At 33.0% G+C, this 72,089-nt stretch overlaps 2 protein-coding genes and 1 non-coding gene across 6 annotated transcripts; 1 reads left to right on the top strand and 2 right to left on the bottom strand.

Annotated features, from left to right (window-relative positions):
- Positions 1-32,092: 32,092 nt before the first annotated feature.
- Positions 32,093-50,499, bottom strand: LOC18612870 (putative magnesium transporter NIPA6). Of its 2 annotated transcripts, none has more exons than XM_018124248.2 (9): positions 50,066-50,499; positions 49,906-49,962; positions 49,666-49,770; positions 49,391-49,551; positions 49,164-49,291; positions 48,872-49,009; positions 46,167-46,259; positions 45,021-45,138; positions 32,093-32,453 (listed from the first exon to the last, which is right to left on the bottom strand). In XM_018124248.2, the coding sequence occupies exons 1-9, from the start codon at positions 50,212-50,214 to the stop codon at positions 32,323-32,325; spliced, it is 1,080 nt and encodes a 359-aa protein (XP_017979737.1). In that variant the 5' UTR covers positions 50,215-50,499; the 3' UTR covers positions 32,093-32,322. The 2 variants fall into 2 exon arrangements, with proteins under 2 accessions (XP_017979737.1, XP_017979738.1); XM_018124249.2 differs by having other exon boundaries at positions 49,666-49,756.
- Positions 50,500-54,925: 4,426 nt separating this feature from the next.
- LOC148764630 (small nucleolar RNA R71) lies at positions 54,926-55,031 on the bottom strand. Its single transcript, XR_016024296.1, has one exon. It is a non-coding gene; the product is annotated as a small nucleolar RNA R71 (small nucleolar RNA).
- A 2,313-nt stretch (positions 55,032-57,344) lies between these two features.
- LOC18612869 (DDT domain-containing protein) lies at positions 57,345-67,660 on the top strand. Of its 3 annotated transcripts, XM_007049839.3 has the most exons (12): positions 57,345-57,492; positions 58,374-58,501; positions 58,834-59,054; positions 63,533-63,978; positions 64,060-64,141; positions 64,453-64,799; positions 64,972-65,414; positions 65,635-65,803; positions 65,889-66,050; positions 66,130-66,218; positions 67,181-67,303; positions 67,476-67,660. In XM_007049839.3, exons 2-12 carry the CDS (start codon positions 58,389-58,391, stop codon positions 67,489-67,491), a joined length of 2,211 nt encoding a protein of 736 aa, XP_007049901.3. In that variant the 5' UTR covers positions 57,345-57,492; positions 58,374-58,388; the 3' UTR covers positions 67,492-67,660. The 3 variants fall into 3 exon arrangements, with proteins under 3 accessions (XP_007049901.3, XP_017979731.2, XP_017979716.2); XM_018124242.2 differs by having other exon boundaries at positions 58,882-59,054; positions 67,181-67,660; XM_018124227.2 differs by having other exon boundaries at positions 67,181-67,660.
- The last annotated feature ends 4,429 nt before the right edge of the window (positions 67,661-72,089 follow it).

The raw sequence follows: 72,089 nt of genomic DNA, 5'->3' as shown, positions 1-72,089 counted from the left end.
AATAAATTGATATAAATCTATTTTCTTAAGGCAAGGATGGACAATAAATAATAATGTGGAAACTAAATATAGACACAAGCAATTTATAGTGGTTCAGCTTTTTCATGCCTACATCCACTCCCTTGACAACCAAGGAATTTCAATCCATTAGCAAGGATTCTTTACTTTTTAACGCAAAGCAATAACCCATACATAATCCACAACAAGATTCTTTCTTTTCCATGGGATCAAGCGATAACCCTTACAATCCATAAAGAGATTCTTGCTTTTTACGGCATCAAGTGATAAGTCACACAATCTACAAAGGATTCTTGCTTTTTGATAGGAAGTGATAACCTCTACAAGATAGCTTTTTAAGGTCAAGCTAGAACCTTTATAATGACATACAAATTTTAGCAATTAAATACCTCTACAAAGGTTGGGTGCTGAGATTTTAAGCTTGTTTATAGTGAGAGAAGAAATTTTAGCTTGATTGAAACAAGGATTCAACTTTGAAACCTTGATGGAAGACTAAAAATATGCTAGAGAGTGAGGATGAGCTTATGGGAGTCTCCTTAGGGTTTGAAACTTTATCTCAAGTCTTCTCTTGCTTCAAAATGACTCATGTCATGACCCAATTTTTGGGCCATGACCGGCGCATGGGCCCAATGGGCATAGCCCACCAAGCCAAGCAAGCCTATTATATAATCTTGCTCAATTTTCCATCAACTATTCTCAAATCACCTTTCATAAGTCCAACTTATAATCACTTTAATAATGGGTTATAGCAATCAAGAATTTCATTGATATAAACCCAAAATGATGTTAACATTTCAACTCATGGTGGCATTAACAGTTAAAATATACATATTTTTTCTAAGACACGTATCTTAATATTTTACATCACATGAACGTATTCATAAAACAAAATGACTCCTGACTTTCAGCGGAGTGACCACAGTGAAGGTGCCGCTACTAAATGCCAAAATACCTACCAAGGAGACGAAACTACGTGGACACCTTGACCTAGGTTCCAACTGCCTCCTGATCTGAAAACATGAAATTGAAAACAGTGAGTACAAACTCAGTGAGTGAACATAAGAAGGGAACAAGCAATCGATAGGAAGAATTTGGAAATCATGATGCACTTGTTTCAAAAACAATACAACTGATTTAATTTCTTACTAAAAACCCCTCCTTTCAAACTTTGATTAATAACCTCGTAGTGTTACAAAAACTCATGATCAATCCATGAAGTTAAATGGGTGAAAAATATGTCAAAATCAAGCAAGGTAGCAAGCATGGCAGCAAGTTTCTCGCTGGAGCGAGAAATAGTGTCAGTTTGCATGTATTTTAGTTTTTCTATCATATCTACCACTACAGAAGTCCAATTGACCTGATTTTTATACCATTAGAAAGATAAGAGAAAGGGATACAACTTTTATGTTTACCACTTTTCCCAGTTCAAACGGAAAGGTGGTAAAAATCTTCATCTAAGTGAAAGTACTGCACCAAAACTTGAGAGTTTCTCGCTGCAGCGAGTTATTGGCTGCCAAAACAAAATGCTTCTCACTGCAGCAAGAATGCTTTCTAGCTACAACAAGAAGCAGGGCACCTAAGTGTAAAAAGGACCTCCTTTTCACTAAAAATCCATTTGGTGTTGTAATAAAAATCAATTTGCAAGAAAATGGGAAATTCTCAAGATTCATCATGCCAAATTTCACATGCATTATAATCACATTTTACAATCACACACATTCTATCACATATCTATAGATATAACCATATATAACACCTACACCACCCCGCCTTCCTCAGCTCTTGTGCACTCCCTACATGCACAAGGCAATACCACCATATGTGCACTCCCTACTCGCACATTTCAATGTCATCATGTGTGCACTCTCTACTCACACACCTCATTATCATCATACAACATTATTTATCATTGCACAACATACATTCAAATATGTATACCAACACAATATAGGAGCACATGAATTCATCCTCTTTACACATTTCACACATTTTACAACATCAAAGCATTTATCAAGGGCTTGTTCCCAAGCACCCATTTTTAATGAAAAGTTGGATAAAATCATGCAAATAATTCATCTCAACATAATTCTATTTTCCAAAACAATTTTGAAATGTAAGTTCACTCACCGGTATTGTTGAACCTCTAATCGACTCTAAACTCCACTAATGGTTCAAATGGGGCTGTGGGGCCTCATTGGAACCTATCAAGCACAAAAACATCACAACCAATCCAATTTACATTAATATCACTCCAAAGGCTAGTTTCTAATTCAAGTTCTACTAGTCATTCCTAATTGGCTTCCAACTATATCAAATGGCTATTCCTTGCACTACTCTAATTACACTAAAAATGAATAAACAACCTCAACAATAAAACAACTCATAATCCCAATTACTAGCCATTATCAACAACTTAAAACCAAGCCTAGTTCATCACTCACCTTAGGGTTTCTTTGTAGCTTAATTCTATTCTAATAGCTTCCGAACAAATATGGAAAGTCTCTCTCTCTCTCTCTCTCTCTCTCTCTCTCTCTCTCTCTCTCTCTCTCTCTCTCTCTCTCTCTCTCTCTCTCTCTCTCTTTAAAATGCCCAACTAGTGAGAGAGTGTAATAAGGAAAGGTTTTTAAGGGTTTTATGCTGAAAAAGTAAAAGAGCACAAAGAACTTTGTGAAAGGGTGCACAAAAACATGAAAATCGGGGTTAATTCGAGGAAATATATGGAAGTTTCAAAGCAAGCTTCCATGGGGGGTGCAAAAATGTGGGAAAGGAAGAAGAAGTGCTAGAAATTTGAAAAACCTCCTAGAAACTTAGATATTTATGCTTTATGTTTATCTATTTCTCATGAAATTACAAAAATGCCCTTAACAATGTCATTTTGTCTTTCCATTGCCTTTATACAAACTTTTTACTTCTTTGACACTGAGACAAGGTCCATAAGGGTCTAGAAATGCTCCAGTTCATGAAAAATTAAAAATTTCAACTCGAGATGCAAAATGACTGTTTTACCCCTATCGTGAAAATTATCGTTATTTCTATCTTCTTCATTATCTTACCCTCATTCATTCATTCCTTAGGCCTACTTGGACCTTAATAACATTAGAAAACTACTTTCAAGGGCTCACTAGGAGAAATGATGAAATTACCCTTAGTCCTTGTTATCGCATCTACTTCTAGTTACGGGTCTCTAGAGCTCAAGATCTCACATCTCAAATGCATCTATTTATAACTAGAGCATGATTTGGAGCCGTTAGACACAAGTTTGAACCAAATTGGACTTTACTGAAGCTTGAAGGTTGACTACTACACTCTTAGGGTCAACTATGTTCTTCAAATTTCTCAATTAGGGCTACTATAGTCAAGTATATATGTTCTCTAGTCGATCCACTTCCAAATAGCGTGTATTCTTCAAATTTGGCCTTCTATAGTCGACTATGCCTTTCTTATAGTCAACTATGGCTATTTAAAGTTGATTGTTTCTTACCTTTGACTTGTCAAGATCAAGTATATCTCTTCTACAGTCGACTATGGTTATTCTTAATTTGATTTTCTTGATCTTCCTAGAACAAGATCGACTGTGCTTCCTCTTTAGTCGACTAGGGCTTTATGATCGTCAAGTTTTACACTCTTTTAGCCTTCAGATCGACTTAAGCTTCTTTAGGATGGACTCTTGACTTGTGTTTTGAAGTTCCTTTAGCTGGTTTCCTTCTTTCTAGCTACTTTCTCATTGTCTTGTACCTATATTCAAGTAAACAATTCAAGGCATATTTGCTCTTGATTTCTTAGTTGAAAATGCATTGTTTGAAAGCATGTAAGATGTTTTGTAAGGATGCATGGCTTTTCAAACAATTTTATAACCTTAGGGACTAAAAATGTAATTGAGACAATTTCAAATGCTTAACATTAAATTCAAGAAAACATGTGATTTTTTTTAAATCAAAACATAATGTAATTCAAGTCTAACAGTCTCTCCATTTTTAATATGACAAAACATAAGCATATTGCATTTGAAATTTCTTGAAACCTCCCGCTAACTTAATTAGTCTCTATGTTGTTGAAAACATTTAAGTATAAATGAAAAGGATATAAAAATCGAGTATGAACTTTAGAAGGATTCCCCTCCTCAATCTATGCATGAAATGCAAAAATGTTTTTAAAGAAATATACCCAATAAACATACTATGAGAGCATTAAATCAAGATGTGTTCCCAATCAATAGATATTCAAGCAAGGCCTAGGGAAATATACTCATTTAGCACATTTAAAGATCATAACATATTTCTTCTCCAGATATTCAAGTAAAGTATAAAGAAATATATTGAACCATTCCAATCAAGGCACAATATAAATGTCATCATTAAAAATGCCACATATATATGTATACTTTTAAGCAAGGTGTGGACATTTTATCTTTTATGCTCAAGTTAGATCTGCATATATGTAGACAATCTTAGTTAAATATAAAGTGTTTATAAGTCTACATATAACGTGAACAAGGTTTAGTGATATATGTGCAACCTCATAAACTATTATGTTTGTATATTCATTCAACTCAATAATCAAGTAATTATGCAATTAACTAAAAGAAAAAAAATTGATTACACAGCTAGTAATGTCAATATATTCACAAATTTATATACAAACAAGTGTAGTAGGAATCATTAAAGTCATCATTCAAGTACAAATGTGAGGCATTATTAAGCATAAATTTGATATAGTGCTTAAGAAATATTATCAATAGAGATGCACACCACTTGTTGAGATTTTACCAATTTCACTTTTTGAAGACTTCAAGTACTAAAGAATCATAGGACAATGTCAATGGTCATTTCCCCCTTAAACATTCACTAAATCAATTCCAACAAGGAGAAAGGATTACATAGTTAATTATATTAAAGCATAATCTTACTTTCCTTTAGATAGATCATGAGACAGATAACAAGATAACTCATGGGCATATGATAGATAAGCATTACAATGAATATTCAATATCAATCTCACACCCATTTATTTCAAGGAACTAGTAAAGCATAAGTACTTAAATAAATATTCAAGATATGCTTTAAATACTCATAATTTCAAGAAGCGTAAGCACATTAGGTCCAATGCATGTCCAAGCACTATCAATCAACCTTTTAAAGGATTTCTCCTAATTACATAAGAATGACAATTTAAGAGAGAATTTCCTCAACAATGGCATATCATCATGAACATATCATAACTTAGTCCTTTTTCATAAACTCTTTTCCACAATATTTTCAAGCAAGTAGTTCAATAAAAGTTCTCCTAATTGAGTACAAGACTATCAAATCAATAAGAAGTTTTCTCATCAAAGTAATATCATTATCAATGACGCTTTGCCAAAGCATATAGCACATATTATAATCAAATAAAAAAGTTACATGATCAAGTAGGCACAAGCATGATCGCAAGAAAGGTTTTGGCTATATTCACTAATCATGATTTCAATTCATTCAACAAAATGTATGCATGATTAAAAAAATGGGAAAATGTAAAATGAATGATTAGTAAGGTTCAAGTTACATACTGCTCCTTAATGTTCCATAAATCATGAGTGATACTACTTCTCATTGGATATTAAAAACGAAGCACTCAACTCGTGAATATATCTAAAGTAAGCATCCAAGCATCAATGAATACCAATTGTCAAAATTCAAGAATTGAACATTCAATTTTTAGCCAATAAGCTCAAGTTGGATGTACACAAAGTCTTTTGGTCATGTAGTCATTTAGGCTCATAGATGACATAGTTAACATTTAAATGCATGTTCAAAAATATTTTATCTATATCACCGTAATATTTTATGATCTAACTTGACAATTTAAATTTCTCATTCAAGAGCATTATCCAAGTTAAGTTATAGACTTCAAATCTCATGATCAAGCAAGATGAGATATCATGTAAGCATGTCACTGGATCGAAATGATAGACGAACTAAAAATATTTTTCATGAAGTTCAATGTGTTCATCATAGCCAATTCCATATGCATAATCAAGAGATTAATTTTGAAATAATAAATTAAGCACAATTTTAGAGCATATTCCAAACATTAATTCTAGATCAAACACTTTAACATTTAAAAAAAAAAAATTTAAGGAATGACTTATTCAATATGACCATATAAACATTTCATTCTCAAGACATAAGGTCATTTAAGAAAGTACATAAGATCAACAAATTCAAATATATAGTCATGTATTCTTTTTCATCAAGAACAAGTCATAGTAGCATCTTTAACATATGACAAACTTGTTCAAGGTATAGATCAATGTAAGCCTATATTGAAAAATTCAATTCAAGTAGTCAAACAATTTTATGCTCAAGTTTAACCATTTTGAACTTATACATTTAATTCCAAAACAAGGTTGGTTAAAAGGTTAATGCATTTTAGACACAAGGAAATTAAAAAAAATTAACTTTTAGGCTTAATTTCCTTGTTTAGACTACAAGAATGAGTGTGAAAGCAAATTATCAAATATCCTTATGTCATTATCAAACCATCCTTATCAAATCATTTGTGTTCAAGTTTAAATGCATCTCATGCTCCCATACCTTGTAATCAACAATTTTGCAAAATCAATATTCAATCATAAATATTTTCAAGAAAATGCAACATGAATAACACTCCATGTTCAAACAAGCAATTCACAACCAATCAACCTTCATCAATCAAGTATTCTTCAAAAATTAAAAGAGAAAGGAAGTAAATATCTCCTATTTTTCATTTGATGCTCAACATTGAATTGTTCTTCCTTGGGTTTTACACCTACAAAACTTATTTTCACTTAACATATGGTATCCAAATTACTTTGGATTTGTGAGGGCTAGTCTCAACAAACATATGCACAAGATAGTAAGTTGAACAAGAAATGCACTAGGAATTTATTAGTTCAAAACAATCCTACTACAAAATTTCATCTTTCCTTTCCTTTAACAATACTTTTTAATTTCATATTTTCTTCTTCTAATTGATCATAATTTCTTTGAAGTATTTCAGCATTGATTTTCAATTGATTATTTTCTCCCATCAATGATTCATTTTCAAGTTTAAGATTTAAAATTTCCTTTTTTTGACTTAAACTTAGATTTTGCTATGTGAAAGTTAGGTTTTCAAACATATTTGCCAATTCAATATCCATAAGAATATGTGGTTCATGATAAGAAGAACCTACCTCATAGTTTGGTTTTGAAGTCTGAAATTTGATATTCTCTTCATCATCACTTGATGACTTTTCATCTAAAAGATCATCCTCTTCTAGTTCTCTTTCAAGTGGTTGCCCATATAGCTTGTCTAGCTTGTGCCATATCTCCTTAGCATTTCCACAATTTTAAACTTGATTGTATTATTTTTCTCTAAAAGCGTTAAAGATGGTATTCATGACTTTGGCATTGAGTTCAATCAAATCAAGATTATGTGAATTCTAATTTGTCATATCTTTCTCTATCTTGTGTGGACCATCTTCAGTTTGCTTTCATGTTTGATAATCATTTGCAATGAAGTAGTGTCTCATTCTATATCTCTAAACATGAAAGTCTTCACCATTGAAATATGGAGGCTCAAGATGTGATGATCCTTTTTGGGTCTTACAATCATCAAATGCCATGAGATAAAGGTTTGCAACTTCATCATCCTTCTCATCTTGCGAGTCATCACTATCCCTCCAAGTTGTCATCATCCTTTTCTTCTTGAATCTTCTTGATATGTCCCTTATGTTGTTGCTGTTGTTGTTGTTGTTGTTCTTGTTCTTGTTGTGTGACCAAGCATTTTGCAATCAAAACATATCAAGTGATCTTTTTTATGTTCTTCCTTAGGCACATCCCTCGTAGGTTTCCTACTTTTATGATTTTTCTTCGTGAATTTATTAAATTTCCTATCTAGCATAACTATGTCCTATTCATTTTCACTCTTATTCTTAATGTTTCTCTCTTCTTCCTCAATTGTAGATTTAAAAGCTTTTCCTTTTGTTTAACCTCTTCTTTCTTAGGTTTTTCTATCTCATTCTCATGTCTAAATGTCATCTCATAAATGAGAAGGGAACCTATGAGCTCCTCTAACTGAAAGTCATTTAAGTTTCTAGCTCTTCCATAACCGTGACTTTAGGTCTCCATGATTTTGGTAAGTTATAAGGGATTCTCTTTACAAGTTGTGCATTTGGGAAATCCTTTCCTAAGGCTTTTAAACCTCCTACAATATTAGTGAATCTTTCAAACATGTCATTAATTGCCTCACCTTCTCTCATCCTAAAAAGCTCATGGCAATGTGTTAGCAATCCAATATTGGATTTCTTGACTTAATTGGTGCCCTCATAAGTTGTCTTTAAGGTATCCCAAATTTCCTTAGCATTTTCACACATAGACACTTTCTTAAACTCACTAACCCCTAAGGCACAAAGAAGTATATTGTAAGCCTTACAAGTTATTTGAATTAATTTTTTATCTTTATCACTTCATTATTGCCTAGACTTAATGACCACTTTGCCATCTACCTCCTTACTTGGAACAAGTGGACCATCTAGTATTACTTTCCAAACATCTAAGTCCATTGATTATATAAACATTTCCATATGTTTCTTTTAATAAGGATAATTAGTACCTACAAAAAGGAGTGGCCTTTGGATTGATTTCCTTTCACCAAGCACTGTTACCATCACCTCCATTTTTGTCAATTTGAACTTTTACAATGGTCTCTCAAAGGTGGTTAGACTTACAAAATTGAGACTAGGCTCTGATATCAATTGTTAATGTAAAAGTCTTAATATGGAATATATCAAGAAGGGGTGAATTGATATATTAAAAATTTCTATGAAAATCTAAGTGTAAAAATTAAAACCTCTTCACCTAAAGATATTTCCTAAATATCTTGAAATAAATGCTTGCTATGGAGGATAAAGAAAAATATTTTTTTAAGAGAAAAACAATAAATTGATATAAATCTATTTTCTTAAGGCAAGTATGAACAATAAATAATAATGCAGAAACAAAAAAGAGACAAAAGTAATTTATAGTGGTTCAGCTTTTTGATGCCTACATCCACTCCCTTGGCAACCAAGGAATTTCAATCCACTATCAAGGATTCTTGCTTTTAACAAGAAGTGATAACCTTTACACAATCCACAACAGGGATTGTTGCCTTTTCACAAGATCAAACGATAACCCTTACAATCCACAAAGGGATTCTTGCTTTTTCCAGGATTAATTGGTAACCCACACAATCCAAAAAGGATTCTTGCTTTTTCATAAAAAGCAATAACCTTTACCAGATAGCTTTTCAAGGTTAAGTTAGAACCTTTACAATGGAAAAGAAATTTCAACAAAGAAATGCCTCTACAAAGGTTAGGTGCTGAGATTTTAAGTTTGTTTATAGTGAGAAAATAAATTTCAGCTTGATTGAAACAAGGATTCAACTTTGAAAGCTTGATGGAAGACTAAAAATATGCTAGAAAATGAGGATGAGCTTGTGGGTTGTCTCACTAAAATTTGAAACTTTATCTTAGGTCTTCTCTTACTTTAAAACGCCTAAAATGCATTTATTTATAGCTAGAGCTTGATTTGGAGTCGTTAGACACAAGTTTGAATCAAATTTGGTCGTTGTTGAAGCTTAAAGGTCGACTACAATGCTCATAGGGATGACAATGTTCTTCAAATTTCTCAATTAAGGCTTCCATTGTCAAGTATATATGTTTTTTAGTCGATCCATTTCCAGAGAACGTGTGTTCTTGAAATCTAGCGTTCTATAGTCAACTATGCCTCTCTTATAGTTGACTACGGCTTTTTAAAAGTTGACTTTTTTTAGCATTTGACTTGTCAAGGTCGACTATTTCTCTTCTAAAGTTGAATATGACTATTTTGAATTTGATTTTCTTGATCTTTCTAAAGTTGAGTCGACTGTGCTTCCTCTCTAGTTGACTAAGGCTTTAAGATCTTCAAGTTTTGCACTCTTTTAGCCTTCAAATCGACTTGAGCTTCTTTAGGATGGACTCTTGACTTGTGACTTGAAGTTCCTTTAGCTTTTTTATGCTTATCTCCAGCTACTTTCCCATTGCCTTGTACCCATATTCAAGTAAACAATTCAAGGCATATTTGCTCTTGATTTCTTAGCTGAAAATGCGTTGTTTGAAAGCTTGTAAAATGTTTTCTAAGGATGCATGGCTTTCAAACATCTTTGTAACCCTAGGGGACTAAAAATGTAATTGAGACAATTTCAAATGCTTGACATTAAACTCAAGAAGACAAGTGATTTTTTTCAAATCAAGACATGATGTAATTCAAGTCTAACAAGTATCATTTAAATGAAGTCGAACCTTACTTTAAATTTGCTCAAAATTTGGCTTTGGTTTAATTGTGAAGTTGACATGTTAGAAATGTTAGCTCAATGAATAACCAACAATAATGTCTAAGAGAAGGGTGAATTAGACTTTAAAAATTTTTGGAGAATGAAGTGTGAAATATTATAGTCGACTATGGAAAAACTCTAGTCGACTATGGTTGTATTTCTCCTTATTTAAACCTTTTCAAGAACTATTTAAACAAATGTATAGTCGACTATGAAAACTTGATAATTGATCCTAGATGAGAAACTTATTTTAAAAGCTTGTAAGAAAAGTTCCAAGGAAAACCATGGTGAATATGCCAATTTTAATCAAGTCCACTTAATCAAACATGAGCAAATAATCACTTTGAAATGCTTAAAACGTTTTTCAAGTTGAAATCAAATAAAAGCAACTTAAGAAGAATATTTCAAGAAATAAATAGGTAATGATGGTAGATAAGGATTTAACAAAGAAGTAAACCAACATGTGGAGAATATGAAATCAAACCACTAGCACTTTATGAAATGGGTTTTCTTGAAACGAAATGTGGCAAAACAAAAATATGATAAAATGGAGACACTAGGTAAAATTGAAGCTTCTTCAAAATGGATTTTCTACTTGTGTCAAAATCAAAGTAGATGATTTTTCTAGAAAAAGATTTCAACAATAAATCACAAAGAATAAAAGTAAATCAAGGCACAAAGATTTTATAATGGTTTGGCTTTCTCAAATGCCTACATCCACTCCCTTGGAAACCAAGGAATTTTCAATCCACTAAAAAGGATTCTTGCTTTTTAATGGGATGAAGTGGTAACCCTCACAACGGCTTCTTCACAAGATCAAAAGATTACCCATGGTTTTTAACGGGCTCAACTTTTTCGAGATTAACCATCACCCTTACACTAGTTATAACCCATAGTTTTTAACGAGCTTAACCACAAAACCATACAATGGCTTTTTTCGAGATCAACCATAACCTTTGCACTAACTTTTCAAGGCCAAGTTAGAACCTTTACAAGATTAGCAATAGTGTCTCTAAAAGGTAGATTTTGCTAAGTAGGTACAAAGAAGAAGAATGCCTAACATTAGGTATAAAGATAGGATATAAAGATTAGAGTGAGAGCACAAAGAAGGTTTAAGCTTAAGTCGGGTTAGTTTTGCTTGGCTTTCTCTCTTTTCTTTTCAAGACCATGATCTTCAAGAGTTTGGCCCTTTTTCTTTCTTCTTCCGCAACGTGAAATGCTTTCAAATGGTCCTTTTATAGTTGGAGAAGCCTTGGAGCCATTTGAGTTTATTAAAGCAAGAAACTAGTTGTTTTCTTTTTAAATTTTGTGTCAATGGTCATCTATAGTCGAGTATAGAAGTTCTCAGTCGATCCACTTCCAAAAAGCTTATATTTTTTAAGTGTAGCTTAGTGTAGTTCACTATGGCTTCAGCAACGTCGACCATGGCTTCTTAATTCTTCAAATTTTGCAAGTGTTCTACCTCAAGGTCGACTATAGAGCTTATAAGGTCGACTGTAGTTGTCTTTTTTTACGTTTCCTTATCCGTTCTTACCCGTTCTTCCATAGGATCAACTTGTCTTACTCTGGGGTCGATCGAAGCTTTGTTTCTTCAAGATTTTAGCATGTAACTGTCACAACCCAATTTTCGGGCCATGATCGGTTCATGGGCCCAATGGGCATAGCCCACTAAGCCCAAGCAAGCCTCTTTATGTAATCTCGATCGTCATTGTAGTACCTCATATTTTGATACGGTAGCTAATAAAGTTTACGAATGCCAATTGAGGTTAATTACCGAGTTAAAAAGGGTAATTCAGAAGTGAACCTATAAAATCTCGATCTCCATAGACACATAACTAGAAGTAGACGCGATAATGCGGATCAAGGGTAATTTTATAATTTCTCTTGGTAAGCTCCTACGAGTGGGTTTTTTTTATGCTATTAAGGTCTAAATAGGCCTAAGGAATGAATAAATGATGTTTATGATGGTAAATAAATGAATAAGATAAACATAATGATAATTTCCATGATATGGGCAAAATGGTCATTTTGCATCTCGTGTCTAAATTTTTATGTTTTCATGAACCCGAGTATTTCTAGACTATTATGGACCTTGCCCTAGTGTCAAAAGAGTAAAAGTTTGCACAAAGGATGAAAGGAAGACAAAGTCACCATGTTAAGGGCATTTTGGTAATTTAAGTGAGAAATGGATAAACTTTAGATATAAATATCTAAAGCTCCAACAATTTGCAACAGCTTCCAACCATTTCTTCTTCCTTTCCCCTCTCACATTTCTTCATCTCTATGGAACTTCCCTTAAAGCTTCCATAACTTTCTCTCTCTAGCTTCAATTCCATGCTTTTGAGCACTTTTCCATAGAACCTTTTGTGCTCTTTCACTCTCTCACCTTAAAACCCTCAAAAGTCTTTCCTCAATACTTTCTCTCATTAGCTAGAAGTTTAGAGAGAGTGTGAGTGAGGGATTTTCCATGATAACTTGAGTATTCTTGAGAAGGAATTCAAATACAAATCCACCAAGGTGAGTAATGAATTAGGATTGATTTTAGGTTATTGATAATGGCTAGTAATTGGAGTTGTGAGTTGTTTTATTGTTGAGGTTTGTTTATTTATTTCTAGTGATACTAGAGTAGAGAGAATAGATAGCTAATCAAAAGGCGATTGGAAACTAGTTAGGAATAATTAGTAGAACTTGATTTAGGAAATAGCTTTTGGAATTATATTAATGCTAATTTGGGTTGGTGGTGATATTTTGTGTGTATAGGTTCCAACAAGGCCTCACATGTCCATTTGGAGTGTTAGTTGAGGTTAGAGTCAAGCAAAAGAATCAACAAGACCGGTGAGTGAACTTGCATTTCAAAATTTGCTTTGGGAGATGTAAATGTATTTGGATGAAACATTTGAATGATTTTATCCAACCTTTGTTTAAAAATATGTGCCGGGGAACAAGCCCTTGATAAAATGTTTTGATGTTGTGAAAATGTGAAATGTGTAAAAGGATGAATCCATGTAGTCCTATATTATGTTGGTATGTATGTATATGAATATACATTGTGCATTGATGAATAATGTTGTGTGAGGATGTTGAAGTGTGCGAGTAGGGAGTGCATAGATGTTAAAGTGTGCGAGTAGGGAGTGCACACATGATGATGAATGCATATGTATATATATGTGTGTGTTATAGAAAGTTATGAAAATATTTGTGATTGTGTTGCAAGTTGGCATTCTTAATTGCTCTCAAATTGCTTTTCATTTCAACAAGAAAATGGCTTTTAATGTAACAAGACCCATTTCAATTAAAATGCTCTATTTCTCACTGCAGCAAGATTCATTTTCGCTGCAGTGAGAAACTCTCGGGTTTTGGGGGTCACACTGGCATGGTTCTCACTGCAGCGAGAAACTCTCAGGTTTTGGTGCAGTACTTTCACTTCAATAAAGATTTTGACCGCCTTCCCCTCCGAACTTGGAAAAGTGGTAAACATCAAAGTTGTATCTCTACCTCTTAGCTTTCTAATGGTTTAAAAATCATTTCAATTTGACTCCTGTAGTGGGAGATATGATAGAAAAACTGAAACATATGCAAACTAAGATCGTTTCTCGCTGCAGTGAGAAACTTGCTGCCATGCTTGCTACCTTGCTTGATTTTGACCTATTTTTCATCCATTTAACTTCATGGATTGATCTTGGGTTTTTGCAACACTATGAGGTTATTGATCAAAGTTTGAAATGAGGGGTTTTTAGTAAGAAATTAAATCAATTGCATCATTTTTAAACAAGTGCATCATGATTTCCAAATTCCTTCTATCGATTGCTTGTTCCCTTCTTATGTTCACTCACTGAGTTTTATACTCATGTTTTTAAACTTCATGTTTTTATATTTTGAGGCAATTGGGACCTAGATTGAGTTGTCCACATATGCTCGCCTTCTTGGTAGGTACTATGGCATCTCAAGAGTTGTACCTTCACCCACGGTCACTCCATTGACGGTCAAGGGTCTGTTACTTGTGAACGCATATATGTAATGTAATCCACTAGGATCCATATTATAAGTCAATTATATATATTTGATTACCGATGCCACTATGAGTTGGCAAATGGGTGACATTATTTTGACATAATAAAATTGTGAGTTTTGGGTCACTATAAAATATTACTGAAATATTTTTAATTCAGAATTTTAATATGTGGTTTTAGAAATGATGGTTGGGAATGATGATCAGGTTTGCATAAAAAGACTTGCTTGGGCTTAGTGGGCTATGCCCATTGGGCCCATAGGCCAGTCATGGCCTTGTATTTGGGCTATGACAGTCATTTCAACAATCATTCCTAAAGTCACATTTCGTAATTCTCAACTATAAAAATATTCAGTGATATACTATGGCAATCAAATACTTACACTTAGATCATCCAAAATAATATCACCCATTGTCAACTCATAGTGGCATCATCAATCAAAATACACATATATTGTTCATACTATGAATCTTAGTGATTTACTGTCATGACCCAAATTTCGGGCCATGACCGGCGCATGGGCCCAATGGACGTAGTCCACTAAGCCCAAGCAAGCCTAATAGTCTGACGTGTTCATCATTCCATCATAAACTGCTAAGTCATTTTCAAAACTTAAAATCAAAATAGTAATAGACATTGCCAACTCGTATTGGCATTTCTCATTTATTATATACATACATTGTCTACAACATGTATTTCAATAATGTACATTAGGTTCGCCTATACATCTCAAAAAGAAGACTTGACTTCCAGCGGAGGGACTCGGATGAATGTACAACTACTAAATGCCAAGACACCTACCAAAAGATGGACACAGGTCTACAAGGATACCTCGTCCTAGTTACCGGCTACCTCGTGATCTAAAAACATGAATTTGAAATGGTGAGTATAAACCCAGTGAGTGAACAAGGAAGGGAACAAGCAACAACAAAGGAAAATTTAAAATCATGATGCACTAGTTTCAAAACAATGCAATTTGGTTCATTCTAATAAAACCCCTTATCGAGCCCTTAAGTGATTAATCATTTGAAAATAATGAACCCATACACAGCGAATCATTTGAAGAATGAAAGCTTCAATATTGCACAAGCAAGTCAAATACGACAATGAATTTTCGTTCCAGCGATGTTGGAATTTAGTTATTAACCGAACGAGGGTTTCTCAACTGGTCGAGGGTTTCTCAATAAACCTCCTCATTTTAAACTTAACTCTTTTAATACTTAATGTTGGAAGTCCATGCTCCCATATGGTAGCAAAGAAGTGAAAAATAGGGTAGCAATTGGACAAGATAAGAGACCAAAACATAAAGTTTTTCACTGCAGCGAGATTAAAGTTTTTCACTGCAGCGAGATTCAATCTCGCTGCAGCGAAATTTCTACCAAGAAATAGAATGTTTCTCGTTGCAGCGAAATTACAACCCAGAAAACAAAAAGTTTCTCACTACAGCGAGAATGTATTTCACTGCAGCAAGAAGCTACAGTGTCATTCTCGCTACAGTGAGTTTTCAGCCAGTGTACCCTTCCAAATTCGAGAGTTTCTCACTGCAGCAAAATACAAGGCATCAATGCAAAATTTACCTTTCTCCCAAAGGAAAAACCACCCTGCCAAAAGGTCCAAACCAACATGAAAACACATAACAATTTTTCAAGGTTTAATATGTCAAGTTTCACATGCATTACAACCATAACCCATTATCCATCAATTTTCTATAACACACATATTTACACACACACACACACACACACACACACACATATATATATATATATATATATATATATATATATATATATATATATATATATATATATATATATATATATATATATATATATATATACATATATACCCATCATCATCATCACACCATCCCATCATCATCATCACCAGCTCATGTGCACTCCCTACTCGCACATGGCTGGGTCATCATCGGGTTATGCGCACTCCCTACTCGAACATAACCGGGTCATCCTTGGCTTATGCGCACTCCCTACTCGCACATAGCCGAGTCAATATAATTACACAACATTATACTCAAGCATATATGTATATCAACATAATGCAGCCACATAGAAATCTATAATAATCACATTTCATAACATAAACCTTTTCTCAAAAGCTTGTTCCCAAGGCATTCATTTTCATGAAAAATTGTATAAAATCATTCAAACACTTTTTCAAATCCATCATATTCCCAAAATCAGTTTTGAAGGTAGTCCACTCACCAATTAATTGTAGAATTTTTAGTTGACTCAAATTCCCCTAATGATCCAATTGGAATGATGGTGCTTCTTTAAACACCTAGGATCACATTAACATCAACAATAGATCAATTTACACACTATGAACTCTAAAAGCTATCTCTTAGCTAGTTTTCAATTGCCACTTTAAATGGCTATCTATGTTCACTATCTTAATCACTAAAAAGTAATGAACATACTAAACAATAAAACAGCTCATAAATCACAATTACTAGCCATTTTCTGCAGCTAAAAATCAAACTTGGTGCATCACTCACCCTAGGGTTCCTTTGTAGTTGGATTCTCTTCCAATAGCTTCCAAATCAATGGAGTGATTCTCTTTTCTCTCTCTAAAATGCCCAACTAGTGAGAGAAAGTATGAAAACAAGATATTTCAAGGTTTTTGAAGTGAGAAGATGAAATAGCACAAGGGTTTATGGAAGGGTGCACCAAAAGCATGAAAATTGGAGCTAGAGAGAGAAAGTTATGGAAGTTTGAAAATCAAGCTTCCATGGAGTTTGAAGAAACGTGAGAGAGGAGAAGGGAAGAAGAAGACCAGCTGCTAGAAAATTCAAGAAGCTGTTGGAAATTCAAGGTATTTATAGGCAACCTTATCCTTTCCTTTAAAATTACGAAAATACCCCTCCACCAATTAACTTACTCTCCTCCAATCTTTTATGCAATCTTTTTCCTCTTTTAACACTAAGACAATATCCATAATGGTCTAAACATGCTCGGGTTCATAAAAACTTAAAATTTTAACCCGAGGTGAAAAATGACCATTTTGCCCCTATTATGAAAATTGTTGAAACTTCTAGTTTTTTCGTGTTTTCATCAGCACACATCATTTATGCAGTTTTATACCCATTTAAGCCTTAAAATATCATAAAACTTTCTTTTGAAAGCTTATTAGAGAAAATAACGAAACTACCCCTAGCTCATATTATTACATCTATACTTAGTTACAAGCCTATAGAGGTTGAGGTCTCACATTTACATCACGCGTATGCATACACAGGCAAAAAACTCTTAACTACCAGCGAAGTGACTTTGGGTGAAGGTATAACTACTGAATGCCATGGTACCCACCAAAAAGATGAATATATGTGGACACCTCAATCTAGGTCTCAACTGCCTCCGACTCTGAAAACATGAAGTTTAAAAGAGTGAGTATAAACCCAGTGAGTGAACATAGGAAGGGAACAACAAAGGATATGAAACTTGTAGAAAACATGATGCACTTATGTTAAAAACAATGCAATTTAGCTTAATTTCTTGTAAAGCCCCTTAATTCAACCTTTGGTTATTTAATCCCTCAGAGTGAAGGATCTATGATCAACAACGAAGTTGAAAAGAGTGAAAACTACAAAAAATATCCAAGCAAGACAGGCAAGGTAGAAAGTTTCTCATTACATTGAAAATCAATTTGGAAGCAATTAACAATTTCAACATTTAACATTCATCGCAATCACATAATATTTTCTCTAACATTTCTGTGGTATGTGTAAACATGTAATCATCCACCGATCATCAGCTCATGTGCACTCCCACAACGCACATAGCTGGAATCATCATCCACCGATCATCAGCTCATGTGCACTCCCACACACGCACATAGCTGGAATCATCATCCACCGGTCATCAGCTCATGTGCACTCACACACCACATATAGCTGGAATCACCTGTCATCACCGGCATGTGCACTCCCACACCGCACATGCACGGTTACAATTATCACACAATATTATCATTTAAAAAATAACATATATATCATCAAAATATAGGAACACATGGGTTCATCACATTACACATTTTACAACATAAAACATTTCATCAAGGGCTTGTTCCCAAGCATGATTTAGAGAAAAAAAGTCAAATATAATCATTTAAGTGCTTCATCTCAACATATATGTATTTCCAAAAATAATTTAATACAAGTTCACTCACTTGTCCTTGTTGATTCTTTTGATCGACTCTAACTTCAACTAATGCTCCAAATGGACATGTGGGGCCTCGTTGGAACCAATCACACACAATATAACCATCAAAAATATAACAGCCCACAAATCCAATTATTAGCCATCTTCAACAACTTAAAATCAACCCTAACTCATTTCTCACCTTGGTGGACTTGTAGTTGCATTTTCTTAGTGAGGATTAAAAGGGGAAAACTCCTTCAACAATTTTCAAGCTAATTTGAAGAGTTTTTCTCTCTAAAAATGTTGAGCTAGTGAGAGAAAGTACAGAGGAAAAATTTTTTTGAGGGTTTTGGAGGTGAAAAAGTGAAAGAGAATGAAAAACCCTATGAAAAAGTGTGCAAAAACATGAATTTTGGAGTTAGTGTGAGAAGGTTATGGAGGTTTTAAGATTTCTTTCCATGAAGGATGAAAAGTTCTGAAAAAAAAAGAGAGAAGAAACGAGAGGAAGATGAAGAAGGTGCTGGAACTTTAGATATTTATCTCTAAAGTCAATCAAAGTTTCACGTAATTTACAAAAATACCCTTTTTATTCTTCTAGTGCAGTGCTTTCACTTTGACAAAGATTTTGACCACTTTTCGATCAGAAATGGCAAAGTGGTAAACACAAAAGTTGTATTTTTGCCTCTTAGCTTTCTAATGGCCCAAAAATCATGTCATTTAGACTTCTGTAGTGGGAGATATGCTTGAAAAACCGAAACATATGCAAATAGAGCAACAATTCATTATGCACCCTTCTTCACCAATTGAAATTATTTTTGATCCTACTCCTATAAAAGCATAAAATAATTATAAATAACTTAAAATAAACATTTAAACATAAACTAAACTAAACTAATAAAATAAATAAAAATACCTAAATTTGATCCTAAATCTAGTCTAACTTAGACTAATTAGGTATTTAATCTCCCATTAAATATGTGAATTTGATGCACTCATCAGTCTACCTCTAGTTACGCATCTATGGAGGTCGAGGTTTCACAGTAACTTTGACCATATCTTCCTTGTGATCAAATGTTGAGTGATGACTAAGTTTATTGACTTGAAGCAAGCTTGATGTAGTGTAGATTGATGATTTTTGAATGCTTTTAGATAAACTTCACCATTTGAGAATCTATCTTGCAACTTCAACATCTCAAAGGTAAATGTTAGAGGGATCATAAATAAAACTCTTTTAAGCAAATTTAGCACTCATACAATTGAGTCATCCAAGCTTGTAGAGATTTGTAAAGCAAGTGTGTGATAATTCAATAGCTTCAAGAATTCACACAACTAAAACAATCAAGCTTGTAATCATGGAAGAATAAATGTATAAGAGCTAAATCATTTCAAGAATTTGTCAAGGATCATTCAAATAATGTTAGTCCAAATTTGATATTTTGTCATAAGCAAAACTATAATCATTTTAAAGCTAACAAACCCTCTTCCCCGAGGCTTCCTCTATTTCCTTTTTTCTTCCTTTAGGGTCAAGTATTTCTTGTGTGTAGTCGACCCTTGCAAGTTTCCTTCAATTCTTCATGCATTTTGCCAAGGAGTCGAGTATGGGTATCTTGTAGTTGACCCAAAACTTGAGGCTTTGTTTTAATCTCTCTTTGTTTGTTCATCTAGGCTTGAGTATGGTGAAGGTAAAATCGACCCTTAACTAATAAGATGTATGCCCTTTGTTTGTTCTAGCTGAAGACTTAATGTTTGAAAGCTTTTGGATATTTTCTAAGTATGAATGACTTGTTAAACATTTTCTAAAACTTTAGGGGATTAAAATGATGATTCAAAACATTTCAAATGCTTGTCATCAAATTCAAACAAAATGTTGTACATGCAAGTATATGTATCAAACAAGTAATATAGATTGTACACGCAAGTATACGTATCGAACAAGTAATATAGATAGTAAGTCCAGATTATCGTTCTTACAAGGATTTGTTTCAAAAGTTTCACTAAGTACTAAAATTATATAACAAATTAATCTTATTTAAGCAATCTAAAAACTGAAAAACTAATCAAAAGAAAAATTTAAAAGAAACACCAAATTAACTAATATAAATTAAATATATTGAGCAAGTAATAGATTAAAGACCTAGGATCATGGGTTCATTCAACACATCATCTGATACCAGCTTTTCTTGTTATTCATTTTACCTGGGCGATTTTACTAACCTAGAATCCAAAGCTATGAACAAGTTTCCGTTGAGAGGCTTGTACAAATACCAAACTTAATTAGTTCACTATATGTTTATAGGAATCAAATAAATTAATTTCATTAAGCAAGCATCCTATTTTGGCTATGTATGACAATTGGCATATGTCTACTTGAATCGCAAATCAAATCACCTAAGTCACGTGAACATACGCTATTCAAATCTTAGTCCAACCTAAAATCTATCTTTCGAGTTTCAATTAGATTCACAAATCAATTAATTATTGATCAGGCAATTAAACTCATTAAGAACATATTTGAATAAGTAAAACAATACCCTTTCATGATAAATAATAGAAAAACAAGTATTCAGACTACATGTTGAAATCTACGATAATCCTAGATAAGCTAATTAGTTCATAATATTTGAATAAAACACTATCCAAAGAAATTTAGCCATGAATTCAAAACAAGAAAATAAGAACAACACAAAAAAAGAGAAATAAACTAATGTCGAAACCTTGTTGATTACGAATCTCTCTCAATTGCTCTGGAATTCTTGCTTGATTCTTAACTCCATTTCCCTAGAAAAGCTAATGTCGTCCCTCTGAATGCTCTCAAAAAGTCACTTAAATATGTGTAAGGTGCCTACTTTCCAATTTTTTGTCAAAAGTTTATTTTTTGAAATCGAGGTGGCGTCGTGGCCTTGACTTCTTGGCATCATGACACTCCTTGGTGGCACCTCGGTGGCCTACTCTCGACCATTTGTATGGTGCACCCCTCTAGCTCAGCGCCGCAACCAAAATCCTTTAGTGCTACGGTGGCATTTCCTTCAACACTGCGGCCATGTGTAAATCAGAGCCGCGGCCTCAATCTCCATGCTGCCTTGTGTTCAGAATTACATCTGTCTATCATTTTTGAACATGATTTTCACCTCGATCTAGTCTAAACTGGTTAAAAAGGTAAACATAAAAGTTGTAGCCCATTCTCTTAGCCTTCTAATGGATAAAAAATCACATCAATTGGACTTTTGAAGCTTTAGTTATCTTTAAATTACTGCAGCATGTATGAGTGACACCTTCACCATACTTATGCTATCTTAACTCAATTTCACCTTGCTCATCACATATCCTACACAAAACCATGAGACAAATCGACCTTAGCTCTTCTTAAAGTAAATTAAAAACAAAATAAAGTAAAATTAAACTAAAATAACTTAATTTAACTATTCAACATGTAATCTAACTTACATTAGAAAAACACCTAAAATGCTAAAATTCAAACCTAAAAACTCAAAAGTTTAGCGACTAAAGTCCCCAAATGTGTTAAAAATAACTCTATATAACAAAGTTATCAAATGTAATTTTGTCAAATCAAAACAAAAGTCATTTAAAGGCTAATAGTTTCCCACCTTCATACTTGATGATAAGCATGATGATTAAGTATTTTTGAAAGAATTGATTCATGGTAAAATGCTACTTAAGCTATTGCTATGGAAACTAGAGGTGAATGCTTAGGTGGATGTAGACATTCCCACCCTTAAGCTTATGATATGTTTTATGTGATGAATATTTAAACATGTGAATCATAATACTTTAGAATAATATGTGATGTAGTTCCACATACCCTATGAGTAAGTATAGATATGAAGTATGAGTCTTAGTAATGCTTGAGTAGGTTTTGATAAAGAAATGAGTTATGAGAAACTACTTGTATATGCACATTTCTTAGAATTTCCACACGATGTGATGTAACAATCTGTTAAGAATTTTGAGAATATGGTGCCCTGGAAAGGAAGTATCTTCTCATGTTTAATTTCATTTAATTTATTTGTAATGAAAGTACATTTTGATTATAAGACGAAAAGTTTGTTTTAAGTAAGCATTCATTATCTAGTTATTAAGGTACCATGATTCTATTGAGATATTAAAATACATTTGTATAACGAGTCATACATAGGAGACATGTATTTTAATTGAACCTAAAAATAGTTCACAACCATATAATAAAGCTGGTCACTTTATTGTGTTAAGGTTGTATTGTCCAGATTACTTCCAACGAAACGAATATGATTCATTTCAAGGAAATGATGAGTCTCAAATCATTGAAATGGTTGACTTTGAATAATGACACTATAACATGAACTAGAATCATGTGAGAATCAAATTTAAGTTTAACCGTTACTTAAATCATGATCTCACACTTATGCATTGCTTATAGTAGAACCGAAATCCTGATGGATAGTGGACTTGTGTTTAATCTCCTTATAATCTTTGATATATCATGAACATGATCATCATAAAGCGTTGATCTAGACTCCATATGTTGGGATTATAATCGAGATGAACATCTGGGAACATATATCCAAATAATGGAGTTCATAGCTTAACATCACTTCTAATGATTTCAGAAAGATTGGTGATTAATTTGACCCCAGTGGATTGATGAATTAGCTACTCATCACATCTGGATACTCAAAAGATTAGATCTAGAGTATTGAATCACTAATTTGATGAAATTTGAGACTAGAAGACAAAATTAGCATAAAGAGTAAAACGAAAAATTCACCTTTTGTCATTGGATGGTTATGAGGGTTCACAATATAAGGTTTGCAATTGGACAACTAATAGTTAATATCAAGTATTGAATTATTTCTTATAATTATAGTTAATCCAAGAGTGCAACCATGAATTTATGGTGGAGTGATTTCATGGTTAATAAGCTTGAATTATTTTTAATGAGATTATGAATAATTCTAAGTTTATTGGAGCTTGGAATATCTACGTCCAAATAGATTCCCCACTTAGCTTCATAGAATTCAACTTGTTTAAGTTGGAATGCATGTTTTATTTGATTAATTAAATTGTGTACAAACATGGCAGCTTAAACATGTTTATCTTAATTTAGACAAGAAATCATGTTTAGACTTAATTTAGACAAGAAAATATGTATGTCTTAATTTAAGACAAGAAAAATATTTTTTATCTTAATCTAGGCAAGAAAACATATTTGTCTCAATTTAAACAAGATAAAATATTTTTATCTTTATTAAAGACAAGAGTTGTCTTAAATTAAGATAATGCTTGGAGGATTCTTGCAAAATGAATCTAGACATCCATGTTGATAAAAAAGAGACTCCATGTTTGACTATCACTCTTTTATTTATTATTAATTTTTTAAATAAAGATGGATAATAATAAAATAAGAGTAATTATTCAATAAGAAGTTTTGTTTCATCAAGAACTCTAAATGATAATTAAAAAATTAAATTATTTATTCTTTCATTTTAATTTTAGTTATTATGGAGTATATTTGATGCTTCCATAACTCTAAATGGATGGTCAAGATTGATTCAAAGGTATTTGATATTGATTAAACCTTTGCGGCAAGAGTTTTATTAAAAAGAAAAGAGATTGGAAGAAAAGAAACGTACATAATTTTTTTGAAAAAGTTTTAGCCTTCACTTCCCTCCTCCTCCTAACTTTGCCATATCTCTTTTCCTCTCTCTTATTCTTGGCTAAATATTTTGAAAGAAAATATAGCCATTAATTTTTAGGAAGAATAAAGAGACAAAATCTATTACCATCTTGTAGTCTAGCATTCCATACCTTGTCCACTCAAGGTTCAAGCTGAAAGCATTCTTGAAGAGTAAGTGGTAAACTTATTTGGTCGAGAAATCAATTGTTGGTGTGGTGCTCTCCAAAAATAAGAATCTAAAAAAAAAAAAACATATTTTTTCTTACTTGATAGATTCTTATTTTTAAGATGTGATTATGTTACTTGCAATAAGGATGATGTGTGTTTCCACTTGTGTAATTGGATTGCTTACTTCCTTTATAAAAGAAAATTTTTGAAATCCATGCTTTACATAATCACATTAATCCACTTAAATCCAACTCCAACACATTCCACACATGTTGATGGTGCCTAGCGATATATATATAGAACGATTCCACCAGTCATGATGAGAATACCACCACCTAGTGATGGCACTCGGCTTAAGTGAGGTAAAATGCCACTCACAACAAGTTTAGGATAAATGGGTACGACCCATAGGATTATTGGATACTATCAATTTTCCTCAGTATTGTGATTCCACTCCTCATGATGAGAATTCCATCACATGGTGATGGCGCATAACATGGGTGAGGTCGATGTGCCACTAATGGTACTCAGATGTGGGTGGCCCATTTGTGGGAGGGATGCATTCATTCATTGAGCATACATGATGACTGCATATTATGACTAACGTATGTATATGTTGTGATTGCTTGTTATGTTTAGAATGATTGATTGAATTATAGATTATACTATTAGTGATGAGTTAGTTAAGATAGATTTATAGATAGAATAAGTCATGAGACACTAGTGTCATGACTCGAAACTCCCATCGAGCCCGTGACAACCGTCGCGACGTCCCGATAAACATTCATTACCTGAAATGTCAATCGAAACCTCGTAAGGCTTAACATCAATTTTTCTCGCTTCCCCTGTGAGTATTAGTCACTAAAATTATGTTTTGAGAGATTATAAACTATTTCCAAATCAAAACAATAGAAAAATAATTTTTTCTCACAGGGGCATTTTGGTCATTTTTCCTCAAAAATCTCAAAATCCGCTAAAAATGTAGTATGCGAGTACAAACACATAATTCATAATCAAAAATAAGTTTAAACATCTAAAACCTTCATTTAAAATGAAATTATGACTATTAGAATAAAACAAAAATATTGAATAAAATATTCAATTTTCTCATAAAACAATATTTTTAGAACACTGCATAAATAATTTTTACAGCGTGAAAGCAAAATAAATTCATATATATTGTAATACAGTAAGCCAGAGTATTTAATTTAATTTACAGTAACAAGTGAGCTCTCGAATAACCAAAAGTAAAAAAGACTGTGAACCTACAGTTTGGAGGATGCAAATCTAATGGTAGTCCTCGATGAAATCAGCTATCTATAGACTATCCTGAGCCTGAAATGGGTGGAAAGGAGGGTGGTGAGATTATATAATCTCAGTGAGTAAACATATACCATCTAAAATATCTAAAGCCGAGTAAATGGAGACAGATAAAATAATTTAACATACTATAATTCATCACCTTTCAACTCATTTCAATCAAATAAAATCAATTCATATAAATCGAGTAATCAACATGGCTTATGAATTTCTTAAAACTTTAGCTCGTACCAAAATCATTTTTATACCTAGTTATCAGGGATACCTTGATCGAGGGTTATCCCAACCGAGTCCGCCAAGGCTGTTAAAAAGTTATGTACGCATAAATCATGTTTTTATTTTAAAAACATAGCCGTTCCTTGGCATTAGTGGAGTTCATCATCACGAGGTGGTTTGGTGTGAAGTGAACTCTAAAATTATACATCGGGAGTTACCCTACTCGCCTCTCCAACAGAGGTAAGAATATGACCAGGTTTCGTGCCCCTCTAATAGGCTAGTCCACAGAACCAGCCCACTGTAGCAAGCTAAACCCACCATACAATAAAATTTACAATAGCATGACATGACAATTATTTTATTTTATTTTGCAACCTTTCAAGGCAAATCAACAATTTATACATTTCCAACACATTTATCAAATCAACCATTCATGCCAATATTGCCATAAGCCAATCAGTTAGAATCATGAATTTACAACACACAAAAACAGTCTCCAATTACTCTATTTTCAAACCATCATTCAATTTCAAGACAATTTTATGAAATCATTTCATTAAATCACATTTGGTTTATAAAACCGAAAAATTAATCATTTAATTCATTTTCCATAAAATTCACAAAATCGAATAAAACATACTTTAGATAATTAAGACGATAGTAAGGTTACTCACTATTTCGAGAGTCGAATTCCAAGTACTCTGACTCTTGATTTCTCGGGTACTATCTCTTTACTTTTGCCAGAATGCTCACCACCTAGACATAATGCACAATAAGTCATTTACTACATTGTGCTAAATTGTTATAAAACCAATTCAGGCTTTATACTAATGTATGAAATGGGATGCAAATTGCTCAGATTATTGTCTAAACACGGTGTTCTACACAAATTCAATTGTGTACCTAAATTAAACGGTATTGGCCTAATTTGATCTATCACTCGATTAATTGGCCAATACATCCAATTTAACTCCAAAAAGATTTCATTTTTCTCCCAATACTCCAAATCATTAAACACAAATTAAATAACTTGAAATATGGCAAAATCATCCTCACATTTTCTCTTGGAAAATTCAGCCATGATGGGTTCATCAACACTATAATTTTTCCTACTTGATTCTCACATCATAAATCACTAATTCCTAACCAAATCACTTCAAATAAAATCAAAATAATCCTTAATATTCCACATGGAGAATTCGGCTAATGATGGGTGATGGAAGAACATGAATTTTTCTTGCTTGATTTTCATGCTACACATCACTAACTAACTAAAAACACTAGAATATCTTAAAATCTAACCAAATCAAGCATCAAAACCTCTCTCTAAGTGTTCAGCCAGCAAGATACCCATCATGAAATCATGTGATTCAACCATAGAAAATGCAAAAGAATGCATGGGAAAGGTAGATCACAAGTCAAAATCAAGAAATTTTACCTTTGATTGCTTGATTACTTGAATTTTCACACTTTTCCCTTGAATTTTTCCACCTAGGGTTTGTGTTCTTCTTTTCTTCCTTTGTTCTTCCTTTGGCCGGCCATATGAATGAGAAATGGGCTGATTTTATGCTGATTTTTAAGCCAAAAAATAAATGGATATAAATTTGACACATGTCACCATTCCATTTGTCCATGTGTCATACTTAGCCATTAAGCAATCTCTCTCCACCACTTAAATTTCCTCAATTATCCATGATAATATTGGGTAAAATCCATGTGCTGGACAAGTGTTGGGTGGTGTAAAATTACAATTTTGCCCTTAGGGTGGCAAAATGACTATTTTGCCCTTATGCTCGAAAAAATGCCGGAATTAAAATTTTTCACGTCTCAAACTCAAATTTTGTTCTAAATAGTCAATCTTGATCAAAAACTTCTTCCAACATTCCAATTTTAACCTCGAGTGGCAAAATGATCATTTTGCCCCTAGGTCATGAAAATTCTAAATTGACTCCAAATCGGTCCTCGAACTCCGAATTACCATTTTAAGTCATTATGGGGTTTCAAAATTCTCAATTTCATCGTAAAATCTCTATTTGGACTAGTTCGAGGCTTAATTCAACTTAATTGTACTATTTGGTACAATACCGTCCTTTAACAATTTTCGAGGTACCCAAGTAAGCAAATATGCATTCTTATGTTAGAATGACATAACAAACATATTGTAGAGTCGGGCTTGACACTAGTTTGAGTTGTATGCTTGGTTGATGATCACGTGATGTTATACGGTTGAATTTTAGAGGTAATTTGATTACATTAGCAGCTCATATGGTTTATGATAAAGTTAGAGCAGATTACCCATAGCTTGGTTTAAATGGTTAAGTATCATTATCCTTTAAAGAGGATCTAATACCACAAGTAAGGTACAGCTTCTTTGTTTTTCCTAAAAGTTTTGCATAAATGTTTAGCTTACTTAAAGAATTATATGTTTACGAAATGTTGACTTCATTATGAAATATGAGATTGGTTTGTGATAACTCAGTTTTACAAGAATTTGGAAAAGAATGAAATATGTTTATCTTAAGATTTATGTTTACATTAAAGATGTAATTTGTGCAAAAGCTCTTCCCCTTGAATTGTCCTCTTCCCGTTTTTACTCATAGAGCCTTTGTAACTTACACATTAGTTTCTCTTTTTTTTTTTTTCTTTTGCAGATCAGTGATTAGCATTTTACCTTGTCATGGAGATGAGATCTTTTCTTTCTTGGTAGGTAATCTAGCAACCACTGGTAACCTAGAGAATCGGGTCATATTCTGTTGACGAGTAGGTCTTTACTTCATGCTTATATTATGCTGTGCGATAAATGAGAATTACTTTGTTTATGCTCATGAATGAGTTAATTATGTTGAACACCAAGATTGGTGATTTATATATGTGTAGCCTATGGTGATGAGGCCATAGATGGAATTGAGCACCGAGGTGCATACAATGAGTACATGATGTGCCTCTGACATTAATATGATATGTTGCATGATTTTTATGATTGAAATTAACTTCTAATAATTATTGAATGTTAACCATACCTTATGTGGTAAACTATCCATGATGCATGATGAAGCACTTAATGTGTCATGCTTAATAATTGAAATTATGTGACTATATAAAAGATAGCGTAAAGACCCAAGTCTAAGCACCACTGACCCAACAACTTTTTAAGCTTAAACCACATGACCATCAAAAGCTTAAGCTAAAGTTCCTAATAGTGATTGACTTGGATCTTTATATAGGTCTTAACAATCACATTCACATCCAATGTGAAATGGAGTATCACAATTCCACTCACTCAAATCCCTGATGTCCTCATCAAGGCCATACATCACAATCACAATCAAGGCTCACTCCACAAGATCAAGATCTCTCAAATGCAGTATGAAAGCCCACACTAGATTGGCATATGCTCTAATACCAATTGTAAACAAAAGCATAAGGTCTAAATCCATAATCATCCACACTCACATCCATTCGTAATCATCTCATGAATTAAAACACATGTTTAATTCTAATTATTGATCTTATATGTTATTTGAAATAGTATTTTTCAAACAATTTTTAACATCATTTTAAAAATATTCGGTGCATAATTTCCTAAACAATTTAGGTAAATTTCCAAAACAATATAGGTAAGTTTCTAAAAACAGTTGATGCAAGATTCTAAAAATAATTTTGGTAAGTTTCTTAAAATAATTTAGGTGTTTCAAAAGGAGTCTAAAACCGATCAAGTTATTGTCTGAATCATATCAAAACTTTATCTTATGCTATCCTAACCAATTTTGGAGTCGTAATCTAATTGGGGGTAGTATTATGCAAGTTTCCTAAACAATTTTGGAGTCATAATCCTTTTTGGAATTTGACTTGTGCAAGAGTCCTAAAACTTTTAGGTGTCCTAATTTCATAGGATTTTATTTACACTAGTCAATCACAAGTCTAATTCACTTTTAGGTGTCTTAATCTCAATATTTGGTGCAACAATCACCACGACAACAGCTTTTGCCTCAACATCGACTGTAAGCCTTTTGGGTCCCTTGCATCGATTCTCTATAACACGTCAAACCATGAGACATTAGCCAACCCTTTGCCACACCCTCAAGATCTATGGCATGATCATTGAAGCCATTATTCATGGAACAATTCTAGAAATAAACATGCTGCTAAAACTTTTCAAAACCATACTTGAACAATTCCAACATATGTTTTTCAATTTTGAACAATCAATCAGCAACCAAAATCAACCCAAATCAGTTTCTATTTGTTAACTTGTCTTATCTACATGTTTATGTATTATATTCATAACATCATAGGGTATTAATATCTTCTTCACGTGTAACCATACTCTCAAACTTAAATCTATTTCATAAATCAAAATTTAACATTTTAATAAACTTAAGTAAAGCGTCAAATCTTAATAGAAATGAAACATTCGAATTGGTGACCAATTACATCCAAATAAAAAAAATATTGATAATAACCTTTCTTTACATCAAGTGATCGGGTTCCTAAACTTTTACATTGCAACTTTAGCCATTAGTTTGGAATTGTATAGAAATCCAATTTTATAGCTTTGCTAATGGTGGCTACACAAGAGGGATCATTTGATGATAAAATTTCCTATAAAAAATGGTTGATTGCATTAAGAGGAATCAAACAAATTGAATTTGGATGCTTTCTCTTATAAATTTGCTAAAAGTAAGAATTTTTCCACTTACTTTTCTGGTTTATAGACCTAAATAAATCTTTAAAATCATTTTGGAAGTTCTTTTTTTTTTCATGAGAACGAATTGAATACTTCAAAAAGTCTCTAAATTATTCAAAAAATTTTAAATAAACTTTTATTTATTACGTTCAATCAAATCCTGTATTTTTATTTTGAACCACATAAACCTTTATGATTAATGATTAACTAACTGTCGTTAATCAAAACATTACTTATCATTTTTTTACTACATGGTGCTAATATGACAAGTTAATATATCGTAAAGTTGATGTGACATATTTATGTGACATTATTATATGATCACGTGCCATTTTCACCTCCACGTCGATACCATGAAACTGACATAAAATGATAAATGACATTTTAACTGACAACAATCAATCAATCATCAGTTATAGAAACTTATTTATCTCAAAGTAAAAGTATAAAAAAAATTTTAAATTTATTTAAATAATTCAAAAAATTTTCAAAACATTATGTCAATATGTTTGTTTAAAAGAAACCATTTAGTATTATTTGGCATTTTAACATATTGACTTTTTTGAGAACTTTTTTTTTCTATTTTTAATTAATTATCATTAACCTTTGGACTTTGTGGCATTTTCAGAGTCTCTCGTTTAACTCAACGAGGTCTTTCTCGTATTTTTATATCTATATCCTTTGTTGTTCCCTGACTTTTCAAACTCTATTTCTGGCATTGAACCTTTTCATTCTTGCCTTGAAAGCAAGGTTCAAATTTCCATGGTTACTATGAGTCCAACTAGCGACCATCTCTTCTAATGCATTATGCTGTCGCTAGCAAAGGACTGCAGGTCACCTCTTACGGTTGCCATATTTGTCTATAAGAACGGAAATCGACTCTTTACACCCTGCATCTCCAACTCATACACTAGAGTTGCCTTCTTGCAATGGACGCATTAAAATGTGAAAAATAGGCTACAATTGTTGCTCTTTTCGGTGAGTAAACTTTGTCGACATAATTATTGAGAAGATTTCAAGCTTTTTTAATCAAATGTATGTTTTCGCTAAGGTATAAACCCAACAAGATGCGAATGTCAGCAGATTGCTTTATACCTCCAAATTCATAACCTTATACTGCATATCTGAAGAAATGGGGAGGAGGAGGATCAGGGAGGTGAAGGATAAAAGAGACTTTTCAATGCATGAAGATTTCACCACAAACCTAGGGTAACTAATATTAAAGAAAAAATGCAGGTCCAAGATGATAATATTTCTTTCAACAAATAATCAGGGAGGAACAAGTTTTCCTACATTCTTCAGTCTCGTAGGAATTTTAAATAAATCCAATTACACACACTAGAATGCGCAGTTTACCTCATTCCAGAACTTACACACCTTTAACTACACTCCTCTGCTCAAGGACATAACATGTAGCTACAAGTTAAAAACCGGGGGAGGGAGGGACAGAGAACAAAAAGGAAGGTGGTTAAAACACAAAAGGCCAAACTGAACATATTGAAGGAACCATTCCTTGAAAATTGAATAGCTGACTACTGCCAAAAAATAGCATCAATTATTATCTAATTTGACATTCCAAAATCGTAAAACTTAAATAATTACAAGAAAATCTAAAACACAAAATTACCAACGCTTTGACCTGCACCAGGATATGGTGATTTTCAATGCTCTACCAATGAGACACAAAATCTGAAACGTACATGCCCAATTGTAATATATTTACTTGAAATAGTCCTGTCGGAGAATCGTGATAAAGCTAGGGGATGAACCATCTTCATCTTTCTGCTTCCAAAGTTCCCCGTTGCCTTGAATGTACCACGAAACTTTAGGAGATAATGGGGTATATAGATCTGCATATATTAAGCAATCAGTTTTTTGCCAAATAATAATGTCCGCCAAATTCTGCCCTTCTTAACTCTTATTTTTTCATTTCCTTTTAATGAAGACTGTACTTGCCAGGAGAGTAAAATCTGTGTAGGATATGTTATATAGACCAATAACAAAAAAATAAAAAAAGAAATTGAATGCTGTCCTTAGTATGACTTCTCCCTAAAATAAATTATCCTCAAGAGCCAAACTTTCATTACAATCATTACCAGCACCAGAGTTGTCTACTAACCACAATGAACAAGGAACAAAAATAAAATCTAAAAAGATGTAAATAGTAATTAAAATAAAAGCATAATACCTAAAATTCTCCTGAACTATTTAAGAAAATTCAAATAAACTCTTATTTTTTTATTACATTCAATCAAACCTTTACACTTTTATTTTAAACCAAATAGTCTCTTATGACTCACGATTGACTAACGATGGTTAGTCAAAATGCCACATGCCATTTTATGTCACATGAGGCTAATATGCTGACATGTCATAGTGGATGGTGACATGGTGTACTGGTGTAGCATGATGACAAGACCACATGACTTTTTCCACCCTCCATCTTTGAGCCACATCAAAACCATGTAGGCATAAAATAACAAATGTCATTTTAACTAAGAATCAACCGTTAGTAATAAAGCCTATGTGACTCAAAATAAAAATATAGAGACTTAATTGAACGCAATAAAAGAATAAAAGTTTATTTGAATTTCTTTAAATAATTTAAAAAATTTTTAAAGCATTATGCTTAAAAAAAACACCAAGTTCCATCTTTAAATACCTACAAACTCTCAGCGGTGGAGATTGTCAACACAACACGCATTCTTCCATAAAATTAGAATACATAACATTCTTTAAGATTTGCAAAAGATTTTGGAAGCAACCATTCAAGCTAAAAGTTTCACACATAACAGGGCTCACTTTGAGATCAAATGCATCATTATGCTTAATAATCACTCTGCGAAGGTCTTTAGCATTCAGGAGGTTCTAAAGCACAAAGCATAAAGGAACACGATTTAGATATGCTTTTGGAGTTTGCAAGATGCTAATTGTAAAGACAAATTCTAGGGGAGAATTAAGAACATTTATGAATCAGAAAGCAAAGATGTTGATAAAAGGACTCATATTTTATGCAGGAGATGCATAGAGGTTCTCTAAACTTCTAAATAAGAGCTAAGAAATCCATTAATTCCATAAATTGAAATGTCTAAAAGTACCTGGATTGCTCTACTAAAACAATGACATTTCATTCGTATTTGACAAACAACTCCATAGCAACAAGGTTTTTAGACAATAAGGGGGTGTGTGTGTTTTATATCCATCACTGCATGATGGATGATCACCAATAATGTGACATCACTAGTGATTTGTTTCTTTGGTAAGTCCATCAAAAGAGATACTTTATCACCTTGCTTTTTGTAAAGTTTTTAGGTTTATAGTATGACCTCAACAAGGTGATCCATCTCTTTTAGACAATCAAATTGCGCCAAATTTAAATCTTGAAGCATGTGTATGGCTGTACAACTAAACGCACATATATGTTTACAAAGAAGTGTACATAACTATATATAAATTTATATTGATATTATATATTACATATTTGTATTTATGTCTTCAATATATAGGTAATAAATATGATAATATTTAAGCATTTAGAACATGTTAGTTGTATATTTATTATGTATAACATAACATGCAAAATTTAATATCAAGGGTGACGCAATACCACTAATGTTTTTGGGAGTGATTATCACCGGCTTAAAGGGGTTATACGATCAAAAATGATGCATCACCATTCCATAAGTTATGTAAATTATGTATTTTAAAATGTTCTTCTATTATTCTGTTTTACTTTAGTATATATTTAGTGTAAAGGGGGTTCTTGTGATAAGAAAAGGAAGCATTGCAAACAAGTACGAGATGTACCAGAGGCGGTGAAGAGGAAGATTGGAACAGTTCCTGAAGTACTGAATGTCATGGTAGGTGGAAGAGAACAAGAAGAGAATAGGTGTTCTGAGTGAGAATAGGCTAGAGAGAGAAGCTTTAAGTGAGAGTCAAGTAGTTCTCCAAGTGAAAAGTCCCCATTTTGATTTGTAAAGGCTTTATATATAATGCCAAAAGTAACGGTTACAAGAAAAGGCTATAAAACACGTAATGAATGATATTATTAAGAAGAGTTTTAATGTTAGCCAACTATTACTGAGAGTTAATGTCGAATAACGGTTAGAAACTCATTATATGACTGTTGAAGTAATTATATTTAATAAAACTTGTTCTTGAGTAGAAGCTAATAAAGAAGAGCTATATGTGAACAGGTACAATAGAAGAAGCTGTACATGAATAGGTACAAAAGAAGAAGTTGTATATAAACAAGTACAAAAGAAGAAGATGTACGTGGATAGGTACAAGAGAACAAGTTATAAGCAGGAAACACTTGTACTTTAAGAAAATGTTAAGAGAGAGACCTCTTAACTACCTCCATATCTGAGCCACTAAACTAAACTTTCCGGAATATTCCAATATGAAAGTAACCCATGAACCCTGCCACCCATTTCGAATTGCTTTTATCGTCATCTGTGTGAAATTATTATTCTGTGCGAAATAGTTGTTCTACTTATATTAATGGTTCCACATGGAGTAATGCTCCACTTATTCTAGTTGTTCTGCATGAAGTAGCGTTTCACTTGCAATAGTTGTTCTCATTATTCTCTATATAATGTTACGTGATAAAATAATTCTTTAGAGAATAAGTATTAACCAAAATCGACCATTTACATTTTGCCCCCTACATAAGAATTAATTATTAAAAATAATTCTTATGCGTTAATTTAGAATGTAAAAGTTTTATTTCGTATTATAACGTATTGTACTGTATCACTTTGAGTAGTAACGCCTTGGGCAATACTGCCTTAAACAGTAACACCTTAGCCAGTAATGCTTTAGGTAGTAATATGTTACTGTCTTGTGTAAGGTGTAATGCCAATATTTTTTGTAATATTTGATTGATTATGCAATAATATTTTTTCATATAAAATAAGATTTTCAAGATACAAATGGTGAAAGAAAAGTTAATCTTTTTCATAAAAACTTTGATTCTGTGTGCCTTATAAATATGAAACTACTATGAACAATTTTCTTCGCTCAGATTCAAAGTAAAGCAAAATAAAATTCATAATAAAGTTGGATCTTTTGATAATCTTTTCAAGTAAGTAAGTTTTTCTTCTTCTTGTAATTTCTTGTTTGATTTAAAAAAAAAAAAAATTTCTCTCACTTGTCGCCCCCTGCATGAAAATTTTTTTTTAAAATTGAAATATGAGGAAAAAAAATTTCATGCATGAGATGATACTTCTTTTTTTTTTTTTTTAAATGTGTGTGTGTGTGTGTGTGTGTATATATTCAAACAAATAAATAAATTATTTGATTTTAGAAGAAAATCACAAAGCAAGGATATTTATGTTTCAAAGGAGACCTAAGTTGATAAGCAAAAGAAAGAAAAAAAAATCCTGCTTGATACAAGGATTTGTTTCAATCCTTCATCACCCATAAATTATAGTTTATAGCTAAAGCCTAAAAGCAAAAGTGCAACGGTTGGAATTTTTTTTTTAATTGATTAATTGATTTTTTTTAATTGATTCTTTGTCTTGACGCTTGTTTTGATGTTTCTGTTTATTTTAAAACTCACAACTTGGAGTCACAAGCTTTTTGTTTTAAATCTCTTTTTTTTTTAAGTATAGTTTATTATTTTATTTTGATGTATAGCGTTTAATAGAAAAGAAAAATATTAGAATAAAAGAAGCAAGTAAAGGCTGAAGTGAAAGAAGCAAATAAAAGGTATTGCATGTTAGCTTTTGATAGAGAAACACTAGAATAAAGAAACAACTAATAACTAAGTACATAAAAGCTAGCACATGTCATCTTTTTGGTTTCTTCTTTTATTTATTAGCAGCACAAGCTGCGTGTCTCTCCCCTTTTTTTTTCCTTTTATATATAACTTGACTTTGACTTTGACTTTTGCAGTGTCTTTTGTTAAAAGAGCTCGCATCGTTAAAAGATGCTAAGTAGTTATTCTACTAGTATTAATGGTTCCACATGAAGTAATGCTCCACTTATTCTAGTTGTTCTACGTGAAATAGTACTTCACTTATAATAATTGTTCTCATTATTCTCTATATAATATTACGCGATAAAATAATTCTTTAGGGAATAAGTATTAACCAAAATCGACTATCTACAGTTAGTAATTACGCTTTTATATTATTAGTGATAATGTGGCTAGCATGTTATCTTTTAATGAGTTTAAAGCATATATTAGATGAGGTTTATGTGTATCCAAGAGCTAGAATTAAAAACTATTTGAACCCTTTTATATATAGTCTTTAGACACATTAGACAACAATATTATAGGTGGAATATTACTTGTTAGAGGTTCTCTACAACCCAAGTTTTCTTCCTCCAACTTCAATTATACATTTAAGTTTGGCCTTGTTTCTGGTTTTCCTTAACTATTTTGGTTCTCTTTTTATTGTTTCTACTTCTGCACTGCATCCAAGTGTCATTAGAGCAAAGAGATCCTAAAGTTGAACTAAAGTTTCCACTTTTAAACCATGGTTCATCATGGTAGAGAATGTGGAAAAGGAAATCAAGCCTAGCAAACAGAATTGGCTGAGTTGAGATAAACGATCAGGGATTTGTCATAGGTTTGTGCAAGCTTTACAATGACGGGAACCATTGGAAACCCGTATGGAGAATCTGGAGATGACCATTACCCTTTGGATTTACTAGAAGGCGGTGTTGAGGATGATATTTAATATAGACAAAATAAAAGTACTTTTCATGATGCTGAACCAGCAAATCTTGCTGCCCATGGTAGATTGGAAGGATGATTGTTACACATGCTAACTTGAATGATAGTGGAGTTAGAATTAAGGTCGATGACTCCCAGGGACAGATGCGTGCAAAATATTCCTTCAATTGGGAGCTAGGAGCTAGTCCGGAAAATTATTAAGTGGAAACTAATGGCAGAACAAAGAAAGGTGATGTTAATGAAGCTTAAATTGAAGTGGACTGCACTTCAATGGTGGAAGAGAATTAAAGAACAGCATACACGAGAGGGCACACCAAAAATCAGCACTTGAGAACACATGAAAATGAAGAAGAGGAAGCAGTTTTTGCCCGCTGATTACACAATGGTGTTGTAAGAGAAGGTTCATTCACTTAAACAAATTGAGAAATTCAAAAACATCTCCATTAGAGTTGGTTTAAAAGAGACCAATGACAGCTGAGTTCCCGTTCTTTTGTTGGTTTGAATCAATCAGTTAGACATAAGATGGGACTGGTTCACTTATTTAACCTTGAAGAAGCTCCACAATATGCTTTAACGGATGAAAAGTGGATAAATCTCTATGGTGCAAGGAGGCTGGTGCATGGTAACAGCAATACTACTTTGCATGGTGATAGTTGAAGACTTTTGGAGTGATTAAAACAGTATGAGAAGTAATATAGGGATTGCCACATCCCTACTGTAATATGATGAGAGGCCATTCCTCCTGGAACAAAAGGATCGAAACCCTCCACGTCCCACCGAATTTACAGCTTGTACCTATCCAGCTAGTCCATAAGGATCAGACACCCATATTCCAAGACCACAAAATCCTGCCACATGAAATGTGCAAAAGCCAAAGCAAGCCACTCCTGAGCAAGATAAATGAATTCCAAAAATCTTGGGCAAACCCAAAGAAGGTTTTCCTGGGTGTTCTCATAAAAAAGGCATATTGGGGGAGGAACAAGTTGAAGAATAAAGCAACTTAAAGTGAATGAAACAGTTCTGGATTTGGTACTTCAAAGGCAGGCCACAAGTCACAGATTCAATTTTTTAGTTGCGGTGATGCATACCTCCTATGTTTGCCCACAAAGAAGGGTGAATTTTGCAGAGTGTGAAGAAGGCTTAGGAATGAAATTACAGCCACTTTCTGATAAATCTAATGAAGACAATGCTGAAGTTGATGTTTATCCAATTCAAGAAGAGTTATTGGTGGTTGCAAAAGTAATAACAACAAGGGCCATGGTAGAAGAAGGGGAAGATTGGAGACAAGGTTGCATTTTTAGAACTTGCGTTGTTCACTGCAACACAGTGTATGATGCGATTATTGATAGTGCGTTATTTCAAAGGAGGCAGACTTAAAGAGTACAAATCAGTTCCAGTTTTGGTACTTCTAAGGCAGGCCACAAGTCACAGATTCAATGTTGTTGTTGTGGTGAAAAGGGGCATACCTCCTATGCTTGTCCAAAAAGAAGGGTAAATCTTCAAGAACATGATGAAGGCTTAGAGAAGGAACTACGGCCACTTTATTATGATTCTGATGAAGACAATGAGGAAATCGATGTTCATCCAATTCAAGGAGAGTCATTGAAGGTTCCAAAGGAGATGACAACAAGAGCAGTTGTAGAAGGGGAAGATTGGAGATGATGTAAGCTTTTTAGAACTCAAGTTGTTCGCAGCAACAAAGTGTGCAGTGTGATTATTGATAATGGGAGCATGGAGAACATTATTTCAAAGGTGGCAGGGGTGAAGCTGTCTACTGAGAAGCATCTCCATTCAAAAAAATTGAAGTGTCTTAAGAAGGGGAATGACGTAGTGTAACATCTCAGTGTTTAATCAACTTTTTTTTTAACAGTAATATAGATAATGAAGCTTTGTGTGATGTTGTACCCATTGAATGCAGCTTATAACCAGTTAGGTAGACCTTGGCTATTTGATCATGACATGGAACATCTCACTACTCCTAATATTTATTCATTTCGTAGAGGTAAGAATAAGCATATTTTGCACCCTCTAAAGAGGAAACTAAAACAGAAGCCTGTGATTCTTCTTTCAGAAACAGGGGAAATTTGAAGTTGAAAGTACAAACAGAGTAGTTGTTTATGCTTTACTTAGCAAGTTTGTGCAAGATTAAGAGGTGAATTACCAAAGCATCATCTTGAAGTGCAGCAGTCGTTAGAAGATTTCAAAGAGCTGGTTAATGAGGAATTGCCATCTCCTTTACCAACAATGAGGATTAACCAACATAATATTGATTTGGTTCCTGGGGATTCATTATCAAAAATCTCAGCTTATAGAATGCCTCCATTGCAGCAAGCTGAGATGCAAAAACAGGTTGATGAGTTGCTTACCGAGGGTATGGTACAGTAGGAGTAAATACACAAATGGTCACTAGACTTTCATTATATATCCATTTTGGTCGATTAAATTTAAATTGTCCCAAATAGGTCACTAAAGTTTGCCAACTGTACCAGATCTGGTCACACTAACAGATTCCATCCAACCAAGATATGAAAAACTGACGTGGCTGCCACATAAACTGTCACATTAATCAAAATCAATGTCCTTTTATACTATTTCTCTCATTCCCTCTTCTTTCCCCATTTTCCCTCCTCAACTGCAAATATATAATTTTGATTTTCATATGAAAAAGATGCCTAAAAACCTAGGGTTTCTGATTTTGATTGATGTCACACTTGATGTGGTAGCTTATGTGGCAGCCACATCATTGTTCCAGCACTTGGTTGGATGGAATATGTTAGGGTGACCAGATTTTGTATAGTCCGCAAACTTCAGTAACCAAATCAGGACTAGTTAAAGTTCAGTGACCAAAATGGGAATTTTGTCAAAGTTTACTGACCATTCGTGTAATTTACTCATACAGCAAAGGTGACACCAGAGGGGCACCATGAAAGGTTAGTGATGTTATTTGGTCCCTCTAAAGCTCTTAAATACATTCATGTGTATATCAACTACAGTGTTCTTTCTTGTGTTTTGGGGATTTATTGTCTCAGCGAATGAATTGAAACTAGATCCAGGGAAAGTATGTGCCATTAAAGAGTGGCCAGCACGTAAATCAATAAAAAATTTGAAGTTTTGATGTATTAGCTTTGTTCTATTGGAAGTTTGAAAGGAAATTCAGTTTTATTTTGAGCGTATCACTGAAAGCCTGAAAAGGGAATTGAGCAGCCAAATTCTGTGTAAAGAGCTATTTAACCAACTAAGCTTATCATGACAGATGCCGGTTCTGGCACTACCAAATCTTGAGAAGTTTAACTTTTGTAGAGTGTGATGCATCAGATGTTGTAATTGGAGGCCAGAAAAATTAGTACAAAGATATCAAGTTACCGTTTTGAAGAACAAAAAGATTAATACACAGTGATCCTCATTTCAACTGTACTATGTAATTGAATGAACAGGCCAGTGAGAGTACTTGGATTGCAGAAGATCAACTCAAAAAGACTGATAGAGAAATATATGCTAAGGCTACCAAAGTTCTCACCAACAAGCAGGGCCTTTTGTCCACCCGAGGAGACTGATTCAGGAGAATTTCCTAAGTTATCTAAATTAGTAATTTTGTTTTTTTTTTTTCGTTTTACTTAGTTTATAGCTAGTAATAATATCTTTGTCTTATTAAGTGGTTATGCAACTAGCATGTGATCTTTTAATGAGTGTTAATAGTCAGGATTAGATGGGGTTTGTGTATCCAAGGTCTAGGATTAAAAATTATTGTAACCCTAGTATAAAAAGTCTTTTAGATACATCAGGAAGTAGTATTTTAGTGAAATATTATTTGCTAGAAATTCTACAACCCTATCCCCGATTTTTCTTGTTCCAACTTCAATTTTACATTAATTTCTTCTCATTTTTGTTTTGGTTTTCTTTTAATATCAGGGTTTATAACTTCAATTTGGGTTTTCAGTGTCCTATTATATTCTGTTTTAAGTTTAGTTTGTTAGTTTCTATTTCAAGTCTAAGTATTTTCAAAGTCCTGCTTGGAATAGTTCTAATATTTTTTGCATTATGGTTGGTAGGAGCCTTTAATGTACTCTTTCTATGGAAGACAGGTTCTCATGAGAAAATTTTCAGAACTATTTATGATTGTGTGATGCAATCAACCTTTGGTGTGACTCCCAAGGAACCCTAGGTGACGCTTAGGTTTTCTTTCTTTTTGGTTGTGTGATGCAATCAAGGAATCGTAGCTGCGAATCTCAGGGATTTTTTTTTTATCTTTGTCCCTTTTATTCATTCAATTCTCTTTTCTTAAGAATTTAGAATTAATTTATACCAGAAAATATCATAAAACCCACCTACATCATTATAGCTTCATTATCATCCTTATTTTGTGAAGCGAGAAGAAAAATCTAAGTGCGACACAATAACATGGTTGCCAAACACCACATACCTTCAGGTTTGGGCAGGTCGATTAGAGATTTTAAAAGTATAGATTCAGTTCAATTTAAATCAGAAAGTTATCATAAACCCTAGTCCTCCAAACTGTTCTTCATCAGTCAATATCAAAGCTTGAAGGTCCAAGTGTTGTTGCCATAATTCTGGTTAACAATGGTGTAAACACAGAAATGAGATCATGAGAAACCAAGAATTGAGAGGAGATATTGGTTCACTAGAAACAAGATAAGTTTGAAGAGATGTTTGAAAAATTTTACACCTGATGCAAACACCTTGCTGAGGCAGCAACTACACTCGAAGGCAACAAGTGGGTGAAAGAGGAAGGCAATAAGTGCAAGACAAGGCTATAGATATTCCCGAAACAATCAAGACAGAAGTTCTAAATTTATATGGAAAAGTTGATCGTACAGTATTTTCTGATTGGCTCAACAGTATTGAGGAGTACTTTGATTGGTATGATATGTCAGATGCTCTAAAGGTTCGATTAGTGAAAATAAGATGGCACTGTGTTAAGAGAAACATAGCCAGGTTGGGACAGCCACAAACCAGTACATGGAACGAGAGAACTGCCAAATTTAAAGAAAAGTATATGCCACCTAATTATCTTGACAAGAAGTGTGGCAATGCCTTTATTTTTAAGGAAAGCAGCAGGCCTGTGGCAAAATATATGCAAAGATGACTTGAGGTAATGGTTAGAAGTCAATTTGTATAAGATGCTAACCTAGCAGCAGCCCAATTTAAGGCTGGTTTCAAGGATGTACTCAAGGTGTAACTCCTAAGAACCCTAGATGTGATAACTAAGGTTTTCTTTCTTCTCAGCTGTCTGATGCAATCAAAGAATCTAGGTGTGAACCTTAGGAATCTTTTCTTTTTCCTTTTTTTCTTTATTAACCTTCTTTTGTTGTCTCAAAAATTCAGATCAATTTATATTAGAAAGTTATCATAAACACTACTCCTTCAAGCAGTCCTACATCATGTAGGCTCTTAAAAATTAAGTTTCTATGATTCACTATTTGAACTGTCAGATTTGTATTCTTCCTACCAGAATTTCAAAATATCAACAGTCAAACTAGAAGAGTAGGAACTGGTCTTATGCATTATTATTATTATACATGTGTCCAATATTATAAATGTCACCATAACTGAGCTTGATCAGTTTGAAAGGCTATAATATTTTCAGTTAACTGCAAGAAACCCTAACATACATCAAAGTTAGGAGCAAAGTTTCACCATGTCTCATAAAGAAGAAACTTGAGAGATAAAGAGAGAGAAGGTTTGGGGGGGGGGGGGGGGGGGGGCCGTGGTGTCACAGGCTACTAAGCAAGCCTTAATGAGGTTTCTTAAATATTGGTGTGAAAACGTAAAGTGAATAAATATAAAGAAAGAGATTGAGGAGTATAAAGAAATATTATTGCTCTAATGAGAGAAAAACAAAATACCTAGGATTTAAGCACAAAGTAAATTGCTTGATTGCTTGATGAAAAGAAAAGACTACCTAAGGTGGCTATTTATAGCCTCTAGCCTACTTGGGGTGCAAGTAAAATAAAACATTGAAACATCTAGCCTAGGTTTCCTTGATGTGCAAGAAAAGTAAACATATAGCTAAAGAAATAATATTTCCCTAGCTTGGTAAGCAAGTAACCAACCCTAACTTCAGCCTAAGGAAATTTGGTCTCCATGCAGCCTTTGCGGCTCCTCAAAATCAGCTCTGCCAGTGGTGCGCTGGGAGAGGTGAGCTGGTTCGGCAGTGGTGCGCACATCTCGCAGGTGCGCTGGGTGCTCAGCCTGCTGGTGCACATGTGGTGTGCTGATGCGTGGCTTGCCCTAGTGGGGTGCCTAAAATTTACGCACTGGGGCACCCAGCAGCGCTGCCTAAAATTTAGGCGCTAGGGTTTTCCTTGGCACACAGCCCAACTAGGCCGCCGTGCGGCCCAAATGTGCAGGGTGCCCAGCATTTGTGGCCCACCAGCTCATGCAGCCCGCCTGCACACGGGCCTTGCACGCCAGTTCCGCTGAGGGGCTGGGGCGCAGAGTGCCTCGCTAGGCACCTTGCTGTGTCATGCGCACTGGGAACCCCTCGTTTGCATGCTGGTCCGTCGGTCGGCTTGGGTTGGACTCGCGTGCTATGTCACGTGGCATGAGGAGCATAATTCAAAACATTTTTTGGGCTTCGTAATGTTGGTTCAACTTGAGGCTGGAATCTATTACTGTTTTCCAAGTCTTTAGTGGGTTTTGGTTCAACACATATTTGTAACAAGGTTGAATGTTACTTATATTTTAAATCTTACATTCCTAAGAGGCAGAAGGGCTTCAAATTCTGACTTGAGGCCTGATATCACATTAATGCTTCCACCTTTTGGTATTTTTTTTTTATTTATTTTGGCCTTATGGGAATCTTAGAGCATTTTTGCTTAAAATATACTTAGTAGGGTTTTTCAAATACAAATGATCATAAATGTTATTCAAAACTTGTCCTTTTCTACAAGGGCATCATTCGAAAATGCCAAAAAAAAAAACACATTTCCATTCTTAGCCAAAAGCATTCATAAAATATTCTTGGGAATTTTTTTTCCCGATACAAAACAAACAAAGGAAACACACCAAGATTATTCCTGGAATCTTTTAGGGGGTAATCCCACTCAAAAAGGGCTTTACCAGCCATGTTTCATTGTGTGGAGCTCAGCATAATTCCACTATTTCATAATTGTTTTCTTCTCATAATTAGGTCACTAAGGGTGATTTGTAAAGGTTCACAGAAAGCTGGAAATAGATGTAGACAGTCTGGGAGACAAATGTTAGGTATGCCACTGCTTGAAACATAGCCTTATTTATAATATTTCAACTCTGTAGAAGAAATACCATTCGTTTTCAAGCCCATTGAGCCTTCATAAGGGTTTCTTTATCTTAACTTCATAATGGTTTCATTTCCCTCATATTCAGTAAAAGACACTCACTGCTTTAGGATCTGATTGCGTCAGCATTTACTAAGTTGTATTTCATGAAATGGTTACCGTCAATAGCTGTTCTATAATGAAGGGTTTCCTTGGTTCTTTTTACTCAAACAATTCAAAACTTGTAAGTTTTTTTCTTGATAAATTTCCTTTAATTGTTCTTTTGACCTGTAATCAGCTAAACTCACTTTCCACCCTTTTATGTTCTTCTCGGTAATATATTTTCCAAGATTCAACTAAAATTGTCCTTAAGTCCCATTCCATGACACATTTAGGAAATATAATGCACTCAGATTTAGGAAGTAGGTGCTCTAATTTAAAACAAGTCTGCTCATCAGTTCGTATACGAGAGATACCTGTGATAAGAGGTGTATCTGGATCTCGTGTACTATGCAATACAGCTGTCCCAGATAACACGGTGACAAAACCACAAAGTTCGGATGCTATGCTGCTAGCACTTTGACCAGAATAGTCCTACAAAATGGGGAAAAGAAACTATAATAAAGACATGTAGAGACATAGAGGAGTCAGGCTGTCCCAAGGACACTAGACTCATGTCCACAGATGCTTATATGAACAATCACAAGGACAATTCATATAATTTAACTACGCATTTTGTATCCCCACCCACCCAAAAAAAAGGAAAACAAGAAAACAGAAATCAATTTTACTTGATCGTAAGCCTATAAGGTTCTTTTGGAAAGCATATGAATAATGAATAATACTTAAACAGAAATGTTTATTACCCTAAAGTTACAAAAACACATGAACACAACCACATCTCTAAATCTAGGATTTAGAGTTGTCAAGTCAGGTACGTTGTGTCCATGTCTAAAATACTCATGTTTGCTTCCACAAAATATGGGAGATTCTTTGATAATTGGGAGATAATCAAAAGAGTATGTTGATAAACAAATATAAATACATGAACACACATACATAAATAAATCTGTGCAAGTGAGTATTCCTTCTAGAAATTTTAGGCCTCAAGGATAAAGTTTAAAAAAACAAAAACAAAGAAAGAAACACCAAAAGCTTATGGTACACAATTTGCCCTCAGTTCAGAGTTTCTGGGCAGAAATAAAAATAATTATGTCCTTTAAGATTAAATTCCTCGACAAATGCTCAGCCATCAAAGTAACAAATCATTACGTTTACAATGAATGTGTCCAACATCTCAAGTGCATATCGGGATCCAGTATATATATATACAACACACCTCAGAAGAAAGTTCTTGCATTTTGATCCCACACAACCATGAAAAATTCAGGGATATACTGGATCTATCTTTTGCATCCAAAATTCCAAAAATTACACTCTCTCACCCCCCCCCCCCCCCCCCCCCCCAACAGCCCATGCACATGACTTTTGAGGAATAACGTTTCCTATTGCATTCAATATCAATCAATTCTAATTTTAAGGCTTGTAGATAATTCATGCATCATAAAACCTGTAAAAACTTTAGCAGGTCCATGCATGTCTACATGGGAGAGAGAAGATACCTTAAACATTATTGCACTTGCTAAAATAGTGAAAGAAGTGAACAAGGCATAATAAATTGGAGAAACAATTGCCGTGTTGAAAGTATCCAATGCCTGCAACCATGTCAAAGCTTTATATAAATTTGCAATGATTTCGAACTGCAATTCAAGAATGAATTTCATTCATAATTTACATGAACTAGATCTTGAACATTAAAAAATATCAGGATATTCACCATTTTCTCTGAATGTTTTCAAATTCAATCCCGACTAACATTGTTAAGCAATTTAAAAGCAGATTTGAGCCTCCAGTGGGGATTGAAAAAGTAAAAAAAAGAATAAAAAAGAAGTATGAGAATTGCAAACTTTAAAATATGTCGAAGAGAAAAATATCTATATGCCTAAAACTAGCTGAACCCCGTTACAGCTTAATGCTATCACAAAGAAACAAACAAAAACTATGCATAATGACAAATTTACCTTCCTCCCTATAACCAACAAATTTGAAAGTTAATAAATCCCACAGATATACTACTTTATGGCACCCCAAGAAACCGTATGTCAGATAATCTAAATAGAAATATAAATTTTAAGGTGCAGTGCAACATAGGGGCAAATAATAAGAAGTTGTTAATGTGGGCACATGACTTGATCAAATAATGTTCCAATCCATTAACGTATCCATATCAGAATGTGAAGCAGCCCAGGCATCTTTCTTTATCAATTTGTGTCTCTACCACTGTAAAATACATTATTGCATTTAGATAATTAATATTTGTCTCCTATTGTTCTGAGGTTGATAATTTGATCTATGATGATGACATTTGCCCTAGAAATGATTCATTAAAAGAAGCTATCAAGACTTTGGAAATTAGCAAATTACTTGGGCTATCTTTCAAAAGCGAAGATGATGCTGTTATTAAGAAACTTCTTGATTTAGAGCATGAAAAATTGGATTCGTTTTCCCACATTCAAGTCAATTTTCTTCTTTATTCTTCTTGTATATTTTCATGGTTTTGGTGCTTGTTTGGTTGGAGAGATGGGTCCTGAAAGTTTCTGTTCTTATGTCTTAAATCAGATGCTGTGTTTGTTTTTATGATTAATGACCTGGTTAGCCTAGCACCTTTCTCCAATTTTCTCACCCATAGTGCTTATCTTGATGTTGGTCCTTGGAGTGTTTCCCCTTTTTGTGATGGTCTTTTGGCAATTGGAAGCTGAATATTTTTTTCTGCTTCTGCTGCTTGGCACCTCTGCCATTTGGCTGGCTGAGATCTATCTCCTCTTGTCTTGCCTGTTGTTAAGGGCCTTTGTTTGGCTTTTCATTCTTGCTTCCTTGGCAATTTCTTGGTTGTTGCAGGTGATTAGCATTGGTATTACTTTTGGCTAATGCTTAGATATTTGAAAAATGCTCCGTTTCTCCCTTGCTAAAGATTTGGGGTCCTTTTGGCTTATGTTTTATTGGTTTGTATCATCTTGCTGTTTTGAAGTTTTGTTCCTTGATCTTGTTGCTTTTGAAAGTGTTCAGTGGCTTTTGTAAGTTGTTTGATCCGCCATGGCTTGTTTCCGTTAGCCATTAAGTTTTGGTTCTTGGCAGTTGGTTTATGGTTATATAAGGTCTTTCTAAGTTGGGATTTAGTATTTTCTTTTTCAAATGAGTTCCTGTTAGATTTCTTATGTACAGGTTTCCACATAAGTTTTTATACTATTAATAAAATTTCTTTCGCCTTTCAAAGAAAATGTAATTTCATATAGCTTTAGGATTTTTATTTTATTTAGATTATCTTCCATTAATTAGTATTTTCCTTGTTTTCAACCATTAGGGCTTTAGGGTTTTGTTTGGTATTTGCACTTATATTTGAGTTTAGGATCTTAGTTTTGGGTTTTCCTTATCCTATTGAGTTTTGTTATAAGTTAACTTTGTTAGTTTTATATTTGGAGTCCAAGTAGAAATAAGAGTTCTAGTTCTTTTAGACTAAGAATGCTAGGAGTCTATATGAATCAATGTACTTTTTCTACTGAGATATAAAAAATTATTAAAGAATTTCAAACATTACTGCTTTTGTGATGATGAGATGTAATCAACCTTAGGCGTAACTCCTAAGGATTCTGAGTATGAAGCATAGGATCTTTTCTTTTCTTCACGATTGTATAATGCAATCAACCTTAGATGTTACTCCTAAGGAACCCTAGTCTGAACCTCAGGAATCTTTTCTCCTCTTCTATTTTCTTCATTCAATATTTACTGTTTTTCGATAATTCAGATCATAAAATTGCCTTAAAGCTAGCCCCTTGCTGTCCTACGTCAGATACAAAGAGCAACCAACTACATTAATAGCATATTTCTAGTGCCAATAGTGTTGATTTGCAAACATTGTAAAGAATTTTAAAAAGTGACAAGTGGAATACTCCTTTCTTCCCTTGCACGGGATATTGCAACCCTTTTTGGATCAAGACTATCATTACTAAAAAACAATCAGCCTCTACTGAAATATATCAGTATTGTCTAATTAGTTTATTCATGCCGGTAGACAAGTTGAATCTCTCACATCAGCAATGATTTTTTATTTTCCAAACATATTTTCTAGATTTCTGTAACAGAAAATAGAACATTTTTCTTTCCAATAGTCTTCTCTTTGTAGACATATAGTATATATGCCATCAGTAGCATGTTGCTTTCAGCTTTACAGTAATTACCATGAGACGTAAGAGCATGATTACATGCTTACCATGTTCAGATAATTTAACTGAGTGATGATACAGGTAATTGCAACCATTGCAAAGATCCAAGTTTGAAAGTATTTCGCCTGATTTGTGCCCTCCAATGTTAGCTTTATCGCAATACCAATGGCTTTTATGCTCATTACCTGCAAGGAAGTAACATTCATAATTTATACTAATAGCACATTGATGTAAATACAACATTCAAACTGTTATAAATTGGGAGCAACTACTAGAAACCTAAACAATAAAACCATTAGATCTCAATACGCAGTTAGCTGAAAAGCTAAAATAACTTACCGTCAATGATCCAATTACCGAGCATATTCCAATATACACCATTATGTTAGTTTGACCATAACGAGGTGCACAATACAAAATTAGTACCAATGCAATAGCTACTGCTGAAGCTGTATACAAAAGAAAGGCTGGAAAAGAAAAAAAAAATAGATTAAAAATAACATTATTGAAGCTAACAATAAGATGATATAAGCATTTAATAACTGATGAAAACTTTAGCAACTCACCTGGCTGGGTAGCTAATTCCCAAATTTCTTCAACTGAATTAATAGAACGCTCCTCAGGTGCATGAAGCACAATCACTGTGGAACCTACTATGCACAAAAGACATCCTAACATTCCCATTTTCTGCAGTTTCTCCTTTAAAATGAAATGCGCTAAAATGGCACTGCCCAAATCGACATGAAGTGAGAGGTGATCAGAAACTACCGATTAAATTGAGTAAAGTTGATTCAAATTAATCAATTAAAATTTCAAAATCAACAAACAAAAAGAAATTTACCTAACAATGATACTCAATGCACCAAGAGGCGTTACCAAAACAGCAGGTGCATAGATATATGCAACGAAATTGGCAATCTCCCCAACTATCACTGTCATATTAAAACTAAGAATTTTACAAATGATGGCACCAAATTGGTCAGATTGAGTTAAATTTTCTTTCATGATTGCAATGTCGTTGGCCATAGAAAACATATAGAATGCAGCAGAAGAAGGAAGAAAGTAATAGAGAGGAACTCACTAGTAATCATGCCAACCCACCAGAGTGGCTCCAACAAGTAGCCATATCCGCCAGAACCTTACAGAAAGCGTGCAGCAAATTATAACCATGATCAGTCTGATTTCAATATATATTTATAACAAAAAAAAAAAAAAAAAAACAGAAAAAGGCAAGAACTTACCGGCACGGGGGCCGTTGACCCCGGCCTTTCGAAGACCCTTTTTCTTGATGATAAAGCTGGAGCCAATGAAGGCGCTCGAGACCACCGCCAGAATAAAACCCTTGAGATTGCTGGAGTACATCTATACATACATATCTACATGCATACATACAAATATATGTAGAGATTTACTTTCATGTATTATATGTTTTCTCTTTAAATATGCTAGTTGGTTAAGTCTGATCAGAACCCTAGACCTCTGCAATTCTCATCACAACTACCTTCTTCCTCTCCTTTATTTTCTCAAACTTTTCTCTTTCGTAGCCTGCCGGATGTAAAGTACAGCAAGGAGAGAAAGGTCGTTGAGAGGGGAACGTAATTCCTCACCTGCCGGTCCTCTTTACCTCTTTACCAATATTTCACCTGTCTTGTCCGCTTATTTTTCCCAAATCTGTCCTGTACGTAAATTGGGCAGGGCTTCAGTCCAATCATTTCGATTTTGGTTAATTTCCCATTTTAATATTTTGAACGATTTTATTTTGAATTTTTTTTTTATTCGAGTTTTTTTTTAAATCAAATTAATAATTTTTAAAATCAAATTAAATTTGATTTTGACAAATTATTTAAATCAAATCATATTTTATCTATAATAGTTAAGTTATTCAAAATTATTTAAAATCACATTTAATCATTTGTGGTATACTTCCAATTTTAAGTTTTTATATCGTGTAAAAAAATTATTGCATCATACGAAAATCAAAATGAATTAGAAGTCACTTTTTAATTTTGTTAATTTTGTTAGTTCAAATAACAATGTAATTCCAAGATGGAGCAATTTTTGAAACTTTTTGCAAGTTAATAACTCGAAGTGTAAGAACTTGAAAATCTTTTTTAAGAAATATTCAACTTGAAATTACTCTTGTAAAACTTGATTTTCAACAAATAAAATTTGGGAGTAAAAAGAGAAGCTTATACAAATAGTTTTATAGAGGTTCAGGTTCTTACCTACATCCTCTCCCGTAACAAGTCAAGGAGTTTCAAATCTATTAAGAAATAAATGCATTTTTTAAGTGTAACTATAACTTTTACCATAATATTTCCAAAGCTAATGGGCATTTGGTACAATGTAAGTGCGGGACATTCCGTATAATTAAATTACAAAAAATTATATTATAATGTTTGATTTATGTTTTGTACTTGGGAAAGTGATTTTGTTGCAATGTGATTACAATGAGAGAATGGAATGTCACCTTGCAATGTCATTCCTTCTCTCATGGAGGGAAAGTTACTTTCCCCTAACAAAGGGAAAGTTAAAAAAAAAAATTTCCCCAACTTAACGCCCTAATCCCTCCTCTTCTATTTTATGTTCTTATTCTTTTTCCTTCCTTTCTTCTTCTTGTTCTTCTCACCCATCGTAGAAAAAGTAATCGATCACTAACACATTTGGGTCAAATTTCATCGCCAAATCCATCACTTTTTCTTCTACTCAAGTAATCTTTAGAAAATATTGCAATATAATACCTCATGCATTCATTTTTTTTTTCTAGAAATTAGGGCTTTCTAGCTTAAGTATATTATAGGTGTAAAAGTATAATGTATTTCAAGTCTAGTGTAGCAAATTATATTCATATTCATATATTCATATTAAGGCTTTTTTTGAAAGTTAAGACTTTTTTTTAAAATTACTTTTTTACGGAATAAGAAGCAAAAAATATTAAGAGCAATTATAAAACCAGTTCGAAGGTTGGTAATAGGTAGAAAGTATTGACGCAAAATCTTTTCTTATCCTATTTTTCAAAGCAGAATACAAAATCTACCCACAAAAAACAAAGTAGAACACAAATCTCTTAAGCCATTTCCTAGATTCTAGCCATACCTTTTCTTCGAATAGGAAATTTTAAGTTTGAATTCTCTATTCCCAATATATATATCCACAAAGAAAAAAAATTCCCAACTGCTAAAGCAAAAGGTTCCTATTCCATTTGAGTTTCATAATCTTATAAACTTAACTTTAACGTCTAAGAATATTTTCCAATTCTAATGTAATAGGCAAGGCATGAAGGAGAAAAAATAATTGATACAAATACAAATACAAACCATAAACTCCTCTTCTAGCTATTGGAATAAGAATGACTTTGTTAGACTTGAACTATATCATACTTTGATTTGAAAAAAATTACATGTCTTCATGTCAAGCATTTGAAATTATCTCAATTACATTTTTAGTTCTTTAAGGTTACAAAATTGTTTGAAAAGCCATGCATCCTTAGAAAAACATCTTACAAGCTTTCAAACAATGCATTTTTAGCTAATAAATCAAGAGTAAACATGCCTTGAAATGTTTATTTGAATATAAATACAAAGCAATAAGAAAGTAATCGGAGAGAAGGACTAAAAAGTTAAGGAACCTTTAAGACACAAGCCAAGGGTCCATCCTAAGTGAAGTGAAAACTCTATTATAGAGAGTTATTTTCTCATATTTTGAGGCTTAAGTAACTAGATCTTTAAGATTTTATGTTTGGATTTTAGTATTTTAGATATTTTTTTAGTTTAAATTTGATTATATGTTGAGTAGTTAATTTAAGTTATTTTAGTTTAATTTTGTGTTATTATACTTTAAATTACTTTAAAAGTAGTTATTACTTATTTTTCTTATTACTTTTATAGGAAATTTGATAAAAATGTTCATTTGATGAAAATCGTTGTAAGTATGGTGATGGCTTCATTTATATATGTTACGATATTTTGACCATATCTCTCTCTATAGAACTCTAAATGAAGTGATTCTTAGACCATTAGAATGCTAAGAGGAAGGGATACAATTTTTATGTTTACCATTTGTCAAGTTCTGATCGGATTATGGTTGAATATTTGTCTAAATCAGAGCATTATAGTAATATGCATAGACTAAACATGATGCCGTATTTAGAGCATATCTTTCACTCCATAAGTCCCATTAACAGGATTCTTGATCCATTAGAAAGCTAATAGATAGAGCTAAAACTGTTATGTTTACTATTTCACCCAATTCGAATCATATCAAGGTGAAAATTGAGTTGGAATATATTTGACTGCTGCAGTTCTACACAAGGCAACAAGTGGAGGAAGACCGCGGCCTTGAGTTACTCAAGGCTGTAGTGTCGAGGAAGCCAAGGCTGCTGTATTAAGGAGAACAAGGTTGCAGCACTAGTGAAAGGAAGCACATCATACATTTTTCCAAGGCTAGAGCACCACAGCACCAAAAAATCATGGCCGCAGCGTTGGGTAATTTTCAAAAATAAAAATTTGATGAGATTTTAAAAACTAGATTATTTGGAGCCTATTTAAGGGACTTTTTTCAAATGTTTTAAGGGAGAGGCAGCAAGCAATTGCTTTGAAAAAGAGGTGTCAAGAACAAAGCAAAAAAACAAGAGAATTTGAGACAGAATTGAGATCTTAAAGCTTCAATAATTAGTTTCTTTCTCTATTTTTTGTGTTTCTTTTATTTTCTTTGATTTGGATTCATTGCTAAATTTCTTTGGATGTTATTTTTATTAGTTATTATGAGCTAAATTATCTTTCTAGGATTGTGGTAGATTTCAACATGTAATCTAAATATTTGTTTCTCTTTTATTTACTATGAATGGGTATAGTTTTGCTTATTTAAATATGTTTCTTAATGCTTTTGATTGTTTGACCAACAATTAATTGATTTGTGAATCTAATTGAGACTCGAAAGAGAGATTTTAAATTGGACTAAGATTTGAATAGTGTATGTTCACGTCACTTAGGTGATCTATTCGCGATTCGAGTAAACATATTCTAATTGCCATACATAGCCAAATTAGAACACTAGCTTAATGAACTTTATTTAATTGATTCCTATAAACATATAGTGATCCAATTAAATTATGTATTTGCGCAAGCATCTCGACAGAGACGTATACATAGCTTTGGATTATAGGTTAGTAAAACCACCTATGAGTATCAGATGAAGTGTCGAATGAACCAAAAATCCTAAGTTTTAGTCTATTGCCCTTTCCACTAATTTTAATTTCTATTAGTTAACTTAGTGCTTCTTTTAATTTTGTTTTAATTAATTTTTGAAAATTTTAGTTACTTAAATAAGATTAATTTATCATAAATTTTAGTACTTAATAAAGATTTAAGAATAAATCTCTGTGGGAACGATACTTTACTTCACCACTATATTATTTGTTCGATACGTATACTTGTGTGTGCAAAATTCGACAACAAGTTTTTATCGCCGTTGCTAGGGATTGTGTTTTCTTTATTATTTGCTAATTTTAAAATTCCACCGATTAGTCCTAATTTAAGTTTTATTTCTTTGTTTTGCAGGTGTTCAGTCATTGTGTGAGAAGAGCAAACAACTTGGAGATTATCCTGTGTGATTTAAAAATTGAGAGAACATTTCGTAAACTTTGATGAGAAAATCAACAAGGTGTTACTCTAATAAATAGAATGGCTTATCAACACGGCGAACAGCAAATCCAAAAATGCGTAGTAGTTGACAATCGTTGCTTAAGGAATTATGCTATTCCTCTAGTACAAGAAATTCCATCAAGCATTCGAAGGCCAGCTATTCAAGCAAACAATTTAGAGATCAAGCCAGTATTATCACCATGATTCAAACCTTAGTTCAATTTTGGGGCCTTCCAAATGATGATCCCAATGACCATATAGCAAACTTATTGGAGGTTTGTGACACTTTTAAACATAATGGTGTCACAGATGATGTAATTCGTTTGAGGCTTTTTTCTTTTTCATTAAGGGAAAAAGTTAAAGCATGGTTGAATGCGCTCCCCACTAGTTCAATAACAACATGGAATGATCTTGCTCAAAAGTTTCTTACTAAGTTCTTTCCTCTGACTAAGACAACAAAAACGAGGAATGATATTACATCATTCATGTAGAAAGATTTAGAATCATTGTACGAAGCTCGAGAAAGATACAAAGAATTACTTAGACATTGCCCTCATCATGGTTTTCCAAAGTGGCTTTAGGTGCAAACTTTCTACAATGGTTTGAGTGGGCATGTTCAAACCACCATTGATGCCACAACGGAAAGAGCTTTGATGGCTAAATCGATTAATGAAGCATATAATTTGTTGGAAGAGATGGCTACAAAAAACTATCAGTGGCTAGTGGAGCGATCAATGCATAGGATAGTAGTTTGAATTCATACTGTAGATGCTTTTTTGGCATTATCCGCTCAGGTAGCTATTCTAACTAAGACACTTGAATTTAAAATATAAGAAATTAAAATTTATATAATATAAGTAAAAGAAATTAAAGTAAAATATATAATATAAAAAATTATACTAAAGAAATAAAAATAAAATATATAAGATTATAATAAAAAATGAAAATAAAATGTATGACATTAAAAGTATATTTGAAAGATGATATTATATAAAAATTAACAGTAAAAAATACAAGTATATTAATTTTATATTTTTATAAATAGGGATAATTTTGAAAATTAACATTACATTCCCAGTAAAGTACTTATAAACCAAACACTGTAATATTCTCTTCTCTGCATTTTAATCATTATTTTGCTTGTATACCTAATATTGTAATGTTATTTTGCTTGCAATCACATTACATGTAATCACATTACATTATAAAATATCTAACGCCACCAATTAATTAATTATTAATCAAATGATTTATTTAACTCAAAATAAAATATTAAAAGCTTGATTAAACGTAATAGAAGAATAAAGATTCATTTAAAATTTTTTAAATAATTTAAAAACTTTTTCAAGAATTATATTATTATTATACTATAAAATTGTTTTAAGACTTGAATGGGGGTAGTTGCCTCCGTCCTAAATTCATCATTGCTTTTAAAATTATAATGCTTTATTCTTGTCTGTTCTTGTGAATTTGACCTATATTGGTGTATCTAGATTTGGGAAGTGGTCAATTACACATTTTTATGAGTTGTAAACTCGTGATATTGGTGTGGGAAACACTATTTGAGTTTGTAATTTGAGGTTTTGAGTTTGGGATAGCCCACTTTGTGATGGGGATTGTGAACTACACTAGTTCAGTAAAGTTAATATTTAAAATCCTTTATAAAAATTGTCAAGATGGTAAATGTAGATCAAAGAAAATTAAACCACTGTAAACAATTCACATTGTCCATTTCCCTCAACCTTTCTGAACTCTCTTCTTCTTCTTCTTCATTTACTTTTGTCACCTCAATTCTTCACTTTCCTTTCATTTAAACTTAAAACTTCGAAATTTCCTTTAAAAATACTATTCACCGCCTTCTCTCACTTGAAACCAACACTTAGCTCGAGGAAAAGCCAATTTCCAGATCCAATCCATATACGTTCTTCAAAGAGATTTAAGCAAAAATTTGTTTTAAAAGAATTCTAAGAAGCCTGACCTATGCCGGTGCGAGTCTAAAGCTTTTGGGCCTAGATCCAAGTGGGCACATCTTGATAAAATTCTGAAACAGTGGCTTAACAACATAACACTATTTCGTCCAAACGTTAACTATCATGGAGAGGTGCATAGTTATACATGATAAAATGCCTAATACGACTATGATGATATTAGGCTTGATCTAATGCTAGAATATGTCATGTCCATCTTAAATTTTTTTTTTGTCATTTTAAATATTATATAAAATTTAAATATTTTGAAGAATTTTAATTATTATATAATCACATGATCACATGTTGAATGAAATACAACAAAGATTTTTACTGCATGTGGTTGCCATAGGTTGTCCATGAACCGATCCTCCAAACTCGATTTACATAGCCAATTCTAACATAAAAAAGGTTATGGGTGAGTACATTGGAAGGAATTTTCATCTAGGGTGAAAAAGGAAGTGGACAAAACAGTAGATTGAATAGAAAATAAAAAATTTGATAAATGATAAATTTTAAAATAAATACTTAATTAATTATATAAAAAGATAAAATTTTGATTTCATGAAAGTTGTTGTAGAATTCTGATATGGTTTAAATATAATTATAAAATTCTAACTCATAATAAATAAATAAAAATTAAATATAATTATAAAATTCTAATTCATAATAAATAAATAAAAATTATTTAAAATATTTCAAATAAATAAAATTTAATTCGAGTTGAAGATTTATAATTATAAAATTAATGAACGTTAAAATTAGGTGATAACGTCCAGGAAACAAATTCGTCGTACACATAAACATTGAAATAAAAAAAAAAGAAAAAAGAAAATGGATCCCGCAAACCGGGGGCGTATTAGTAAATATAAATATATATATATATATATCTATAAATATTTCCCACGACGAGGGACGACCCTGACGGGGAGAGGGAGTAGCAAGAGAAAACGTGAGAACTTTCTGTTCTCTTTCGACGTATTAAAAATACACCAAAAAAAAGAAAAAAACCCCGCAAGAAACTCAAAGCGGGTGACCGCATTGCTCACTACATTCCCTGTAAGTCCTCAATCTTTAACTTTATCTTTGTTATTTTCGACTGATTTTTGCACGCAATATTTTTTTACTATTTATTCATTTTTTGTTGTGGCGGGAATCTGAGTTTTTGTTCTATTCTGGGCGATTTTGTTGTTTTTTCTTCGATTTTTTCTTTTGGATTTGATTGGGGATTCATCGATTTTTAATGCGCATTTTCTCATCCGATTACATTGTTTGGTAAGAAATTTCTTTCTTCGTGTTTGTGCCCATTGAATACTTTTAATTTTTTTTAAATCTGCAAGGTGTAAGTTTTAGGGTTTCTGACTTTTAAGTTGTTGGGTGTTTTTGCTTTCTCTTATGGTTCTGTTTGGATTCTGAGAGAAAGGAATGAAAGAAAGCTGAAAATTGAACCAAGTTTTTGGTTTTCAATTAAAAATGGAGCAATATTTTGGTGCTTAGTTGAAGGCTTAGCAGTTACAGGGATACATTTCCATCATCACACCGCATTGCTTGTAATTCAAAATCATTAGGAATGTTTATTTTTTCTTTTCTTAGTTATCATAGAAGATTCTGATTTACAACATTTTCTTCTTTTTATTATTATTATTTTTTAATTTTTTAAAGAAAATTTTGAGAGCAACATTGCCTAAGGCTTTTCTTTTAATTATTTCGAAACAATAAGATACACTTTAGTTTGAAATTATTTGTGGGTGTTTGGTCAAGGGTTAGGACTTACCATATTCTAAATTTGTTTTGTATCTAAGGGTAAGTACTTTTACCATGGAGAAAAGTAAAAATCGTGTTGGCTGTTATTGTTACTGCATTGTGCATGAGTGTCAGTTGACTTTGGCAACAGTCACTCATATATCTCTTATAACGAGTTCTTGGTTCATTTGTTGCAGGAGGCAGTTTGGAAAATGCCTTTCTTCAAGAGGAAGCCTTTTGGTTTAGCAGAGCCACCAAAGGATTTGGAACCGTATGAGCTTGTATACCAAGTTCGATTCACGAAAGAGATCTTTCGGGATTATCAGTATCCTAAGTTAAAGTACTTCAAAGAAATTATCATTATAATTGTTTCTTGGGTTTTATAATATCCTCTGTCTGGTTTTTGCAAAACTAATCATAGTTTAAGGTGTTTGAATCTTCCTGCCTTACCCAACTGAGAAGAAAAAAAAATATATCATGCTTTTTGAGTTTCTCTTTGTGAATTCTATTAGATTCCTTAACCCCTCACTACTCTATCTGTATGTACTCTATAAAGACTGGAGGCTTTCTCTTTTTTAATGACCAGAAACTTACTAAAGATAAACATATCGCTTTTTTTTTTCCTCTTAAGTTTTTTTCTTTTACCAAGCTTGTCAGCTGCCAGGTGGGATGTTATTGCATGTTTGTTTCCTTAACATGGATCAGAAAGTATCTGAACCGGATAAATTTTTATCGTCAGAGAGTTTGGATGTGCAAATATACTGGAAAATCTAACATGACTTATGAAGAGGCTTTGGTGTCAGAAAAACATGCGACTCGAAAGGTTCAAGAGCTACCCAATGAGCTAGTGGCACCTGCGTTGTGTATTATCCAATTTAGTAAGAACTAATTAACCACTTTGCTGACTGAGGCTTTAGTAGTTCTTTTTATTTTTTCCTCATGAGGTCACTGATGGCAGTGGATATCATATAGTAAAATGATATTTAATACATTCCTCTAGTGAATTAATAAATAGATTCATGGAATTGGAGGTATACATAGCTGATTCTGGAGTTACATCTAAGTCCTGAGCCATTCAGATTTTTTTAATGTGTTTTACAACTTAAGTGGATTGTATTGGTAGCACATAGTTGATTGAAGTCCTGGGCCCCTTAGCACATAGGTGAAATTGGTTTGACATTCAGTGATCCCAGCAATCAACTTGGCAATCTTGTAGCAACAAGTAGTTTATCCATACCAGAATGCATCTTCTGTGGATTTGTTTGGATATACTGTATAGATAAGTTTTAACTAATGTATTTCTTTGTAATATCAATCGGGCCTGGAAATTTTTAGTTTTTACTAGATTTAGTTTTTAGAATGTTTCTCATTTTAATATCCTAGTTGTTTTAGACCTTGACATTTAAAAATGTAAGCTTTGAAATGGCATGTGACTCTTAAATTTGAGCTATTAGTAATTGGTGATCTGATGAATTGTTGCATATATTTCTTGAAATATTGATATATCTGTGGACATTTGTTGTTTCTTGTGAGTTTTGTCTAAATAATAAAAGGTATATGAGTTCAATGTTGGGTAAAATTGTTGCTTTCTTATATTGTAAACTCTCTTTATAAAGCCTTGTTAGTTGATAAATGATATTAGAGTGCTATTTTTTTTTACTCTTTTATGGGTTTCTTTTATACGATTATCATTGCAAATAGTGGTTCTAATTACTTGAATTAATGACTACAAAGTTTTGGGAGTGATGTTGGTAGTATTTTTTGTTGTCATTTCTTTTTTAATTATTGTTTCAAACATTGATACAGAGAAATGTGGTTGCATGTTTTAAAAATGCATTTAGTGCTGATTCATTTATTTCCTTTTTTTTTCTGGTTTTGTTGTACTTTTCTTTTTCTGTGTGCCCTTGTTTCGTTGTCTTGGAAACATTTAAACACTAATTCAGTTTTGTTATCCAAGTCATTATCTGTATGTTGTTGTCTCTTAGATTCATAATGTCTATGCTTGTTCATATGTATATGATTTGCAAATTAATTGAACAAATTACATTGGAGTTCTAACAACCAATAGGAGTTTAAGGATTTGATTAAGATGTTAGAAGCTTTTATAAAGAGAGCAATGGCTATGGCAGTGCAGTTCAAAAATGAAGTTCTGATGAGAAGTAAAATTGGAAAATGCCTTTTTTTTGTGTGTGGGATGATAATAAAAAGTTTCATGATTGTCTGGTTATTAACAGTTGAGAGAAGGGTCTTAAGTTTTTTTTTTTTTCTGTGGGCAGGGGGGGGGGGGGGGGGGGGAGTGACTTTTTTTTGCTTACTGGAGAGCTTGAGATTTTGTTCAAAGGTTTTGTGAACCTGAATACGTGTTAAAGAGACAGTTGGATTAAATGCTTTAGTGGTGCTATATATTTTTCTTTAGAACTGTCTTAGAAAAATATTTCAAAGTGGTGGCTGGCTTTGTGATATTAACTTTATTCATTCTACTTTGCATAAAACCTAGATTAAAGCATGATGTTTTTGTTCAAGGTTCCTGTTTAGCTAGATGGTAGAAAATGTTTCTTTCCTTTCAGCGATATCACCACCTTAAACTGCAAACTTTTGTGAGTTTCACATATACTGTGGCTTAGCATAGGAGTATTTGTTTTGTTGTCTGTTTGCAAATAGCTAAATATTGTAAAATAGAATTACAATGTTCTTGCTTACATACCAAAACTTTGAAAGTTAACAAGGGTCTTTTTTCCTATTTGTTGGCATTTTGGGGTTAAGGGTTGAAACCAAAGTTTGGGATTTTAAATTAGGATTTTCAAGGTATATCAAGTTGGATAAAAGTTATTAAATGGAAAGAAAATGAGAGAAAGAATAATAAGAAGAAAAAGAAGAGAGTGAGTCCTTAATCTCTACGGTTTTTGGGGTTTGAAAATTATGAGGGATTTTGAAGTGCTTGCATTTTAAAATGCATGAGCTCTGAAACCATAAAAGAGAACCCAGAGTAAAAAATTTAAAATCTGATACCATTATCAACAAATGGAAAACAAAATTGTTTTTGTTGGCATCATGAAGACACAAATTGATGACACCTCATGATTGCAAGTATCAAAATTGATTCTAAAGACAAAAAATCATAAAACAATGAGAAGAAAGGCAGTGATGAAGAGCAAGTTTGGGAAAATATGATGATAATAAAAACTTAGAGGGAAAATCAGAAATAGAGAGAAGCAATTAGGGAGAAGCAGGGGAAATTGGGGGACGAATAGAAGAACTAGGAGAGAAAACTATAAAAGAATCAATAGAGGGAGAAAAAAAATTATATTCAATGTCTCAAAATCTTCAATATTCATCATCCAAAGCGTAATCGAAACTAAAATAATTTGGATATTTATAAGCTAATCCCTAAACCCTAATAAAATGCAAAATACCAATTATAACTATAAGCTAATACTTGGAAATTAAGTGAAGTACTAATTAATATAAAATAAACTAAAAATAGCCTAAATATTTGAAAAAATTAAAATAATCCAGCAAAATATAAAATAAAGTGAGAGAGAGAGAGAGAGAGAGAGAGAGAGAGAGTGTAAGGGTGGACATGGTGATGGGAGAGACGGTGGTTGAGAGGAGAGCCACAGATCAAGAGAAGGCGAACAGTTGTGATGTGGAAAGAAAGCAAGGTGTATTATGAAATTTGTCTGTATAGCCTGTATTTAAAGTTTGAATTTGAGGCCCTTCATAATAAACCGTGCAAATGCAGGCAATTTATTAAGTTCACCATTTGACTTGGCAAATGGTGTATATGAAGAATGAAATTAAAACTCACATTTTGAAATGGAATCTCTCTGAACAAGCCCCATCCAAGCACTCATAAGAGATGGGTACACAGTAGTCCTTTTAAATCAGTAAACTGAATGATTCCTCCTTTACATTCCTTCTCTGTGGACTGAATGATTCCTCTAAGGTATTGTAGATCCACAACCAATTTAACTCATCATTTTCTTAACCCCTACCCCTCCGAATGAGTTTATTTTTGGGAGGTTTCTGTAGAAAATATTCAAATTGAGCCTCAACATCCTCTTCTGATTGTTTTCATCAAGACTTGGTTATAGTGAGGTTAATTCAAAGTCTAGCTATAATAAGGAAGATTCCCTAACTAAAAATTCCTAAGTAATAAATAAATACAGTGTTTACTAGATTTATAACCAATCAGCTAGAAAAATTCAACTGTGCAAAATTACTCAACTGCCATAATTGCTAAAATTGCTTATAGTCTTCTGGTTATATATCAGAGCGCTGGATTTCAATTAAATGGGTTGTATGGCACTGTGTTGTAATTTCATCTTTGGTGGATGCTTAATTTGCTTTTGAAAGGGGCTTATGGTTCTTATGCTTCTATGTTTTCTTTTAATTGACCTTTTTCAAACGGAATTTTAGCTTGGGTTGTGTCTAGCATCTTATGTCCCAGAAGGTAGAAAAGGGTGGAATAAAAAGACACAGGATTTGATAATGGTTGTCATGATGCAAATGTTGTATCATTCATAAAAGGTATGAGATAACTTGTTGGGGCTGCTATTACATTTCAGGTGAGGAGGATCTGATGTACTGCACTGAATTTAAAATACTGCACCATAATTTTTAAAACAGTAGATATACTAAAGCTGATAATCTGTAAGACAACTTCAGTTGGTCATATTCTATTAATTTGTGGAAGTTTCAAATAAGCACTGGACTATTATGAGTTATAAGAACTACATTGATGGCATATACTACAACCAAATATCTTTTGCCTTTTACAAGCTTCTCATCAATGGCAAAATGCTGCAATAAAACCATGGGAATAGATTTTCTTGATTCATTTTTTATTATACTGTCTTTATTGAATTTTAAATGATTTTTGGATTATACAATTCTCTTACACAGGATCTATAGACATATTCTCGATGCATGATTTAGGGCATATACAGATGATTTGCATCTGTTATTGCTGGATATTTTGTATGTGCCCATAACATTATCAGTACTGAAACAAACTGAGTGGTAGAGGCTTGTGAATGAATGGTACTAAAAGTAATCCAGAGCTTATGAGATGATTGTGGACATGTCATGAATGTGTAGGGGATCTTAATTTTATGTTGGGGAGAACAGGAAAATATTTGGCTGTCATATAAAAGGGGAAAAAGGAAAGAAAGAGCTTTATGCATAGCTGTTACAAAACTTTCTTTTAGCTTTCGGCAATTTTGCTTCTGTTTGTATTTTCAGTTTTTAGTGTTTTCCATCCCTCTTTAATTTTTAGTCCTCATTTCCAGTTTTCCCTTAACCTTGATTTAGCTATGCTTGTGCAACACTATTTAATAACCTGTGGCTTTGGCAGGTATGCTGTCATTGAGAGATCTTGCTGATGTAATAGCTAAAAAATTGCAGAAGGATTTGTTTGTGGGTGCTAATTTGTATGGAAGGAAGGATGGTAGTCTGTATCCATGCAAAGTGTTAAAAGTTGTGGAGAATGGTGTTGAAAAAATACAATATGAGGTGGCATGGGTTGACAAAAATAAGAAAATAACAGAAAATTCAATAGTACTTGGTGAAGATCTGGTATGGAAGAAAACACCCTTTAGCAGAAATATTTTGAAGTCTTTTATTCGGGAGTCCACATGCCGAAGTATTCCTTGGGTGATTCATGAGAAACTAGCACAGAAACATGGTATCTCAACTGACCCTCCGCAGGAGTTGCGTAGCAGATTTTTCTTTCAAGATGGACAACTTGTTGCCAAAATGAAGAAAAGGAAAAATGGAAATGGAAATGGAAAAAATGTTGGGGTAATTTTACAGGTTTATGGTAATCAGTTTGCGAATGTCATTTTATGATAATATGTTTAGCTCATATTTTTTGATATCCAGGAAGTAAATGACGAATCTGGGAAATCCAAAAGGAAGAAAGTAGAAACTGGGAAGTCTGATGCAGTGAAGAACAGTAAGGATGGTAGGTCAAAGTTTTAAAATTTAAAGCTATTTTTAGTGCAAGTTAAACATGATTGCTCTTTTCAAAGTATCTTGTATTCAGTTATGGAAATTATTGCTCTAGGATTTTCAATTATTCTGTTTGTGCATTTTTCCTCTTGCTTTTACTTCTTCTTCTTGTGGGTTCTCTCTCTCTCTCTCTCTTAGGGGGGAAGGGTTTGGAGGTTGAGATTTGGGGTTTGGCGAGAATTATACGTGCTTTCCGCAGGCATTTGAGTACCACCATGTTGTTTTTCACTTGTTCTGATTCTTGGTTCTAACTTCAATTTACAGAAAATAATCAGCCTAAGGAAGAACCTGTCAAATATCCAATTGATGATCTGTTGGTGCAGCCTGGTCCTGATGATCCTCTTTTTACCGATCGCCCTTCTCCTTCAAGGGATTTCAATGTTCCAATGGATTGTACTGGTGATCTTTTGATGGTTTGGGATTTTTGTTCTTCATTTAGTAGGCTGCTGCATTTATGGCCATTCTCTCTTGAAGATTTTGAAAATGCTATTTGTCACAAGGATAGTAATTTGGTTCTCATCGCTGAAACACATTCAGCTCTTCTTCGGTTACTTATAAAAGACGACGGTGAATATTCATTTGCTTTACAGAAGAGAAAGCGAAAGCCTAAGGTCAGAATCTCACTGCTGAAATTTATTTTGCATTTAATACCTGTGCCCACATGAACTTGTTTTTTCTTTGCAGCTTGAAAATTTCTTTATTTTCCTCCCATGTGGAACTTCCCTTGCTCATGCCCCATTATGATGTTGCTGGATGTTTGTCTTCTGACTGCTTTTATTTCAGATTTCACTCATCACGTGGACAGATTATGTCTGTGATTTCTTGGAAATGATCAACATTACTGAATTAAGCTCTTCTATGACCACTATAAAGAGGGGGCATTATGGCCTTCTGGACGCTAATGCTAAATTATTGGTCTTGCGTGAATTGGTTAGTCATGCCCTTGAAACAGATCTTATTAGGGGGAAGTTGGATGAGCATATTGAACAGCGACAGATGCTTGGAGCCATACGAAGAGGGGAAGCTTTGGAATATGCTAGAAAGAGAAGAGAAGAAAAAGAACAGTTGAAAGGTGAATCTGTTGCTGATGGATTAGTGAAGGAAAATAGTCTGGAGAGCACAGGAAGCAATCCACATATTGCAGAAAATGGAAATCCCATCATAGAGACCGGAGATATGGTGGAAGAGGTTATTTCCTCTCAGCAAAGCAATGCATTTTATAATAGGTGTGGATTGCTCATTTCAATATACATGGATTTATTACTAAGAAGTTAATCCCTTTCTTTTTTCCTTTTCATCAAGTACAGTTTTGGGGTAAAGGGGGGACTCAAGGCTAGTTCTTTGAGCAGGGGGTTCATGCACCTACCATTGAGCCAAATGGTCAGGTGCATCACTAAGTTATGTTTAGTTTGAAGAAAAAGTTTTTTTCTTTTTTAACTGCGGCAGGAGGCAATTAGACTGTCCATCAATGAAAACAGAGGAGAAGCAAAATGTGGATCCAAAAGTCCAAGCAGAAAATGTAACAAATTCATGTGAGAAGGAAGCACAGAAACAGCTAAGTGGTGATAAAAAGGAAGCAGAGGAGAGGAAGAGTAAAGAAAAGAGGGAACAGAGGGTTCAGTCCATCTCCTTACTCCTTATTTGATGTGATTTTTATGTTTTGTTTTGTTTCTCTTTCGTTAACGTTATTTATATAACAGAGGGAATATTTTGAACGTGAGATGGAGAAACGAAGCATTCGAACTAGTCCCTTAGGTAAAGACAGGGACTATAACAGGTATTGGTGGTTTAGGCGAGATGGGAGGATATTTATTGAGAGTTCTGATACCAAGCAGTGGGGCTATTATTGTACCAAAGAAGAGGTATCGTATTTGAATGGGTTCTATACATGCTATTCCTTTTGAATGCTTCCCTAAGTTTTAACCAATATTTAATGGACAGGTTGATGCACTGATAGGCTCGCTGAACCGTAAGGGTGAGAGAGAGAGAGCTCTTCAGATTCAGCTGGAAAAATTCTACGGCAAGATATGGTGAGAGGGTCTTCTAGTTGTCCTTGTAGAGCAAATGCACTTGAACTCCTTTAATACACCCTGTTTTAGAAACTATTTTATGTTACTATTGCTCTTTGGTTTTAGTATCGTTTCTTCCCCTCACAATTACTGGCCAATTTCCTTTTATATTAATGATGAGGCCTGAAACTTTGTTGTTGTTGTTATTATTGTTATTATTATTTTAATTGTTGCTTTGGGATTGTGAACTTTGGTTTTTAACCTTTCGGCACAAGTTTATCTTTGTTTCTGTCATTCTATTATATTGTTATGTCTATGCTATTGTTATCTTCATTAAACATGGAAATGAGCTCATGGCACTATATCCCCTGACTGGAGTGCTCCATCTAAGCTTTATCTTATTTGCAGATCCTATAAATATTAGGATCATAACAACATGCATGTTTTTTATGATACTAAGTTGGTTTCTTTTAGAATAAAGTGAATAAATGATGGATAAATTACAAACTTTCAGCAGTTCATTTTTTATGATACTAAGTTCGTTTCTTTTAGAATAAAGTGAATAAATGATGTATAAATTATAAACTTTCAGCAGTTCATTGAACTGTTTGCTATCAGATGGTGATAATTAAGAGAGTGATGCTGTAGTGCTGCTATTTTGTAAGTGGTATGATGCTATCATTTGACTTCAGCTGTCACATTCATTAAGGGATTTTTGACTTGTGCTTGATCCTTGCAAGCCTTCTAGCATTGTGCACCATTGACATGGCGCCAGTGTGATGCTGCAATTGGCAATAAGTAAAATTCCAATGAAGAAAGATATAACTCCTTTGTGTGCTCAGACCTATAATACTTTTAACAGTTTCTCATATATATTTTGGGTGCAAGTTTTTTAACATTAACTGCAAATACTGACATTCCTTACACTGCTTTACTTCATTGATGTTGTAAAACTGGATTTTTTTTTTTTATGTCTAATGCAGCTTGGAACTCCAAAAGAGATCAAAGGATTTGGCTCACAAGATTGCCTTGGAAGAGGCTGTGCTTCGAAGATCGACTCGTGTACGTGCGCCCCCAAGGGAAAACCCTGCTAATGCTTTCCTCAGGTATGTGAACAAGTGGAAAGAAGATTAATTTGATTCGAGTTTGATATCAGAGATCAGACTTTCATTTAATTGAAATCAGGCGCTCTACATAGTTGTCACTTACTTTGAAAGTAAACACAGGAGAGTAGGAATTTAAAGTTGATTTAAGTGCCTGCTTACATTTTGATGGAAGGTGGAAGGATGGATAGTTGTAGTTGGCCGAAGAAGGATGTGGAGGAACTGGGATGGAGCTGTTTTTTGATCCATTCCTCTTATTAGTTGACAAGCATCTACTCATGCTTGACCCTCAATTTTGTAAATGACATCGGCTTGACATTCTTTAATTGTGTTATCATCTGCGTAGAAATTTCTGATCAACTCGTTGTTTTTTTGGTGGAGATTTATGTTTGTATGGAAAGGTAATGACTGTGTGCAGCATGGCTTTCTCGCCCTCCCTCACCACTAGATGATGGCTCTTAGTCTTGGACATGTTGTCAAACTCTCAAACGCGGTAGGACCTGACTCTAAAGGCTCGTTTTACTCTCCACAGAACTCTATTTTATTTTTTGGGAACTCAATAAATTGAAATTCAGAAAGCCGCGAAACCAAATTAATTCTAACTTGGCCCAACTTAAATCGGCATCAATGCTTTGACTTGAAAGTGAAATAACGTACAAACTTAAGTAGAGCCTAACTGTAAATTATGTTTGTGATCTGGGCATATAATTTTGGTTTTATATCTCATAAAGTAATTTATTGATTTTCAAAATTTAAATTAACTTTGTAATGAAAAGTTTCTTGTGTTGGCATTTTTGTTAAGTTTGGTGTCAAGTGTCTCGATTGACTACACATGTTTGAGACGTGATAAACACGGGTACATCAGTGTGTATTTTCTCTATTTATTTAAAATTATTTTATCTTATTTTTAAATTTAATAATTAAAATTATATTTGAAAAGTATAAACAAAAGATAAAACAATTATTTTTTTTTTCAAATTACAATATTTTGTTAAATATATTAAAAAATAAGAAAAGTGTCCTAAAATTTTTTGCTTTCTTATGTTCTTTATTTAATTTTCCTGCTACTATTTTTTTTTTTTCTGCTCTCTTCTTCTGCTCGCCTCTTGTCAATTAGGGACTGGCTGGTGATGGGGAAGGGTCGGATTTGATCCAATTAATGTTGTGACGACTATTAGTCGGATCAAACTCTTTCGTTATGGATTCGACAACAAGACGAAGAAATTGAGCTTCGGAAAGAACATGAAAATTGATCTCTCTTTTATTTTTTAAATAGTTAGGAGAGAAAGGGTTATAAAGAAAGAAAAACGAGGAAAAAAATGAATAATTAAAATTTTATTTTATTTAAAATAAAAATATAAAAATTTATTTAAATGTATATAGATTTTAGATTTAAATAATTTTTTTATATATTTAAAGATCTATTTGACAATTATGCTTTTAAAAAGTTTAACTATCATGTATTTATTTTCATTATTTTTCTAGTCAATGCTATTAATTTTATTTTAAAAAATTTTAAATTTATTTTTTATTATGAATATTAATTTAATAAAATATGAGATATTTTAGTCATTTTATTCTTAATTTCGTCAAAAAAAAAAAAATTTAATGTTATATTTAAATTACAAATTTATTCCGTTTCAAATTACAACATATGTATATATATATATATATATATACAGGAAGCCCTAAAGCAAACTAAGACGGAGCCGTGACAATCTAAGTTGAAATTATGCGGAGGTGTGGTAAGACGGTGGGTAGTTAGGGTTTGTAGAGCAGTATAAAAGGTGTGGCAACGCTGGCCTCCATTCCGTGGATGTTTGTAATGTTGTTTCTTTGTTTGGTTTTTTGGAATAGCCTTGACCTTTTCAAGAGTTGCCGAGTTTCAGATCTGAAACTTCATTCGTCCAAACTGTTTTCTTTCTTCCAAGAGATTGCAAAATACTATTGAATGTTCTTTTTCTTGACGCTCTCAATGATTGAACTTCATCTTCAAGTTTCAGCCTTGTCTGAATGTCCATGGATGAAAACTGATTTTGTTCTGAGGGAGCTGCTCTGCTATTTATTTCTTCCTAACGGAGTTTCATTCCAGCCAAAATTAACAAACTGTTTCTTACTTTGATTTTGATTTTTGATCTGCGCTTTCCCCTGAATCTCTCTATAGCCTTGTTTTGGATGCTTTTGGTTCACCAAAGTCTAATCTTCCCCCTCCGGAAATAATAATAATAATTTCAATCCACGATAAAACTTGTAGGGTCTGTTTGGCTGGCTTGTAAAAAATGCAGTTTGAGTAAAAAGTACTAAATAATAATAATAATAATAATTAAAAAAAGAGATTCAATTTTATTTAATGGAATGGTAAGTTCTTAAGCCACAAAGTAATAAATAAAATCAAATCAAATAATATTTTTTTTATTACAAATAAGTTTCATGCATGAGTTAAAAAATTTAAATTTTTTTTAAGGCCAAACATCTGGCTTTTGGTTTTGTAGTAAAAAACTGTTTCTTTAAATTGGGTCAACTTGCTTTTCGTTTTCCTTTTTTTTTTTCTATTGCTTTAGAGTTAATTGTTAATTATAGTCGCATATTTAAAAATGTTTAAATAATTTTATAATTTAATAAAATTTTTATTAGAATATAACGCAAACTTCTGAATCTATGTTTGGATGATTTAGAAATAAATAATTTTGTTAAGAAAGTAAATTGTATCTTTATGAAGTAGAAGTATAGTATTAAATCTTATAAGTCGCTTTACTATGTCAAAATTCATATTCATTTTCTTATTATAGATAACATTAGGTAGTATTTCTGTTAATTATTGAATTGCAATATATTTTCATGACTTAAAAAACATACAATTGATTGTTTTTTCAACATTTTTATTCAATTATCTTGTTTGTTTGGGTAAAATACAAAAATTTCCGTCAATACTTCTCTAAAATCTTGTTTCAAAATGTATTCTTGGCTCCTTAACTTTTCATTATCATTAGTTAATAATTTTTTACACATGTTAAAAGTCATAATTATCTTCATATAATTAAAAAATATAAAAAAATACAATAAATATCATAATCTAATTTAATTAAATAGTAATAAAAATATTTTTTATTCAACATTTGTCAATTTAAAAAATAAAAAAGGCACATATTGATGAAACAAAATAAAAGAGAAATAAATTATTTAAAATTATTTTATTAATAATTAAAAAACAAAATTTGAATTGAAAAAAATATAAAATTTTAGTATTTGTTGTCACAAATATTTCATTACGAATCCCACTCAATAAGAGATGCAATGGGTCTTGAGTATAAAAACATAGACCTCCCACCACCTATCAAATATATCTTTTAAGTTGGGAACATGGACATGTGATTTATAGCTTTATTTAAGTTCTCTTTTCAAAATTTAAGATCGCATGAAGTTGGGCCTAAGTTCCGACACGTGACAATTGGTATCCGAGCAAACTCGAATCTTCACTAATGTGGAGCCCTATGAAAGATGCAAAGGTCGAGGTAAACGCGGATTAGTGTAAAAGTGCTTATCCTTTACAGGTGAAGAACTAATTTATAGCATCCCATTTCGTAGAGAGATCATGACTGGTGCATGAACCTAGACAAGCATAGTCAGCTTCTTATCATTAACATCACTAAAAATTCATCATTATATGCGGAAGCATGGATCCGGACGAGCATAACTCGCTAGGCCCAAGCAAGTCTCTTATCATAAACATCACTAAACATTCATCATTACATGCGGAAGCGTCGTATAATATCCATTAATATATAATATCATCATGCATGCATTTATAAAACTCAGTTCACAATTAAGAAACTTTTCAACTTAATTGTGTAAACTCAAGAATTTCATATATAGCAACAAGTGTCACTATCACAGTGCACAGTAACATTAAGCGTCAACAACGCTTATGGGTGTCCATATAGGCTTTCAAGCCATCATCATAATCTCGTACATAACATTGTCAATGTAAAAAGTCCAACATTGGCCACATTAACATAAACATGTTCATAGTTCTAACATAATCATAAAGTAAAGACCGACTTGTCAATGGAACATGACTTGACTCGTTAGGCATCAAGTGGCTACAAGACACCTACTAATGAAGAATAAACAGATTACGTTTTCGTAACATTAGTTGCTAGTAAGAGAATGCTATCATTGATTTGCAAAAATAAATGGGAAAAATAACTTATGAGTGACAAAGATTCTGTAAGTGAATGCGGGGAAAGGGGCAAGCCAGGTGATAAGAATATTTCGTAAACATACACTTGAAATCTCATATCATTCATAAATCATTTAATCATAAAATTCATGAAACATGATATTTAAATACAATTTAAATAACATTTACATGAAAACAAATTTACATAACTTGTACAAACCTTTCTGCCTTTGGAAAACCTTTAAACAAGTTAAAACATACAATTTTGTAACTCATCTATCATCATTTATCAATAAATTTGAAGTAGATGCTTCAAAAAAAAAAAAAGATTTAAAGCAGAATGCTTTTTGTTGTATTCTGTCTACTATCATCAATAGATGTTTTACATGTATCAATAGATAGCCCCTGAAATTATGTTTTCTGGGCACAATTCTGTATTTTTACCCTTCTTTAAGTCCCCTTACCTCTTGGGACTATCTTTCGGGCTTAGTTGACTTCACCAAGCATATTCTCATACCACCATAGAGTATTAATTATAAACAAAACTCAAATAAACTTAGCATACAACATTTCATGCACATTGTGATGGTTTGACCCACATTAATCATG

This window comes from Theobroma cacao, chromosome 1 (assembly GCF_053813885.1).
Source record: "Theobroma cacao isolate CCN51 chromosome 1, ASM5381388v1, whole genome shotgun sequence".
Classification (NCBI taxonomy): Eukaryota; Viridiplantae; Streptophyta; class Magnoliopsida; order Malvales; family Malvaceae; genus Theobroma; species Theobroma cacao.
This window is presented reverse-complemented; position numbering and strand designations above follow the sequence as displayed.

What these genes read in the sequence shown, in the direction of transcription:
- LOC18612870 (XM_018124248.2), bottom strand. Translation starts at nt 50,214, where the DNA reads ATGTATGCATGTAGATATGTATGTATAGATGTACTCCAGCAATCTCAA. An exon ending in GTGGGTTGGCATGATTACTA is followed by an intron (nt 49,771 to 49,905) that starts GTGAGTTCCTCT and finishes TAAAATTCTTAG; the next exon opens with TTTTAATATGACAGTGATAG. An exon ending in GCATTGAGTATCATTGTTAG is followed by an intron (nt 49,552 to 49,665) that starts GTAAATTTCTTT and finishes CGATTTGGGCAG; the next exon opens with TGCCATTTTAGCGCATTTCA.
- LOC18612869 (XM_018124227.2), top strand. Translation starts at nt 58,389, where the DNA reads ATGCCTTTCTTCAAGAGGAAGCCTTTTGGTTTAGCAGAGCCACCAAAG. An exon ending in GAGATCTTTCGGGATTATCA is followed by an intron (nt 58,502 to 58,833) that starts GTATCCTAAGTT and finishes CAAGCTTGTCAG; the next exon opens with CTGCCAGGTGGGATGTTATT. An exon ending in GAAATGGAAAAAATGTTGGG is followed by an intron (nt 63,979 to 64,059) that starts GTAATTTTACAG and finishes TTTGATATCCAG; the next exon opens with GAAGTAAATGACGAATCTGG.